At 48.4% G+C, this 60,948-nt stretch overlaps 1 protein-coding gene and 2 non-coding genes across 3 annotated transcripts; all 3 read right to left on the bottom strand.

Annotated features, from left to right (window-relative positions):
- Positions 1-4,541: 4,541 nt before the first annotated feature.
- Positions 4,542-4,613, bottom strand: TRNAH-GUG (transfer RNA histidin (anticodon GUG)). Its single transcript has one exon. It is a non-coding gene; the product is annotated as a tRNA-His (tRNA).
- Positions 4,614-4,822: 209 nt separating this feature from the next.
- On the bottom strand, positions 4,823-6,275 carry LOC123141180 (uncharacterized). Its single transcript, XM_044560395.1, has 3 exons — positions 6,137-6,275; positions 5,809-6,045; positions 4,823-5,739 (listed from the first exon to the last, which is right to left on the bottom strand). Exons 1-3 carry the CDS (start codon positions 6,188-6,190, stop codon positions 5,002-5,004), a joined length of 1,029 nt encoding a protein of 342 aa, XP_044416330.1. The 5' UTR covers positions 6,191-6,275; the 3' UTR covers positions 4,823-5,001.
- A 3,039-nt stretch (positions 6,276-9,314) lies between these two features.
- TRNAH-GUG (transfer RNA histidin (anticodon GUG)) lies at positions 9,315-9,386 on the bottom strand. The gene has a single exon. It is a non-coding gene; the product is annotated as a tRNA-His (tRNA).
- Positions 9,387-60,948: the final 51,562 nt, after the last annotated feature.

Raw genomic sequence — 60,948 nt, 5'->3', positions numbered from 1 at the left:
CAGAGGCCAAAAAATTAGGGACAGTTGTGTTACGCGAGTAATTGTCATGCCATTTTCTCGGGCTTTTGTAACACTCTGTAACTCTATTCTCCTCTAATTTATCGACAAGACAAATCTTTTGCCTCTGATTAAAAAAAATAAATTTCTCGACGGTGTACTTCAAAAAGATGCTTCCGTGTGACTACCACCCAATACTGTTGCAAAGCATTCTCATCACCGCCCCCACAAGCATCGCGAAAGGAAAATAAAACAATCCTGCCTCTAACAAAACACAATTTGGTGATTTGTATGGTGAGAACAATCGAAAAGATCCAATCGATTGCGCTGGCCTCCATACATAAAATACGCCCAGACATTTAAAAACATCATAAATCCCTAGTTCAAACACTACATGCTTTTATTCAAGAGACCTAGATGGCTAGATGTGGTCAGCCCCAATACCCAGTCCTCCCTAGTTGAAAAAGCAAATTCCACAAAAGACATAGCAATGCATATCCATCATCCCTTGCCTTCTTCCAGAGTAGCCCGTAACACATCGTCAGCCACGAAATTCTCATGCTCATCCCGCAGACGAAATACCTCAAAAACAGCTGTTTGACGGAAAGTGACCAAGTTTTTCTGCATAATTCATTGGTAGCGGCATGCAAATAACATCTATCTTGGGAACAAAAAAAAAACAGCATCCCGTTTAACAACAAGATTATGAAAAAACATAGCAGACTCTATCACCTTATTCAGTGGCCACATCATTTTGTCCCCATCGTGCTGCCCAATCGCGTGGAGCTTACACATTCCGGACTAGGCAAACAAACATGTCATCTCCACCAGGCGTCCACTTACCGAAAAAGGCTTTCGCCCCGCTTTATGTTATAAAGCCAACCGAACCACAAGCATCCAACAAGGTCCAACACAAAAACACGCACACACACACGAAAGTCCACAGGAACAAAAGGTACAAGAAAGGGTCAATGCTGAGGGCACAGCACAACAAGCCCTAAACCCAAAACACACACGCCATACAGCCGCCAGGCGGTCTAGTCAGGCTCAGGAGGAGGAGACGGTAGCGGGGGAGCCACGCGGAGCGCCATCGAGCGGAGATCGGAGAGGAGGGTGGTGATGACGTCCCGGTCCTGGGGGCGGCTAAGCGGCCGCCAAAGCTGCAGGTAGCCACACAATTTGAAGATTGCGTCAGTCGCACGTCGGAGAGGCACCTTCTGAATAACAAGCTTATTGCGAATGTTCCAAAGCGTCCAGGCGAGAACCCCAACGCACAACCATCTAATATGGCGGTAGCGAGTAGGGAAAGCGTTGAGCTCGGCAAGCAGGTCGGGGAAGTTGGTATTACACCACTGTCCGCCAACCGTTTCGCGGAAGCAGGCCCAAAGGAACTGGGCCGAGTGGCACGAGAAAAAGATGTGGTTAGCATCCTCAATCGTGCCACAGATGGGGCACATCCCATCACCCGGGCCATTACGCTTGAGGACTTCAAGCCCAGAGGGGAGGCGTCCACGGATCCATTTCCACAGGAAGATCCTGATTTTCAGCGGAAGTCGGATGTCCCAGATCAGGCTAAATGGTTCCGGGGCCGTCGAGGGAGCAATGGCGCCGTACAGGGACTTCGTGGAGAAACAACCAGAGGGCTCGAGGCGCCAGGAAAGAACATCCCGGTCCTCCTCGACGTTAATCGGCATAAGTGCGATGTCTTGGAGGAGGGAGTCCCAGGCGGCCACCTCGAGGGGGCCAAAGGGGCGCCGGAAGGCGAGACGCCCTAAGTCAATAAGGGCCGTCTCGACAGAGACCCGAGGGTCAGCCGCAATGGCAAATAGTTCTGGGAATCGCGCAGCCAGGGGGGAGTCCCCAAGCCAGCGGTCGAACCAGAACAAGGTCGAGGCCCCGGAGCCAACCGAGATGGATGTGCCGATGCGTAGTACGGGCAGAAGCTGGATCACGGACTGCCAGAACTGGGATCCACCCGTACGTTGGCAAAAGGCAAGAGGTTGGCCACGGAGGTACTTATTACGGATGATGGTGAGCCAGAGGCCTCCCTCCCCATTGGCAATACGCCACAACCATCGGGTCAGGAGGGCAATGTTCATGCGTCGGGATGACAGGATCCCAAGGCCACCCTGGTCTTTGGGTTTGCAAATGTCGGGCCAGCTCACCATATGGTACTTCTGCTTGTCGCCCTCACCAGCCCGGAAGAACCTCGACTGGTATTTGGCCACCTCCTGATGGAGGGTCTCCCAGGCGTCCACTTACAAAAACGTTGGGAAACTTACAAACATTCATTTACCTTGTGAAGACGTCACGGGTTATCTTCGGGAACTTGCGCTTCCATCTGTCAGCTGAACAAAGTCATTTCGCAAAGAACTCATTTAGACAGTTGAACAAAGCTGTGTGAATCTGTGACACGGCTCCTGGTGGGTCGTGTGCCGCAGTTTTGCTCCCGCAACTTGGGCACACAATCCGCTGTCTTCATCGCTTGGACGTCGATCGGCACTATCCGCTCCCACCGCGGGCGACCTCATGCGATGTCACGAAGCACGCGCACCTGCTCGAGCTGCTTTACCACCTGGTCGTGCCAGCGGTGCCCATGCTCACTGACACGGAGAATGCACACACCACCCTGCTGTTTTTCGGAGAAATCGAAGTGCATATCTCTGTCCCTGAGGAGCAGCAACCGGGCGGGGGCAGCCAAGGCCAGGAGGAGAAGCCTTGCACTGGCACCGGCAGCGAGCACGTGATGATGCAACTGTTCGAGTTCATCGCGTTGAAGCTCAAGGGTGGTCGCCTTGGCAAGGTGATAAAGCCGGTTGAGCTTGTGGTCAAGGCATCGTGGAAGCTGCTCGCCGGTATACCTAGTATGCATGTTGAGCCCTTCATGTCTGCCGGCGCCAACCAGTAGGAGATCACGATCCCACCGGTGTTCGAGCTGGTTAGCTCCGGCGTTAAGTTTGCGTCCACCAACGGCAACATGTCTAGTGCGTCAACTATCGCATTCAACCGCAAGACAGCGACACTCTACCTCCCCGCGGTGACCCTCGACGGCAACACAGAGGTGGTGCTCCAGAACCTGATCGCCTTCGAGTCATCCGCCGCGTCAGGCCCGCTGGTGCTCACCCGGTACACGGAGCTCATGAACGGCATCGTTGACACGGACGACGACGTTGCACTGCTCCGCAAGCGGGGCATCGTGCTCAACCACATGAAGAAAAGGGACAGCGAAGGGGCCAACCCGTGCAACGGCATGAGCCGGTCGGTGCAGCACTCCAAGGTGCCGACCATGGACAAGGTTATCGAGGACGTGAACCGCTACTACGATGGTCGGTGGCGCGTCAAGACGAAGCGGTTCATGCACAAGTACGTGCTCAGCTCATGGAAGATTCTCACCTTCCTCGCCGCCATCAGCATACTGCTGCTCACCACGTTGCAGGTCTTCAGCTCCATTTACACATGCTTCTGATGGTGGTTCGGTGACAGCGTCACCGTCATATCGGGGTCAGGGTGTCCCACTCCGTCTCTGTCCGTTATGTACACGCATTAAATACACCGCGTCCGCGTCCGGTAATACTACATACGTCCCAAATCCCGAAGTGAACGAACGCATGGCGATACCAGGAGCGAGCGAGCTCGTCCACGCCAGATAATTTTCGATGTATCTAGCACTAACTTGATGCTTGATACATCCATTTGAGGGACAAGCTTTTCCGGACGGAGGGAGTATGTGCTAGCTTTATTTGACTATTTTACACATAGATAATTAAAAAAAATTCTTATGTAATTGTTTAGTACTCCCTCCGTCCCAAAATAAGTGTGGTTGATTTAGTACAATTTATTACTGGACTGAAAGAGTATTTTACATATGTTCTTATATGTGGTAATATTTTTTTACATAGAGATGCACACGATGTTCTAATTGCACATACAATTCTCACCAAACTTAAATACATGATAATTTTATCTCCCGTTGCAATCACCCGGGCATATGTGCTAGTTGAAGACAATGCACATAATGATGAAACACGTTCGGACCACGTAATGGTGAAACACATCCAGAGCGCGCATGCGATCCGGCTTGAGTGTCTATTTCTAAGCAATAACAAATACTTCTTGAGTTCTATAATGTAATGTGTTGGATTTTCTGAAAAATCAAACCAACAAAAAATAGTTTACTAAAAGAATTATTCGTATATATAATTTCAAACATATACAACATAAAAATATACACGATGATGTATCATAATTATTCATATATATAATTCAAACATATGCAACGTAAAATTTACGTGATGATGTATCTTCAGTGATACGCATTTGCTGTTATTATCTTTTGCCAAAAAGATATGCATTTGCTATTTTAAGTGTACATATTTTGGTATATAAACATGATCAAAGTTTCTAGTGTCTGACTTCTGACAAAAAGTATACTCGGTGCATTACGACGGAGGGAGTATGAAATAGTTAAAATGCTAACCTAAAAATATCGATATTTCAAAGACAACATATGCAAATGCAAAAAAGGAAAGAAAGAAAAAGAAGATTGTGGCTGCTGGGATTCGAGCCCAGGTCTCCACGGCCACAACGTGGAATTCTCACCACTAAACTACAGTCACTGTTTATGTACCCCCAGTTGATTTGGTTATCTTGACCAGGTAACAGTAGTTGGCCAAGTGATCGATTGAGTGTTTGCAATGGCAAACCTAAAACTCCGTGAGCTCTATAAATCAATGCCAAACATCCAGGTGATCAGATACTCAAGTATGGATAAGATCACACTGCAACAAGCGATGGAAATGAAGTCGACTGGCGTCCATGCTTCGGATTGGCACACAAATAGTTGAACACTGCTGCGATACCCGATACATGGAAACAACGCGTTACAGTTGCAGACTGCAGAGCGAGCTTCCGCCAAGCTACACAACCTGGCCTCCTCTGTGACCTACCTAGCTAGCCTCGCTAAGTAGTCTACTGGACTGCTGCTAGTTGAGCTAGAACCTTAAACTAGTCCCAGCTCCCGCTGAGCAGCGGCTTCACGTCGGCCACCTCGCCGAACATCTTCACCAGGTCCGAGCACCCGGCCCAGGCGCGGCCGCCCTCGCCGCCATCACCAGCGCCTTCCCCCGTCTCCTCCTCCGTCTCCGTCTGCAGCTCCAGGCCCAGCTCCTCCTCCACGTCGTCGGACGCCGAGATCAGCAGCAGCTCGCACCCCTCGTAGTTGAGCAGGTCCGGCGGGTCGGCCGGCGCGTAGCGGTTGCTCCCGAACCGCCCCTGCAGGTGCTCCGGGAACGCGGCCTTCCGCTTGCCCTGCAGCCCGCCGAAGCCGCCGCCTCCGCCCCCGCCCCGGCCCCCGCCGCGCTGCTCGGGGTTCTTGATCTGCACCAGGAACGACGCCTCCGGCTCCACGTTCATGGCCTCCTGCGGCTCCCCGACGGCGCCCTCGCCGCGCGAGGGCAGCTCGAGCTTGTAGACGAGGTGGGTGTGCGGGCGGCCGCCGCGGCCCTCGTGCTTGACGATGCGGTACACGCCCTCGCCCATCGCCCTCGCCGCGGACTGGTGCCGCTTGCCGCGCGTCGCCGTGTCGTACTCCGCCCCCTTGAGCGCGTCCTTGACGTCCTCGATGTCGGTCGTGACGAGGTCGACGTAGCCCCAGAACGGCCGGCCGTGCTTCGCCGGGTCCGGCAGGCTCTTCTTCCCCATCACGATCAGCCGGAGCAGCGGCTTCTCCTCCACGTTCACCTCCTGCAAAGAACTAAACGGTGAGCAATGTGCAGATTTCTCAGACAGAGAATGAACGATCTCGTTTATCACCTCCTTCCCGTGGCCGCCTTCGTTGCCGCCGTCCGCCTGCCCCTTCTCATCGCCGCCGTGACGGGTCTTCCTCTTCTTGCCCTCCTTGCCGGAGTCCGGCGCCTGCTTCTCCTCGACGGCGCGGTCGGGGGCGGACTCCGGGCGCAGCACGACGTACATCCGCTGCACGTCGTCGGGGCTGTGCGCCTCCTCCTTGTCCACCTTGGGCCGGTAGAAGAAGAACACCTCGCCCTTCTCCTGCACGCGAAGCTTGCATCAATCAGTCGCCATTGCCAATGTTACTGCAGAGGACTAACTACTTCAGGTTAAAATCCATCGATTGCTTGACCTGGATCTCCACTTTGGGGTCCTCCCTGGTCTTCACCTCCGTGCCTTGACCCATGGTGCTTCAATGCTTGCTCGCTGCAGAGTGTGAATGAAGATTCAGTGAAGTGTTCGTGCTGAGGTTGGTGCGGCCGGCGGATGCTCTCTTAAACTACGGCGGTGAGCTCGCTGAGGCCGTTACACGTGCGCGGGTACGTGGCCGCCGGAAGCGTCTGGGTCCGACATGGTGTGGCGCGCAACGAGGTGGTCGGTCGACGTGTGTCGTGCAAGGTGTCTCGCGGCGGAGCCGGCACGTGGGGTCACGAGGAGAGCACAGGCCGCGGAAAACCTGAAACGATGATATATCCAGCGGATATATTAAGTCAAAGAAACAAGGGGAGTGATCTGAATTTTAATCTAAAAACCCCCGCTTACCCGTTCCATCGCGGTCGCCGAGGGCCACCACCGAGCGAAGCTAGGGTAGTGTCGTTGGCGGCAGGGCCTCTCTCGGGCATAGCCCCCTCTTCACCGACGACTAGGGCGGTGCTCCACCGTCGAAGTTCTTGGTGGCGTGATGTGGGTGAAGCTCCGACGGCGGCTCAGCTCCTTGGCGGCGGTGGTGGCGTGTGCTCCTTCCGGTGGTGGTGCCTTCATGTCAGCGGCGACCTAGGGTCTCGAGATCTGGATCTAGTTCTGGATCTGGCCGAAGGGGCTTCAACCGAGGCTGCCAACAGGCATGGTGACATCGGACCTCGATGGTTGTTTGGCACCATGCTGGTGCAGGTGGTTGCGGTGGTGGCTCGATGTGGTGGTGTTGGTGGAGTGTGACGATGAAGCTTCTTCCGTGAGGTGCTGCGGTGGCGGCAGAGTGAATAAACTCGAAAAGTGTGCCCCATTCCAGCGGGTAGAGTTGCAGGTGGGCTACCATTCGATTGAATGTAAGTTTGATTCTAGATCGGTGATGGCGGCATCCTCGATCGTATTCCTGTGTTGGGAGCATTGTTTCGGAGACACAGTTTGTAGGTCCTTGTTTGCGTACCTTTGGCGCTCACCGTTGTTCTGGATTTGGTCATTCGAGGTGCTATATACGCCACTGTAGATGATTCCAAGACGATGACTTTCTTGAGGTTGCCCGAGTCTCATCATCAATCTGCCAACTCTTTTCGGCAATTAGGAATGGTTAGTGCATCCTCAGGAGAGTGCTTTTGGTGTTGTTGCTCTTTTGAATGTGACTGGAGGTTGTTGAGATGCAGTGCAGTTGGTCAGTTCAAGAATACCCTTTGTGTTGGATTTGATTGTGTGTTTGAGTCGGTGTGTTATTTTCTTCTCACTGATGTGTGGCAAGAGATTGCCTTATCCTTGTACAATCCATGGGTAGTGTGTCCTTTTTTAGAATCGGCGCCGGAGATGCCTTAACATATTTGAAAGGGCCAAATGGAAGAAAAATGAACTTGTTGACACAGTTTACATTTTCTTTTTTGCTTTTGATGTAACGTTTTTCTTTGAGACAAACTTTTGATGTTACGTACAGTAGAAACAGCATCGTTTGCAGATTGCTCAAAAAGAAGAAACAATGGGCCAAATTGACCAAGCAAAGCCCTTCAAAATAGCCCAGCAATCACAAGTTCGTTTTCCTTTTCTTTTGATCATTTTCTATGAAATCACCAATTAAGGAGTACTCTTTGCAAAGAACACTCCACCTTTTCGGGTCGCGACAAGTGGCGCACATGCACCGCGCCACTTGTCGCAACCTGAAAGTTTTTTCTTTTTTCATAGATCTGTTTATTCAAAACGTTTTATCTCTTAAATCGTGCATCAAAATCTTGAACCGTTTTCACCGTTGGATTCCTCGCGTCGAGATCTTCGAAACTAGATACCATGTTGATAGATTTTGACGAACTTCTTTTTTCACGAAAAAAACCGGACAAAAAACCAGAACCGGGAGCACGGGTTTTTCCCTTCCCGAAAGAGGCACGCCCGTGCCTCTCGCAAAATCACAACCGTGCCTCTCGTGGAAGCAAAACCGTGACTCTCATGAAAGAAAAAAAAAATAGAAAACGCATTTCTTTTCCATTTCCGAAAGGCACAACCGTGCCTCTTGCGGAAGCAAAACCGTGACTCTCGCGAAAGAAAAAAACAAAAAACGCGTGTTTTTTTCCCTTTCCGAGAGGCACGGCCGTGACTCTCGCAAAAGCACAACCGTGACTCTCGTGAAAGAAAAAAACAGAAGACGTGTTTTTTCCCTTTCTGAGAGGCACGGCCGTGACTCTCGCGAAAGCACAACCGTGCCTCTCGCGGAAGCAAAACCGCGACTCTCGTGAATGAAAAAAAACAGAAAACGCTTTTTTTCCGTTTCCGAAAGACACGGCTGTGACTCTCGCTAAAGCACAACCGTGCCTCTCATGGAAGAAAAACTATGACTCTCGCGAAAGAAAAAAACACACGTTTTTCGCGCCAATTTTTTTTCTTGAATTTTTATTTTGATCGAAAAGCTAAGGAAGACCGGGGAAAAACCAAAATGTCAAAAAAAACCGAAAAAATGTTTAAAAGGTTGAAAACGCGTGCGAAAAAAAATGCGAAGAGAGCGTCCAGAGTGTGACACGTGACAAATGGCTTAGAGCGCGCCAAGTGGCGCTGATCGTTACGAGGCTCCAAAGGAGCGCTCGTTAACTAGTTGGTCTCCATTTTCTAGGCGTTTTATATGAATCAAAAGAGGCCAAACTGTTGTTTTCTACAGTAAGATTTGGCTATTTTTTTGAACTTGGGCGTAAAAACAAACTGTTATTTTCTGCCGTAAGATTTGGCCTCTTCTCTTTTGATTCATAAAACGCCTAGAAAATGATCAAAAGAAAAGGAAAACGAACTTGTGATTGCTGGGCTATTTTGAAGGGCTTTGCTCTTTGCTTAGTCATTTTGGCCAAACTGTTGTTTTCTACAGTAAGATTTGGCTATTTTTTTGAACTTGGGCGTAAAAACAAACTGTTATTTTCTGCCGTAAGATTTGGCCTCTTCTCTTTTGATTCATAAAACGCCTAGAAAATGATCAAAAGAAAAGGAAAACGAACTTGTGATTGCTGGGCTATTTTGAAGGGCTTTGCTCTTTGCTTAGTCATTTTGGCCCATCGTTTCTTCTTTTTGAGCAAATCTGCAAACGATGCTGTTTCTACTGTACGTAACATCAAAAGTAGAAAAAAAAAGTACACTGTGGCTGCTGGGATTCGAGCCCAGGTCTCCACGGCCACAACGTGGAATTCTCACCACTAAACTACAGCCACTTTGATGGTGAAGTTCTACACAAAGTTTTGTACTATCGCGCGTTGTCTCCCTTCTCAGTTTTGACTCTACGGAAGGGAGGCTAACAGTTCGTTGCCTGGTGACCAGTGACTTCCATCGCGAACAGCATGGCAGCAAGTAATCACCACACTTAATCGTACATGTCCCTGTACACACTGATCACGCACAATGGACTAATTGCTTTTGCATTGCGAACACGTAATTACCAGCCTACAAATTCATGTGCTCCGTGTTGCGTTCCAGATGTTCACATGCAAGTACTCAAGATCGATATGAAGCCGCATAGCCCGAAAACAGATATGCATAATGTATTTTTGCAAAGAGTGGAATGCACCGGTGATTGTTAACCTTTGCGGAGGGGAACGCTTTAGTGCATAAAAACGTAAGAAGTTACTCTAAATCAAACCACTATTATACTGCTCCATGCACGATACAAGTGCACGATCTATGCACGGCATATTAATCCAGCGGACGACGCCGTGTTCAATCATACGTATGTCCGGTCAAATTTAACCATCATGTGTGCATCGTTTAAAGTATGTCGTGTGCATAGCACTTCTTTTTTAAGAGTACGCCAATGACGTACCATATTTTTATAGAAGAGAAAAATAATGTTTACAAAAATCCATGTTAGACGAGAATGCCTACACGGGAGCTCCGGCTCCAAGAAAAAACAAAAAACTACTCTCTCACAAATCTATCTAGTCCCTCAACTCTTATACCCGCCTTCCTCCAAAGTTTGATCTCCTTATGGATTGGTTGAACTAGGCTTGTGTCCGAACGAACTTGATCATTCCGGTTGAACACTCCTGCGTTCCTTTGCTTCCATAGATGCCACACAGTCATGATGATGAATGAGTCGAAACCTCTCTTGACCTTGCCTTGAAAGGATTTACGTGTCTTGTCCCACCACTCCATGAATGTGTCCTCAGGGCTTGGGGTTTGAATATTGATTTGCAGGAACTGGAAGCAGCCACTCCAGACTTGCCTCGCATAAACGCACTGAGCTAGGATATGATCTGCTGTGTCCTCTTCTTGGCAGCAAGTATAGCATGCCGAAGTTGTCTCTTGTAATCCATGTCTCGTTCTTCGGTCTGATGTCCAAAGCCGGTACTGGGAGGCAAGCCAAGCGAAGATTTTGCACTTGAGTGGCGCCCAACTGCTCCAGATGCATTGAGCAGCGGCAAACTGAGTCATGCCCTGGCAAAGCATCTTGTAAGTGGATTTTGCGCTATAAGATCCCGCTGCACTCCAGGGCCAACTGAAGACATCGTCCTCCAATTCATTCCTTGCGACCGTAGCCACGGCCTGCTGCAGATGTATGAGTTGCAAATGTGCTGTAAAAGAGAGGTCTCCCGTGATGTCTTGAACCATGACCCCTCAAGCAGCGCCTGCCGGACCGTTCTCTTTCCCTTAACGTGTTTGTCGACCATTCCGGCAATCAGAGGGGCAATGTCCTTGGTGGCGAAACCGTGTATCCATCTGTCCGTCCAGAACATGACCTTGCTTCCCTCTCCAACTCTGATGAGAACCATGCTATCAAAAACTGCCTTTGCCTCCTTGTCCACCATGAGATGCAGCCCTTGCCAAGGGCGAGAGGGGTCTGTCCTTCTAAGCCACTCCCATCGGACACGCACGGCCAAACCTTGAATCTTTAAGTTCTAGACTCCCAGACCTCCAAAACATGTTGGTCTGCAGATGGTGTGCCAGGCCACCAAGCACTTCCCGCCATTTACTGCATCTTTCCCAGCCCAGAAGAAAGCTCTCATCCATTTGTCCACTTCTTCGAGCACCCATTGTGGCGCTTTCATGACAAGCAGATGGTGGATGGGTCGCGCCGCGATGACGCTGTTGACAAGCACTAATCTCCCTGGCCTCTGAATCAGGCCGCGTTGCCAAGCCGGAATAAAGTGCTTGACCTGATCAAGCATGGGCCGCCATTGCACTTTGGTGAGTTTGTGTATGCTGAGTTGCAGCCCTAGGTACTTGCAAGGGAACTCTCCCATTTGATAGTTGAAGAACTGTTGCACTCTCTCCGAATCTCCTTGCTACCCTTGAATCAGTGTTGCAGAGGTTTTGCGATAGTTCACTCAAAGACCGGAAGCATGACCGAAGACATGTAGCACCTCTCTAATGCAGTGGAGATCAGGCTCCGTGGGGCGCACAAAAAGTGCAACGTCGTCAGCAAATAAAGAGAGCCTTTGGTTTGCCAGCACGCCGTTGAAGGAGGACAAGACACCCGCTACGGATGCCCTGCAGATCAGGGCCGAGAGGGCATCCATCGCCATGACAAAGAGGAGTGGGGAGCTGGGATCTCCCTGACGCAGAGCGCGTGCGTGATCAAACCTCCTTCCTTGATTCCCATTCACAATGACTCGAGTAGACGCCGTCTGCAGCAGAATCGCAGCCCATCTTCTAAAGTTGTCGCCGAAGCCCTTGGCTCAAAACTTCAAACAGGAATGGCCACGAGATGGTGCCGAATGCGTGCGAGATGTCAAGCTTCAGGAACACAGCCGACGTCTTGCGAGCATGCATCTTCCTTTCCACTTGCCTAACCAAGAGGAAATTGTCGTGTAAGCTTCTCCCGCAGTTGAAAGCAGACTGGTTCGCGTTGACGAGCTCGGGCAGTCTCCTTCTCACTCTGTTGGCCATCATCTTGGAGAAAAGCTTGCTGATGCTATGGGGTAAGCTGATCGGGCGGTAATCACCCACCTCCTCCGCATCACTACGCTTGGGGATGAGGACCATCAAAGCCCTGTTGAGTTTCGCGAATCCACGGCCGTCTCCCACGTACAACTTCAAGATGCCCGCCATAATATCTCCCTTGATGATAGGCCATGCACGTTGATAAAAATATCCAATGAAGCCGTCTGGGCCTGGCGCCCGGTCCGGGGGCAGCTCCTTGATCACCTGCCATACTTCATCCTCGGTGAATATATCCTCAAGCTCGTGAAGATCAGTAGATTGCATTCCGAGGGCGTCCAGATCAAGAGTGAATTCACGTGCCTGATCTTTGCCCAGAAGTTCCTCAAAGGATGAGGAGAAAGCCGCCTCGATGTGGACTTGGTCTGTGTGCACTTCGTCACCAACCTTGATTCGCGGGATGAAGTTCTTAGCTCTCCTGCCATTGGCGAATGCTTGGAACAACTTCGTGTTTGCGTCTCCTTCCTTAACCCATGTCATTCTCGTTCGTTGGCTCTCGATGGTCCGCTCAAGCGAGGCCATGCCCAAAAGAGCAAGCTTAAGAGTACGTCGCAACCAGAGCTCATGATCCGTGAGGATGCGGTCCTCTTGCGCCTTGTCGAATCTGCATATCACGAAGGTGGCCACTGCCATAAGTAGCTTGATGTTTCCCATTGTTCTCTGTCCCCATGCTTGTAAGGATTCAACAACATTCCTTAAGAGTGCGTCAAGTCTCTTGAAAGGATCCACAATCGAGTCACTGCAAACCCAAGCATCTCTGATCGCCTCGTTGAACCCTTCAAGTTTTGCCCAATAAGTCTCGAACCTAAATCTCTTCTAGGGACAGCCGAACGTCCCCGTGCTTAGGTGAGCGGTGCATGAGCAGAAACTCCCGAAGATAGTGCTTGCAGAAGGCAATCCGGATACTCCAAATCCCAATCAACTGAAACTAGAACCCGGTCGATCTTTGTCAGGGTGGGAGCTTCTCTCTCATTCGACCAAGTGAACCTTCTTCCATGCATATAAACCTCTTTAAGTTCATTGTTATCGATGAAGCTACAGAACTTGTTCATCATGCTCCAGTTGAGGTTGGTGTTGCTCTTTCCGGTGGCGCGTAAGATTATGTTAAAGTCTCCTAAGATCATCCGTGGCCCCGGCCGTAGCATACGCGCGACATGAAGCTCTTCCAAGAACACCGTTTTCAGTGTATTGCCTTGCGGGCCATAAACCACCGAGATCTACCATGATGCCCCCTGTTTGGTGTGAACTTGTCCTGAGATGAAATCAGTATTCAAGTGAATATGATCGATGTCAATGCTGGTCGAATCCCAAGCAATGAGAATTCATCCTCTGGTCTCCGCGGCTTGCAAGAAAGCAAAACCGTTGAAGGACGGCCCAAGGCATTGCAACACGGTGTAACGATCAATGACATCCATTTTAGTCTCTTGGAGGCAAGCTACATTCACTCTCAACGTGGCAACAAAGGCCCTCACCGCATCTCTCTTTTCTGGGTTATTTAACCCTCTCACGTTCCAACACAGAATCGATGGGCTAAGATCCATGAATGATCTATCAGCACCACACTCGCGACACGAGGCGGCTCTAGTGAACTCCCATGATCCTCGAGCTCCCCGATCCAAGATCTCCACCGATTGGCATTGACTTCCCAAAGAGCGAGGCAATGACTCGGATGTGCTGCTCTCTGAGCGGCGAGTCGAACAGCCCCTTGAGATCCTCCACCATTTGCTCATCAACCTGAAGATCATGTGGCGCCATTCCTAGTGCATGTAGCAGGACACTTTCTGCAGGAGTGGCCTTCGCCGAGCTTGTTCCCCCTGCCCGTTTCGCGGCTCTGGTGGCGCGCCTTGGGGTGAAAGGCTCTGCATCGGGCTGGAGCGTGGATGCCTGCACCTCCTTTAGAAGGGGAGGTGCCAGCTTCTTGACAATGTTCACGCAAAACGCCTTGAGCTTAGTGTACGCAGTGGCTTCTAGGGGCGTCATCCCCTCCAGGGCTGTGGAATCCTCCTTGGCCGGCTCTGGAATCTCCGTGGTAACCAGCTCTCCTTGCATGGCGCTATCAGCTGCAATTATATCGGTGCATGGTTGGTACGTAGTCACATCCACGTGAACAGGAGTTGCATGGATTCTGTCAGTGATGATTGGCCCATTATCTTCCACCAGCACCTCGGGCTCCGCGCCGGTCTCGTAATGATGGCCCGGCACGGGATGGCTAGGTGGAACAGGCACCGGATCCGAGGCATGCAAGTCCCTGTCCGGAAGTGGTGGCCCCCTTCTATCCTGCATCCCCTCACTGGCTGGTTTGTCGCCAGCCAAGGCTTGTCGCATTGGCGTGGACTCAACCCTGGTGCATAGCACTTCTCATTATACAACTTCGAGTATGTACATGGATCGCTCTTTCCTCGACCTAGGCGGCGGCTGTTGGTGTCAAAACCGGCGGATCTCGGGTAGGGGGTCCCGAACTGGGCGTCTAAGGTCGATGGTAATAGGAGACGGGGGACACGATGTTTACCCAGGTTCGGGCCCTCTCGATGGAGGTAATACCCTACTTCCTGCTTGATTGATCTTGATGAATATGAGGATTACAAGAGTTGATCTACCACGAGATCGTAATGGCTAAACCCTAGAAGTCTAGTCTGTATGACTATGATTCTCTCTACGGACTAAACCCTCCGGTTTATATAGACACCGGAGGGGCCTAGGGTTGTACAGAGTTGGTTTACAAAGGAATGAATCTTCATATCCGAACGCCAAGCTTTCCATCCACGCAAAGGAGAGTCCCATCCGGAAACGGGACGAAGTCTTCTATCTTGTATCTCCATGGCCCATCAGTCCGGCCAACGTCTCATAGGCCGGACGCCCGAGGAAACGGGAGGAAGTCTTCTATCTTGTATCTCCATGGCCCATCAGTCCGGCCCACGTCTCATAGGCCGGACGCCCAAGGACCCCTTAATCCAGGGCTCCCTCAGTAGCCCCTGAACCAGGCTTCAATGACAATGTGTCCGGCGCGCAGATTGTCTTCGGCATTGCAAGGCGGGTTCCTCCTCCGAATACTTCAAAGTAGTCCTCGATCACAGAAAACTTGTCCGGCTCTGCAAAACAAGCTCCACATACAGCCGCAAAGAGTATAATATCAACAAGTCCCATCTACTGACATTTTTTGTAGTGAGACGCCACGTCCCTGCACGGCCATTATTTTGAACCGTTTTTAGCCTCCCGCTCCACGTTTCGACATGCGGTTTCCATTGGCACGTCTTGTCGAAGCAGAGATCGTGTCCCCTTATCACGGGATTCTCATCAATTCCCACCATGCCTTCCGCCCGACCCTTGGGGAATAGGCGAGTTTTAAGGCGAGTGGGGAGGCGCTTGATATTCCCTGCCTTTATAAAGAGATAAGGATTCACCCTTTCACCCACGCGCTCTTTCTCTCTGCCCATCCATTCTCGAGCTCCAGCGCCCAAGCTTCCATCCTTTCCGCCCCAAAAAGCACTCCAACCATGTCCGGATCTCGAGCACAGGGCAAGTGGATGGCCTCCTCCGTCACGGAGAAGGACATCATGAAGCTCCGAGAGGCAGGGTACCTGGCCTAGGAAATCGCCCACCGGCTTCCAGCCAAGGAGCAGATCGTCCCCACCCCGAAGCCCCAGGAGAGGGTGGTGTTCATTCCCCACTTCGTCCGCGGTTTGGGATTTCCCCTCCACCCATTCGTCCATGGACTCATGTTCTACTATGGGCTAGATTTCCATGATCTGGCCCCAAACTCCTTCCTCAACATCTAGGCATTCATTGTCGTGTGCGAGGCCTTCCTCCGCATCCCACCCCACTTACGATTGTGGCTAAAGACCTTCAGTGTGAAGCCGAAGATGGTGGGTGGTCAACACGCAGAGTGCGGAGGTGCTATGGTGAGCAAGATGTCCAACGTCACGTGGCCCAAAGGCACCTTCGTGGAGACTGTCAAAGGGTGGCAGCAGCAGTGGTTCTATGTCACAGAGCCCCGCGACACCACCTGGGCCGCGGCTCCCGAATTCAAGTCCAGGGCCCCAATGCGGCTCACCTCATGTCTAGAGAAGGGCCTGGACTGGGCCTCGTTGGACGAGCTGACGGCGCTGCAGACGCGCATCAAGAGCATGGTGGACAAGAACATCAAGCTTGTCAATGTGATCCAGGTGATGCTTTTTCGCTGGATCCTTCCTTGCCAAAGCCGGACTTGCAATTTGTGGGAGTTCGATCAGGCCAAGCACCAAACCTTGCAACAGTTCTTCGGTGCCACGCACGAAGGCATCTGGAAGGTGCTTTTTAAGGCCAAGGAGACGTGGCCGAAGACGACCGAGGACCGTGGGTACAACCTGACCCATCCCGCCAGTCCGGTAAGTTTTTCGTATTTCAAGGTGTATCCTTCACCTGTACATTCAAGGAAGATGTCTAAGCTTCCCTATCTGTCTTTTCAGGGCTAGACGACGAAGGCGGAGCGGATCCAGTGTCCAGCTCCGCTGCCCGAAAACCCAGCAATCCCACTTCTGACGAAGATGCTGGTTCCGGCGCCCTATCAGGCGCCAGAGAAGAAGGCCAAGGAGACCAGAAGTGGCCTCCGCCGTAAAGTCACTTTGGACGTGACGTTCGAAGACGCCGAAACCCACTCATCCCCTGCCACCGAGGACGACAAGGAGGAGAAGGAGGAAAGCAACTCTCCCCCCGAGGGGGAAGGAAGAAAAGGACAGCCTCCACGAATTTGGAGGCAGAGGCGCCCAAGAAGGGGAAGGTCTCCCTCGCGGACAACTCTGCATTGGACACTGATAGCAGCTTCGAGTGGCACCCCAGAGAGAAGCCCCTGGCCGATTGTATGTACTCAAAGGCACTTATACACACATATATCCAACTTCTTTACTTCGTGGTTGTAATATGTCGAATCATGCGCTGCAGTCCGGCCCATGCCCGCCCCCAGCGATCCTCATCTTCGGGGAATTCGCTGGATCCAAATGTGATGGATAGCGGGTCGCTTCCTGCGGCTTCCTCTCACAAGGACATGGACGACGCTGAGGTGTTGTCCCGAAGGACCTCCCCAGGCTAGGGAGAGGTTCAGGAGGCCGTCAGGGTGGCGCCAGAGGGTGATACCTCGGCCGCCGGATACATGGGGGAGTAAATCCCCCAGGAGACTGGCGATGGGGGCCATATCCAATTCGGCCCCCAGCCGAATACTGTTCCGGAGGCCCATACGGCTCCGGAATCAGGCAAGCAGCTTCCTTCGAAAGAGGGAGGTGCACCTGTTCCGCCGGTGACCTCTGTCCATCCAGAGGCACCGGATACTTTACTGGAAGCACTGCAAAGTGCTTCCATTGTTGAGGAACACTGTACCCTCATGGGTATGGTGGTTGAGAGGGTTCAGTCTGCTAAGAGCGGACTGACCGAAGCCTGCACCAGCCTTCTAGCAGGCTCTGAGGTATGCGACATAATTTATGTAAAAAGAATGTCATAGTATAGACAGTAGCCCCTGAGACTCTATCCGGTGTTCGAAAAGAAAAGCCGGACAGAGGATCAAATAATTTTCACAGGAGACAAACCTTATATGTCTATGTGAATAAGCAGGCGTCGATGCTAGCTGCGACCTCCCATTCTACCGAAGTCTCCAAACTGAAGCAGAGTCTAGAGCAGGCCGAGGAAGAGCTCGGCCGTGTGAAAAAACAACTAGAGGACAAGCAAGGTATGCAATGACCTATTCAGATCTGGAAAGATATGAATTGCTTGTGTTGATCATGTTATCATGATATTTTGTAGGAGCTGCTACCGAGGTGGAGTCCCTTAAGAACGCGCTGGCCGAGGCCCGGAAGAGAGCGGCGAAGGAACAAGCCGCCCGCGAAAAACACGAGGCAAGGGCTGGGGAGGTCCAGCAGGAGCTCCAGGATGCCTTAAAGAAATGCGAGTCCTTGGAGCGCAAGTTTGCGGACTAAGAGTCTGAACTTGCTAAGGCCCGCCAAAGCGCACAAGAGGCCTGGGTTGAAGCCCAGGGCGCCCTCCAGGAAATCCAGGAGGCCAGGAAAATCACGGCGGGTAAGGCCTTTATTATGCAGAGCAAATTTGTGAAGAAAAGGTACCTCTTACTGACCCGGATATGGAGTTCTCTGGATCTGCCGCGCAGTGTTGCTGATGCTGCGGAGTTCTTCCAAGCCGAAGAGGGGAGCTCAACGGAGAAGCTGTTCTGGTCGCAATACCTTGCACCAGAGCATTCGATGCCCTTTAGCGATCAGCTGAAACAGCTGACCGAACTGCATAGGGTGGCCAAATTGGCCATTAAGGATTTGATAATCCGTTTGTGGCCTGCCGAAGCCATACTCAGCAGCTACTTCGAGCTCGTGAAGCGGCTTGTCGATGCTTGCCCTCGGCTTGATGCCATCAAGCGGTCGGTCTGCATCGAAGGTGCGTGGATGGCCTTCGCCCGTGTCAAGGTGCAGTGAGTGAAGATGAACGCCGTCAAGCTCGCGACCGAGGGACCGCCCGCGGGCAAGGAGCAGCGCACGCCCGAGCGGTATTTTGATGATGTCCTGGAGGGATCCACTACTGCAGGATGGTCCAAACGCGACACTACGATCAGAGACCCTTCGACCAAACTGTGTGCGATGCCATAATCGCAAACGGTGGTGTAAAAAACCCGTCAAAAAGGTGCAAAATGTTTGTGATGACAGATGCATCAAACACGGTTTAGAATTTAGTTGCGTGTGCGATGCAGGGCATACGGTTCAGCTCAATGAACTGTTTGTGATGAGGAGGCACAAAAGAAATGGGCAGCTAGATGAAGGCGTGTATGATATACAGCATACGGTTCACTGGGATGAACTGTGTGTGATTAGGCAACACAATGGAAACGGTTCAACTGAACAAGATGTGTGTGATACGCGGCAAACAGGTCCGTAATCTGAAATGTGTGCGAAGACCAATAATAACACAGACGATGCTGCTAATAAGCCGTGTGAATTGCCGCAGGAATAAAAGGGGGCCGGGCGGCGTGGATTCTCGGCGCGTCCGCATGGCAGTTTTTGCAGCGGGTAACTGCATCATCGCGCCATGCCCGACGCAACCGCTTGCACATGAACGTGCGTGATCATGCGCCGGCCCATAACACTGGCAGCGTGCGTGGAGGGACGAGGGCAGAGCACCCGGAGGGATGCGAGAGCAGAGCGTGCGCGGCGGGACGCGAGCAGAGCGCGCCGCGGTCGCCTGAACCGCAAGCAACCACACGCATGGAGCAGTTGAACAAGCAGCAAATGGTCGCCTACAAGCCGGCCGACAGTTGCGTCGCTGCGTAGAGAGCGGCCGTGTGGTACGACCTCCGTCTAGTCTATAGTCTCCTTTATATTCCGTGCCATACTTTGCCCTCAAATTTAACCAATAAAATGTTAATGCATGTTTTAAAAATTATGTAATTGGAAACTATGTTCAAATACAAATCCAACTATATAATCTTTGGCGACATGCATTAGTATTTATTAGTTAAATCATACTTATAAACCAGGACGGTGGTATAGTAGGTAATTAAATCGCAACCGTTTTTTTATTAACCGTATGTGTACGTGGCCTTTCGTCCTCCTCTCGCACGTCTTGTCACCCTGCTGCCGCAGACGGCTTTTTTCCAAACGGTGGCGCCAATGAATCACCGGTGAGCCCGTTCCCGCGCAACCTTGCAGGTTCCCGCGCAAGCTTCCCGCCCGACTCGGTGAAATCCCCCAAGATCCCAATGCTTACCGGCCTGCTATAAAAACCCTCACGGCCGGCGAGTCCTGCGTCGCATTTTCCCCTGCATCCCTGTAGCTTATCTCATCTGCTTCTCCCACATTCGCCAATGGCACCGGTCCGTCGTCGTTGCTCAGCCACTCCGCTGTCATCAGAGGACAGCTCCAGCTGGGAGGCTACACCGCGGCGACGGCGCAGTCCCCGACGTAGTGTAGTGCGCATGGCGTCCCTGTTGGGTGTGCGTGGAACACCCACCACACGCTCCGCCGCCGGTGCCCGTCGGCAGCTGTTGCCGGCCGCCGTTGCCGCCACACCATCGTCGAAAGCCAGGGCCACTGCCCGCTCCGCCGCCGCGGCCCGAAGGTGGGAGATGGGCGTCGTGGCCGCCACCCCACCGCCGGCCACTGTGGCCATCACCCACTCCGCCACCGCGGCCCGAAGGCGGGAGGTGGTGGTCGTGGCCGCCACCCCGTCCTCGGCCGCTGTGGCCGCCAACCCACCATCGACCGCTGGGGTCATCACCCGCTCCGCCACAGCCGCCCGAAGGTGGGAGGTGGAGGTGGATGCCCGCACGTGCGACAGCGACCTTGCGCGCTACACCGAGTTCCTGCGGCACGAGGAGGAGCACCTTGTCGAGCATGCAAAGAGCCTTACCGCCGCAGTGGTAGCGGCACACGCCGCCTCAGAGGCGAGGAATCAGGAGATCTATGAGGAGAACCACTGCTTCGAGAGGGGTCGTCTGGAGCGCCAGAGGGCGTTCGAGGCGAGCGTCACTAAAGCTGCATTAGCGGCAGGCACCGCATTGCGGTTGCCTAGCTCGTCGGTAGGCTCCTCCTCCTCTGCCTCTTACTGAGCGGGCTCGACAGAGGGGAGGCAGCCGGAAGTAGTACAAAGCCCCTCCGCAGTAGTAGTAGTATTTACGTGCTATTTTGTTCAGTTCATCTGAGTATAGATGTGGTGGAACTGTACAATGTACTTAAACTTAACTAGTATATATAGTTGAACTAGCTATTTCAGTACGTGGTTGGCAACAATTGGGGAAAAGTTTGGTCGGTTCAGCTGTCGAGTTGAACTGTTTGTATAAATTAAGAACGACTGCTTAATCTATGAATGAAATCTATGCTTAATTACTGAATTTTAGTTGCAAAAATTAGATACTGCTAGTGATTTTTAGCTTCATATTTTGACAAATCGCAGTGTTACAAGGATTGACAAATCTTACCAAATTGTTTGTATGTGGTTGCACACGGGTCATCCAAAACAACCGTTTGTGTTGAAGGGATGCACAAATCCTGCGCTACTCTCACTTTGCATACGGGTGTTCTATCTAAAACGTTTGTGATCAAGAGCTGCAGAAATCCTGCTCGGCACATTTTCTCTTGGCTTCCTGGGGAAGCTGTCGGTTTGCATACGGGTGTTCTAACTAAAACGTTTGCGATGAGTGTTTTTATATTTAAAAAGCGAATTAAACTGCGGCTTGGGCGCCATTAATGGAGAGAATGCGAGCAAGGCGGGTGGCCATGGAAGTCAAAGGGCTCGCTTCCCAGTGAGCCTGTGCAGCGTACAGCTCGCAAGCTTCCCGGTGAGTCTGCGCACTCAAGGACAGCTTGCACGCCTCTCGGCCAGCCTGCGCACGGGACAACGCTCGCATGCCTCCCGTTCAGTCAAGGTCAAGCAGCTATCCACACGACACCTCCTATAGCCATTAAAATCAAGACACGTGGCGTCACGTGAATGGTTAACAGAATTTTGGATTTACTGGAATTTAAAAACCAGTCATCTCAATATTTTGCCGGCAATCAACGGTGCCCTGGTGTTTGAAATTCATTCCCATTTCTTGCATGGGACCAAAGCATGCACCCAAGGACACATATTTGATTTTTCAACCAATTTATATGCACTGGAGCATGTGCATGTAGTTCAATTTTGAATTATGCACATAAAATGCATTGAAAACTCAGTTAATGCATAAAATGTCCAAACGAACCCTGAAAAATCACAAAAAAGCACACAACACTCCTGTTGTTCTATGTTGACACGAGAATTTTTTTTTGAAAGCAATAAGAGGCAATGGATATCATTTCGTCCACAAAGGTGGGACATTCCCTACCGAAAACCATCATGCTTGTTGTGAGAAGCTCCGGTTTGTGAGAAGCATATACCCAAACCTGCCCCAAATGGGACAAATTTTGTACCATGGCATGTTGATGCCGTTCCATGATAGCATGCCAGGTTTCATGAATTTCAGACGAGTTTTGGATTTACTAGAATTTAAAAACCAGGCATCTCAATGTTTTGCCGGCAATTAACAGTGCCCCGGTGTTTGAAATTCATTCCCATTTCTTGCATGGGACCTAAGCATGCACCCAAGGACACAAATTTGATTTTTCAACCAATTTATATGCACTGGAGCATGTGCATGTAGTTCAAATTTGAATTATGCACATAAAATGCATTGAAAACTCAGTTAATGCATAAAAATGTCCAAAAGAACCCCGAAAAATCACAAAAAATCACACAACACTCCTGTTGTTCTATGTTGACACGAGAAAATTTTTTGAAAGCCATAAGAGGCAATGGATATCGTTTCGTCCCCAAAGGTGGGACGTTCCCTACCGAAAACCATCATGTTTGTTGTGAGAAGCTCCGGTTTGTGAGAAGCATATACCCAAACCTGCGCCAAATGGGACAAAATTTGTACCAAAACATTTTGATGCCGCTCCATGATAGCATGCCAAGTTTCATGAATTTCAGACGAGTTTTGGATTTACTAGAATTTAAAAACCAGGCATCTCAATGTTTTGCCGGCAATCAACGGTGCCCCGGTGTTTGAAATTCATTCCCATTTATTGCATGGGACCTAAGCATGCACCCAAGGACGCAGATTTGATTTTTTAACCAATTTATTTGCACCAGAGCATGTGCATGTAGTTCAAATTTGAATTATGCACATAAAATGCATTGAAAACTCAGTTAATGCATAAAAATGTCCAAACGAACCCCAAAAAATCACAAAACACTCCTGTTGTTCTATGTTGACATGAGAAATTTTTTTGAAAGCAATAAGAGGCAATGGATATTGCTTCGTCCCCAAAGGTGGGACGTTCTCTACCGAAACCATCATGCTTGTTGTGAGAAGCTCCGGTTTGTGAGAAGCATATACCCAAACCTGCCCCAAATGGGACAAAATTTGTACCACGACATGTTGATGCCGCTTCATGATAGCATGCCAAGTTTCATGAATTTCAGATGAGTTTTGGATTTACTAGAATTTAAAAACTAGGCATCTCAATGTTTTGCCGGCAATCAACGGTGCCCCGGTGTTTGAAATTCATTCCCATTTCTTGCATGGGACCTAAACATGCACCCAAGGACACAGATTTGATTTTTCAACCAATTTATATGCATTGGAGCATGTGCATGTAGTTCAAATTTGAATTATGCACATAAAATGCATTGAAAACTCAGTTAATGCATAAAAATGTCCAAACGAACCCAGAAAAATCACAAAAAATCACACAACACTCTTGTTGTTCTATGTTGACACGAGAAAAAAAATTTGAAAGCAATAAGAGGCAATGGATATCGCTTCGTCCACAAAGGTGGGACATTCCCTACCAAAAACCATCATGTTTGTTGTGAGAAGCATATACCCAAACCTGCCCCAAATGGGACAAAATTTGTACCATGACATGTTGATGCCGCTCCATGATAGCATGCCAAGTTTCATGAATTTCAGACGAGTTTTGGATTTACTAGAATTTAAAAACCAGGCATCTCAATGTTTTGCCGGCAATCAACGGTGCCCCGGTGTTTGAAATTCATTCCCATTTCTTGCATGGGACCTAAGCATGCACCCAAGGACACATATTTGTTTCTTCAACCAATTTATATGCACTGGAGCATGTGCATGTAATTCAAATTTGAATTATGCACATAAAATGCATTGAAAACTCAGTTAATGCATAAAAATGTCCAAATGAACCCCGAAAAATCACAAAAAATCACACAACACTCTTGTTCTTCTATGTTGACACGAGAAAAAAATTTGAAAGCAATAAGAGGCAATGGATATCGTTTCGTCCACAAAGGTGGGACGTTCCCTACTGAAAACCATCATGCTTGTTGTGAGAAGCTCCGGTTTGTGAGAAGCATATACCCAAACCTGCCCAAAATGGGACAAAATTTGTACCGTGGCATGTTGATGCCGCTCCATGATATCATGCCAAGTTTCATGAATTTCAGACGAGTTTTGGAATTACTAGAATTTGAAAACTAGGCGTCTCAATATTTTGCCGGCAATCAACAGTGCCCCGGTGTTTGAAATTCATTCCCATTTCTTGCATGAGACCTAAGCATGCACCCAAGGACATAGATTTGATTTTTCAACCAATTTATATGCACTGGAGCATGTGCATGTAGTTCAAATTTGAATTATGCACATAAAATGCATTGAAAACTCAGTTAATGCATAAAAATGTCCAAACGAACCCCGGAAAATCACAAAAAATCACACAACACTCCTGTTGTTCTATGTTGACACGAGAAAAAAAATTTGAAATCAATAAGAGGCAATGGATATCGTTTCGTCCCCAAAGGCGGGACGTTCCCTATCGAAAACCATCATGCTTGTTGTGAGAAGCTCCGATTTGTGAGAAGCATATACCCAAACCTGCCCCAAATGGGACAAAATTTGTACCACGGCTTGTTGATGCCGATCCATGATAGCATGCCAAGTTTCATGAATTTTAGACGAGTTTTGGATTTACTAGAATTTAAAAACCAGGCATCTCAATGTTTTGCCGGCAATCAACGGTGCCCTGGTGTTTGAAATTCATTCCCATTTCTTACATGGGACCTAAGCATGCACCCAAGGACACAGATTTGATTTTCAACCAATTTATATGCACTGGAGCATGTGCATGTAGTTCAAATTTGAATTGTTCACCTGAATTGGCTAGAAAACCAATTTAATGTATAAAATGTTCAAACGAACCCTGAATAATTCCAATTCTTTTACGACACACATATAGTTGAATGTTTACTCCAGATAAAAGGTCTAGCAATTCAAACACCGTCCATTGCCACTGTGACCCCATTATGTAATTCAAATCAAGATGAAAAATCAAGTAGATCGCACACAGTTTATTATCAGCAACCGTGTGAGATGTAGTACAAAATATCTTGGAGCACCGTCGGTGTATAGTACTCCTATGGCTTACGCAAGAAGGTGCGTCGGCTACAGTCTACAGCCGGCGTCTCAAGCACATTAGCTCGCTCCCCAAATATCATTTCACTGTTCAATTGTCGCCGGTGAAAGATGGGCACGTGGACCCGCATCGTGAGGGCAACTTCGGTGGCTCACTCCGGCGAGAGCGCGGCCACAACCGCCATGCGCGTGCTAACAAGGTGCATGAGTGCGGCCGCAATTTGCGACCGGGCGGCAAAGGCAGCCCGAACGGCCGCTGTTGCTTCTCAGGTGGCGGCAGCAACATCTGCCTCGGGGATAGCAACTGGCGAGAGCGGTACAGTAGCTGTTCATTCCGCAGCGGCGACCTTAGCCCTGATGGAGGCCGCCCACGGCCATGTCGAGGCCGCCCACGCCCAGCTCCTGGCGGTCACCGCACAAATCGAACGAAGCTTCTCCGACAACGGTCGGCAACCCGCGGTTGAAGAGCTGGCAATCGCCGAGAGCGTTTGAGCAGCCGTCCGTTCCTCCGCCGCATACCTTGCGACAACAGAGCCCGTCCAAGCCCAGATCGTGTCCGCCCACGCCCAGCTCATGGCGGCCTTTTCCAAAGAGATGGCGGACGCGGATGGCGAGATGCTTGCCGAGTATGGTGCGATGGATGCCATGGAGCCCCTTCCCCAGGAGACCGTCGGGCGCGAGCTGGACATGGAGGCGGCGGCGGAGATCGACGAGAACCAGCCGTAGTAGTACACTATGTTTTGTTTAATTAAGAGCGCCGGTCTTTAATTTTTTAGAGTAATGTTTAGGTCAGCTAGCTCTGTTTAATTGCTGAACTTGCTCGATTAAGAAGTGTGAGTGTGTTGTAGTCTCCTTTGTGTACCCAAATTATGCAATGACGTGGATGACCACTGTAACCATGGAAATTCGAACCAAAACTTTTAACGTTCAAACTCATCACACACGGGTTAAGCTATCTGAATCGTTTGTGATGTCCACATATCGTACACAGTTCTGAATAAGGGACCGTGTCTGATGGCACATTGCGCGCCAGTTTTTTGGCTGAAGCGATTCCAAATTTTCGGCTTCCGCAGAAATATCTACCTCCCCGGCCCCTCCCCCTTACGAAGAGCCACATTTCCCCTCTTTCTGCCTTCCTTTCCAAGTTGAAACCTTCACTCCTTGCTTGCAGCGCCACCGCCTCCTCGCCGGCGACCCTCCTTCACGCTGCTCGGCCTCCTCTATCCAGGTAGGTAATCCACACCCAACCCCCATCCTCCTCCTCCTTCCACATCCCACATGCCCCGACCGTCGGCGCGAGCGCGACACCTTCCACCCAAATCACCGACCCCACCACCAAATAAGCGCCGGCCTAAGCCATGGTGCACGCAGTATAGCCAGGACCTCAAGGAGCATTTGGCAGCGGAGAAGCAAATCACGGCCGCACGCGCGGAAGAGGTCGCGATGGCTGCCATTCGTGCCGACCCCCCAGATCTTGGAGGAGCACCTTGCCAATTGCTAGCTACGCCGGTTAAGCATGCTCGGTTTACCCGTTGCGTGTGCTGATCCTGCCTTTCCTTCACAAAATCTAGTGAATTGTGCTATCTAATTTCACCATGCAATCTGTTGCTCTAGTGTATATGTTCTATATGTCGTGCAGTGTAGTGCTCACTTATTAACTGTTTTGTTAATTAGTTGTCGTCTTCAGTTAACTGTTTGGTTCAATTCTGCAAATGTGATGTTCAATTCTTCAGGCTGCAATTTTGTATTGTCTTCCATGTGAGAAATAAATCGAATTTATCTTTACAAAATTGTGGGTGCATTCTGTTATTGTATACCATGTGAGGAATAAATTGAATTTGGCTGTAGTAAATACATGAGAAACAAATACAATTGCTACAATTGGCTGTAGTTAACTGTTTGGTTAACTCTTTGATCTTCTATTAGGAGTATGTTATATTGTGCAATGTGGTGCTCAGTTAATGTTTGGTTCATTTGTTGTGGTGTTTAGTTAACTGCTTGGTTCAATGTTATATTGTGCAATGTGGTGCTCAGTTAATGTTTGGTTCATTTGTTGTGGTGTTTAGTTAACTGCTTGGTTCAATTCTGCAATGCGATGTCCAATTATCGTGGGTAGAATTTTGTATTGTTGTGCATGTGAGGAATAAATCGAATTTGGCTGCACTTAATACATGAGAAACATATACAAGTGCTATATTTCCTAGTTCTTAATCATGCTTGGTTTGGGTAAATGGGTTTTCCGTGTGGCTTCAATTAATCTGATGAATCTGCAATGTGCTTATTTTTCATCAACATATTTTACTGATAGCATGCGAACCCTTACTTAACCTGATGACTAACTACCTTATATGTGTTGCAGGGAAACAATGGGAAGCACTGAGGTTTACAATCGAGGTTAGCACGTGCATGGTCCGTTGTCTAATAGCACATTATTGTGCAATTGCAGGAACCATTCTAATATTTTGGTTTTTAACAATTTGGTCTTGCACATGTAGGTCCTGCTGTCAGAGGTTTTGATCCACTGTTTGACCCTTTTTGCATATGGGGAAATGAGTTGTCCATGAATATCAATCAAATCAAGAAACTCAGAAAGATTGTTAGGATAAAGAAATTAGCGACAAAAAACAACAAGATCTTTGTCTGCACAATGAAGAAGACATCAGTTCACTACAAGATGGTACTAACTATTATACCTTGCCTTTTTTTATTCCTTTGCCCATTTCCAATATAGAGAAGATATTTATGCACATCCTTGTTTTCAGGCCTTTCCAAAGCAGTTCACTGATGATTACCTCTCAAACCACCTCTATGGTTAGGAGGCGAGGAAGGTTTTCATACAACACCCCCGGTTCAATATTGAAGTGTTCCTCAAGAGGTCGAAGGACGGACGGTCAATCATCCACAGGCACTGGCCTAAAGTTGCAAAGACCTTCAACATGAATGAAGGCTCAATATTCGCCTTCCACTTCAGCAGTTTTCCAGATGAGATGCATCTGTCTATATACCATCTATGATGCTAATTTCGAAAGGTTCTACATGTTGCATGTAGAACTTGGTGCTGGTGCAATTGTGTAATGAGGTAGCTGAGTGCTGAAGCTATATCATGTTGTACTCTGATGTATTTCAATTATGAAATCCTGCTTCCTTAATATGGAAATGAAATATATTATGTGCTCAATATGAATGTCAATTAGATTAATAAATGGATTATTAATAATAGGGCAATTAGCATGCTAATGGCGAATTAGCCTGCTAATTGGGTTTTGCTATTGCAAACGGTTATTGAGAAAATACCGTGGGCGATGACCTCAGGCAACGCACACAGTTTCTAGGAATAAACCATGTTGGATCAATGAACAATCACACACGACCTTCTCTTGAAAACTGTTTGCATAAGGCCACCTTGCGCAAACGTTTACCACATAAAAAATGTGTGTGATGGACATCCTTTGCCACAAAGTTTCTTCTACGGACCGTGTGTGATGCATTCAATAACACAAACGATTTAATGGAAAAAATTATGTGTGATGTACCTGTGAACAGAAACGTTTTCCTTGGAGCGACTGTGTGGGATGCGCATACGAACGGAAACGTTTAGTGGGGACTGACTGTGTGGGATGTACTTGCGACCGGAAACAATTTCGCCGTATAATTGTATTTTTTAGCTCTATCGTATGTATTTCCGTATTTGAGTGCTCGCCGGTCGCACACGACCTCATTTTGCCAAACGTGTGTGCCAGGAGGGCATATCCCCGATGGTTTCTGGGTCGTGTGGGAAGGACCCCCTGTCGCCCACACTCACTTGGCGACGGTTCCAAATGCCGTCACGGAAAGGGGTAAAAAACCGTTTGTTTAGGACCGACGCGCACCAGTGATCCCGCATTGTAGAGGGCCAGTGCGCAAAAGACATTATCTTTGAATGAATACATTCATGTTATCCTGTCCTGTATGATAAAAAAGCCGATATGTAATATAATGCTTGTTGTTTATTTAAAATTTTACCTCCTGTGCGGCCGTTTTTATTAAATCTGAGAGTTGGCCAGTCGTCGGCTTCAGCCCCCACGTAGGTAGTACGGCGGTGTTCGGGTTGAAACCTAAACACTCTTGATCCAAGAGTTTGGTCCTTGAAGGAGGTGTTTAGCGCAGCGAACCAGGCAATCGGACTATGTGGCTTTACCACCCTCACTTAGCCATAGGAGTTTGACAATAGAAATGTAGGCGCAGCCCCTAGTGAGGATATGTTAATCCGGACTAGGGTGCTGTAGACACCTGATCGGGTGGAGGCCGATCCATCGCATAATGCGGAAAAAATCGCAAAAGATTTGAACCTCCGAACAGCTGACTAGCTCTCGCCACATCATGACAGTCAATTTTCGGTTTTCCCTACTGAGGTGTTTACCCAGATAAACCAGAAACACAATCATAGTAGTTCTCCCTTTACTACCCTAGCCGATAGGACGGAACGTAAGGTAGTAAGCACAGGAGCCAGGCAACCCAACTATTGACCAAAGACATGATTCGGAGCCGATGCATATAATGCTAAATTCGGGGTGCCGAACTGTTGGGAATCGTAGCATAATTTAAAAAGTTTCCTACACTCACCAAGATGCATCTATGGAGTCTACTAGCAACGAGGGGAAAGGAGTGCATCTACATACCCTTGTAGATCGCGAGCGGAAGCGTTCCAATGAACGTGGATGACGGAGTCGTACTCGCCGTGATCCAAATCACCGATGACCGAGTGCCGAACGGACGGCACCTCCGCGTTCAACACACGTACGGTGCAGCGACGTCTCCTCCTTCTTGATCCAGCAAGGGGGAAGGAGAGGTTGATGGAGATCCAGCAGCACGACGGCGTGGTGGTGGATGTAGCGGGTCTCTGGCAGGGCTTCGCCAAGCTTCTGCGAGAGAGAGAGAGGTGTTGCAGGGGAGGAGGGAGGCGCCCAAGGCTATAGATTGCTGCCCTCCCTCCCCCCCTTTATATAGGCCCCCTTGGGAGGGGGGGCCGGCCAAAACCCATCTAGGGTTGGGGGGGCGGCGGCCAAGGGGTGGAAAGGGGTGCCTTGCCCCCCAAGGCAAGGGGGAAGTCCCCCCATCCTAGGGTTCCCAACCCTAGGCGTATGGGGGGAGGCCCAAGGGGGGCGCCCATCCCACTAGGGGCTGGTTCCCTTCCACTTTCAGCCCATGGGGCCCTCCGGGATAGGTGGCCCCACCAGGGTGGACCCCCGGGACCCTTCCGGTGGTCCCGGTACAATACCGGTAACCCCCGAAACTTTCCCGGTGGCCGAAACTTGACTTCCTATATATAATTCTTCACCTCCGGACCATTCCGGAACCTCTCGTGACGTCCGGGATCTCATCCGGGACTCCGAACAACTTTCGGGTTTCCGCATACATATATCTCTACAACCCTAGCGTCACCGAACCTTAAGTGTGTAGACCCTACGGGTTCGGGAGACATGCAGACATGACCGAGACGCCTCTCCGGTCAATAACCAACAGCGGGATCTGGATACCCATGTTGGCTCCCACATGTTCCACGATGATCTCATCAGATGAACCACGATGTCGAGGATTCAGTCAATCCCGTATGCAATTCCCTTTGTCAAACGGTATGTTACTTGCCCGAGATTCGATCGTCGATATCCCAATACCTTGTTCAATCTCGTTACCGGCAAGTCTCTTTACTCGTACCGCAATGCATGATCCCGTGAATAATGCCTTAGTCACATTGAGCTCATTATGATGATGCATTACCAAGTGGGCCCAGAGATACCTCTCCGTCACACGGAGTGACAAATCCCAGTCTCGATCCGTGCCAACCCAATAGACACTTTCGGAGATACCCGTAGTGCACCTTTATAGTCACCCAGTTACGTTGTGACGTTTGGCACACCCAAAGCACTCCTACGGTATCCGGGAGTTGCACGATCTCATGGTCTAAGGAAAAGATACTTGACATTGGAAAAGCTCTAGCAAACGAAACTACACGATCTTTTATGCTATGCTTAGGATTGGGTCTTGTCCATCACATCATTCTGCTAATGATGTGATCCCGTTATCAATGACATCCAATGTCCATAGTCAGGAAACCATGACTATCCGTTGATCAACGAGCTAGTCAACTAGAGGCTTACTAGGGACATGGTGTTGTCTATGTATCCACACATGTATCTGAGTTTCCTATCAATACAATTCTAGCATGGATAATAAACGATTATCATGAATAAGGAAATATAATAATAACCAATTTATTATTGCCTCTAGGGCATATTTCCAACAGTCTCCCACTTGCACTAGAGTCAATAATCTAGTTCACATCACCATGTGATTAACACTCACTGGTCACATCACCATGTGACCAACATCTAAATAGTTTACTAGAGTCAACAATCTAGTTCACATCACTATGTGATTATCACTCAATGTGTTCTGGTTTGGTCATGTTATGCTTGTGAGAGAGGTTATTAGTCAACGGGTCTAAACCTTTCAGAACCGTGTGCTTTACGAATATCTATGTCATCTTGTGGATGCTACCACGCGCTATTTGGAGCCATTTCAAATAATTGCTCTACTATACGAATCCGGTTTACTACTCAGAGTCATCCGGATTAGTGTCAAAGTTCGCATCGACGTAACCCTTTACGACGAACTCCTTTCCACCTCCATAATCGAGAAAATTCCTTAATCCACTAGGTACTAAGGATAAGTTCGACTGCTGTCATGAGATCCTTTCCCGGATCACCATTGTACCCTCTTGACCAACTCATGGCAAGGCACACTACATGTGCGGTACACAACATAGCATACTATAGAGCCTACGTCTAAAGCATAGGGGTCGACCTTCGTCCTTTCTCTATCTTCTGCCGTGGTCAGGTCTTGAGTCTTACTCAATACTCACACCTTGTAACACAGCCAAGAACTCCTTCTTTGCTGATCTATTTTGAACTCTTTCAAAATCATGTCAAGGTGTGTGTTCTTTGAAAGTATCATCAGGCGTCTTGATCTATCTCTATGGATCTTGATGCCCAATATGTAAGCGGCTTTATCCAGGTCTTCCTTTGAAAAACTCCTTTCAAACAACCCTTTATGCTTTCCAGAAATTTTACATCATTTCGGATCAACAATATGTCATTCACATATACTTATCAGAAATGTTGTAGCGCTCCCACTCACTTTATTGTAAATACAAGTTTCCAACAAACTTTGTATAAACCCAAAAAACTTTGATCACTCCATCAAAGCGTATATTCTGACTCCGAGATGCTTGCTCTAATCCATGGAAGGATCGCTGGAGCTAGCATACCTTTTAGCATCCTTAGGATCGACAAAACCTTTCTGATTGTATCACATACAACCTTTCCTTACGAAAACTGGTAAGGAAACTTGTTTTGACATCCATCTGCCAGATTTCATAAATGTAGCTAATGCTAACATGATTCCGACGGACCTAAGCATCGCTACGGATGAGAAAAACTCATCGTAGTCAACTCCTTGAACTTGTGAAAATACTCTTTGCCACAAGTCGAGCTTCATAGATGGTAACATTACCGTCCATGTCCGTCTGCTTCTTAAAGATCCATTTATCTCAATGGCTTGCCGATCATCGGGCAAGTTCACCAAAGTCCATGCTTTGTTCTGATACATGGATTCTATCTCGGATTTCATGGCCTTGAGCCATTCGTCGGAATATGGGCCCACCATCGCTTCTCCATAGCTCGTAGGTTCATTGTTGTCTAGCAACATGACTTCCAAGACATGATCACGCATTACTCTGAAGTAGTGCGCATCCTCGTCGTCCTACGAGGTTTGGTAGTGACTTGATCCGAAGTTTCATGATCACTATCATAAGCTTCCACTTCAATTGGTGTAGGTGCCACAGGAACAACTTCCTGTGCCTTGCTACACACTAGTTGAAGCGACGGTTCAATAACCTTATCAAGTCTCCACCATCCTCCCACTCAATTCTTTCGAGAGAAACTTTTCCTCGAGAAAGGACCCGTTCTTAGAAGCAATTACTTTTGCTTCCAGATCTGAAATAGGAGGTATACCCAACTGTTTTGGGTATTCTATGAAGATGCATTTGTCCGCTTTGGGTTCAAGCTTATCAGCCTGAAACCTTTTCACATAAGCTTCGCAGCCCCAAACTTTTAAGAAACGACAACTTAGGTTTCTCTAAACAATGTCGTCTCAACGGAATTGCGTGGTGCCCCCTTTTAAAGTGAATGCGGTTGTCTCTAATGCCTAACCCATAAACGATAGTGGTAATTCGATAAGAGACATCATGGTATGCACCATATCCAATAGGGTGCAGTTATGATGTTCGGACACACCATCACACTATGGTGTTCCAGGCGGTGTTAATTGTGAAACACTTTCCACAATGTCTTAATTGTGTGCCAAACTCGTAACTCAGATATCTCTATGATCATATCATAGACATTTTATCCTCTTGTCACGACGATCTTCAACTTCACTCTGAAATTACTTGAACCTTTCAATAATTCAGACTGGTGTTTCATCAAGTAAATACACTCAGCATCTACTCAAATCATCTGTGAAGTAAGAACATAACGATATCCACTGCATGCCTCAGCACTCATTGGACTGCGTACATCAAAATGTATTACTTCCAATAAGTTGCTCTCTTGTTCCATCTCACTGAAAACGAGGACTTTCAGTCATTTTGCCCATGTGGTATGATTTGCATGTCTCAAGTGATTCATAATCAAGTGAGTCCAAACGATCCATCTGTATGGAGTTTCTTCATGCATATATACCAATGGACATGGTTCGCATGTCTCAATCTTTTCAAAAACGAGTGAGTCCAAAGATCCACCTACATGGAGCTTCTTCATGCGTTCTGCACCAATATGACTCAAGTGTCAGTGCCACAAGTATGTGGTACTATCATTACTATCTTATATCTTTTGGCATGAACATGTGTATCACTACGATCGAGATTCATTTTAGGTGCAAGACCATTGAAGGTATTATTCAAATAAACAGAGTAACCATTATTCTCCTTAAATGAATAACCGTTTTGCGGTAAACATAATCCAATCATGTTCAACGCAAACACCAAATCTCGATGGTAGAGGGAGCATGCGATGCTTGATCACATCAACCTTGGAAACACTTCCAACACATATCGTCATCTCACCTTTAGCTAGTCTCCATTTATTCCGCAGCTTTTATTTCGAGTTACTAACACTTAGCAACCGAACCGGTATCTAATACCCTGGTGCTGCTAGGAGTACTAGTAAAGTACACATTCATATAACGTATATCCAATATACTTCTGTCGACCTTGCCTGCCTTCTCATCTACCAAGTATCTAGGGTAGTACTGCTTCAGTGACCGTTCCCCTTATTACAGAAGCACTTAGTCTCGGGTTTGGGTTCAACCTTGGGATTCTTCACTAGAGCAGCAAACGACTTGCTGTTTCATGAAGTATCCCTTTTGCCCTTGCCCTTCTTAAACTAGTGGTTTTACTAACCATCAACAATTGATGCTCCTTCTTGATTTCTACTCTCGCGGTGTCAAACATCGCGAATAGCTCAAGGATCATCATAACTATCCTTGATATGTTATAGTTCATCACGAAGCTCTACTAGCTTGGTGGCAGTGACTATGGATAACTATCACTATCTCATCTGGGAGATCAACTCCCACTCGATTCAAGTGATTGTAGTACTCAGACAATCTGAGCACATGCTCAACGATTGAGCTTTTCTCCCTTAGTTTGCAGGTTTAAGAAACTTGTCAGAGGTCTCATACCTCTTGACGTGGGCACTAGTCTGAAATCCCAATTTCAGTCTTCGGAACATCTCATATGTTCTGCGACGTTTCAAAAACGTCTCTCGTGCCACAATTCTAAACCGTTAGCATTACTCACTGAACTATCACGTAGTCATCAAAACGTGTATGTCAGATGTTTCGCAACATCTACAGACGACGCTGAGGTTCAACACACCGAGCGGTGCATTAAGGACATAAGCCTTCTGTGCAGCAATGAGGACAATCCTCAGTTTACGGACCCAGTCCGCATAATTGCTACTACCAACTTTCAACTAAATTTTCTCTAGGACCGTATTTTAAACAGTAGAACTAAAGCGTATGACATAATTCGCAAATACCTTTTTGACTATGTTCATGATAATGAAGTTCATCTGATTATGAACTCCCACTCAGATAGACATCCCTCTAGTCATCTAAGTGAAACATGATCCGAGTTTAACTAGGCCGTGTCCGATCATCACGTGAGACGGACTAGTCAAGATCGGTGAACATCTCCATGTTGATCGTATCTTCTATACGACTCATGCTCGACCTTTCGGTCCTCCGTGTTCCGAGGCCATGTCTGTACATGCTAGGCTCGTCAAGTCAACCTAAGTGTATTGCGTGTGTTCCGAGGCCATGTCTGTACATGCTAGGCTCGTCAACACCCGTTGTATTCGAACGTTAGAATCTATCACACCCGATCATCACGTGGTGCTTCGAAACAACGAACCTTCGCAACGGTGCACAGTTAGGGTGAACACTTTCTTGAAATTATTATAAGGGACCATCTTACTTACTATCGTCGTTCTAAGCAAATAAGATGCAAAAACATGATAAACATCACATGCAATCAAATAGTGACATGATATGGCCAATATCATCATGCTCCTTTGATCTCCATCTTCGGGGCACCATGATCATCTTCGTCACCGGCATGACACCATGATCTCCATCATCATGATCTCCATCATTGTGTCTTCATGAAGTCGTCATGCCAACGATTACTTCTACTTCTATGGCTAACGCGTTTAGCAACAAAGTAAAGTAATTTACATGGCGTCATTCAATGACACGCAGGTCATGCAAAATAATAAAGACAACTCCTATGGCTCCTGCCGGTTGTCATACTCATCGACATGCAAGTCGTGATTCCTATTACAAGAATGTGATCAATCTCATACATCACATATATCATTCATCACATCTTCTGGCCATATCACATCACATAGCACTTGCTGCAAAAACAAGTTAGACGTCCTCTAATTGTTGTTGCAAGTTTTTACGTGGTTTGTAGGTTTCTAGCAAGAATGTTTTCTTACCTACGTATGACCACAACGTGATTTGCCAATTTCTATTTACCCTTCATAAGGACCCTTTTCATCGAATCCGTTCCGACTAAAGTAGGTGAGACAGACACCCGCTAGCCACCTTATGCATCTAGTGCATGTCAGTCGGTGGAACCTGTCTCACGTAAGCGTACGTGTAAGGTCGGTCCGGGCCGCTTCATCCTACAATGCCGCCGAAACAAGAAACGACTAGTAGCGGCAGGAAGAATTGGCAAACTCAACGCCCACAACTGCTTTGTGTTCTAATCGTGCATAGTAACTACGCATAGACCTGGCTCATGATGCCACTGTTGGGAATCGTAGCATAATTTAAAAAATTTCCTACGCTCACCAAGATGCATCTATGGAGTCTACTAGCAACGAGGGGAAAGGAGTGCATCTACATACCCTTGTAGATCGCGAGCGGAAGCGTTCCAATGAACGTGGATGACGGAGTCGTACTCGCCGTGATCCAAATCACCGATGACCGAGTGCCGAACGGACAGCACCTCCGCGTTCAACACACGTACGGTGCAGCGACGTCTCCTCCTTCTTGATCCAGCAAGGTGGAAGGAGAGGTTGATGGAGATCCAGCAGCACGACGGCGTGGTGGTGGATGTAGCGGGTCTCTGGCAGGGCTTCGCCAAGCTTCTGCGAGAGAGAGAGAGGTGTTGCAGGGGAGGAGGGAGGCGCCCAAGGCTGTAGATTGCTGCCCTCCCTCCCCCCTTTATATAGGCCCCCTTGGGAGGGGGGGGGGGGGCGGCCAAAACCCATCTAGGGTTGGGGGCGGCGGCCAAGGGGTGGAAAGGGGTGCCTTGCCCCCCAAGGCAAGGGGGAAGTCCCCCCATCCTAGGGTTCCCAACCCTAGGCGCATGGGGGGAGGCCCAAGGGGGGGCGCCCAGCCCACTAGGGGCTGGTTCCCTTCCACTTTCAGCCCATGGGGCCCTCCGGGATAGGTGGCCCCACCCGGTGGACCCCCGGGACCCTTCCGGTGGTCCCGGTACAATACCGGTAACCCCCGAAACTTTCCCGATGGCCGAAACTTGACTTCCTATATATAATTCTTCACCTCCGGACCATTCCGGAATCTCTCGTGACGTCCGGGATCTCATCCGGGACTCCGAACAACTTTCGGGTTTCCGCATACATATATCTCTACAACCCTAGCGTCACCGAACCTTAAGTGTGTAGACCCTACGGGTTCGGGAGACATGCAGACATGACCGAGACGCCTCTCCGGTCAATAACCAACAGCGGGATCTGGATACCCATGTTGGCTCCCACATGTTCCATGATGATCTCATCGGATGAACCACGATGTCGAGGATTCAGTCAATCCCGTATGCAATTCCCTTTGTCAAACGGTATGTTACTTGCCCGAGATTCGATCATCGATATCCCAATACCTTGTTCAATCTCGTTACCAGCAAGTCTCTTTACTCGTACCGCAATGCATGATCCCGTGACTAACGCCTTAGTCACATTGAGCTCATTATGATGATGCATTACCGAGTGGGCCCAGAGATACCTCTCCGTCACACGGAGTGACAAATCCCAGTCTCGATCCGTGCCAACCCAACAGACACTTTCGGAGATACCCGTAGTGCACCTTTATAGTCACCCAGTTAGGTTGTGACGTTTGGCACACCCAAAGCACTCCTACGGTATCTGGGAGTTGCACGATCTCATGGTCTAAGGAAAAGATACTTGACATTGGAAAAGCTCTAGCAAACGAAACTACACGATCTTTTATGCTATGCTTAGGATCGGGTCTTGTCCATCACATCATTCTCCTAATGATGTGATCCCGTTATCAATGACATCCAATGTCCATAGTCAGGAAACCATGACTATCCATTGATCAACGAGCTAGTCAACTAGAGGCTTACTAGGGACATGGTGTTGTCTATGTATCCACACATGTATCTGAGTTTCCTATCAATACAATTCTAGCATGGATAATAAACGATTATCATGAATAAGGAAATATAATAATAACCAATTTATTATTGCCTCTAGGGCATATTTCCAACACGAACTCTACTGTAAAAAGTGTTCGGACTTTGTTGCCATAGTACGGAGCGCAATGAAGCCCCTGGCGAATTAAAGCGTACCAAAGTGTACGGGTGCAATCGATAAGAATATCGAAATAAAATGAAGTAGTAAGCCAGTGCCACATAAGTTGGGCCGCAAACTGATTCCACTATAATTTCATTAATACGTCAAAGCGTATTTGTACAAATAGTACGATAGGCAACAGGGCTATTTAACATGCCGAGACCAAGGGGGAGCTGCGTGTGGGTCCTGAAAACAGGTAGAGTGATCGTCAAGAAGACCAACTAGAGATTCCGCCACACGTCTATGCTGCTTGCCGCCTTGGTGTATCCATCCTTCGAAAGGGTCGATGATCAGGCCGTCGTGAGGGGCCTGTGGAAAAGAAACAATAAAAGGATAAAAAGAAAACAGAAAGTAAGTGTGCCCGAGGAAGATCGAGCCGTATTATGGACCACAATCAAGTTGTGCCTCCGTCTTTGCCCATGGTATTTTGAGTGCGTAGTTATGTACACGCGGTACGTACGCCGCCATTTGGTCGGGACTAAGACGGAGGCCGAATTGCTAGTCGAACTCCCGACGAGCTGGACTGTTAAGATGCGGAGTAGTCCGGACTCGTTTTACCGTGTCCGGGAGCTTGGCCGCTGAATTAAAATTCTGCTTGATAAGGCCGCTCTATACTTCCGCTGCCAGGGCCGCGGTGTGCTCCTCAGTACGGAGGGAGCGTTCAGTATTTCCATTGACTGTTATGACACCGCATGGTCCGGGCATCTTGAGTTTGAGATAAGCATAGTGTGGCACCGCATTGAATCAAGCAAATGCAGTTCGTCCGAGCAGTGCGTGATAGCCACTGCGGAAGGGGACTATATCGAAGATCAAGTCCTTGCTTCGGAAGTTGTCCAGAGATCCGAAGACGACTTCCAATGTGATTGAACCCATGCAACGGGCCTCTACACCTGGTATTACTCCTTTAAAGGTAGTTTTTGTGGGCTTGATCCTTGATGGATCGACGCCCATCTTTCGGACGGTATCCTGATAGAGCAGGTTGAGGCTGCTGCCACCGTCCATGAGGACTCGCGTGAGGTGGAATCCATCAATGATTGGGTCGAGGACCAGTGCGGCTAAACCACCATGACAGATGCTGGTCGGATGGTCCCTGCGATCGAAAGTGATCGGTCAGGATGACCATGGGTTGAATTTTGGGGCGACTAGCTCTATAGCATAGACGTCCCTGAGCGCGCGCTTGCGCTCCCTCTTGGGGATATGGGTAACATATATCATGCTCACCGTTTTAACTTGGGGGGAAACTTCTTCTGTCCTCCTGTGTTCGGCGGACGAGGCTCCTCGTCGTCGTCCTCACTTTGCGACCCCTTCTCCTTGTTCTCGGTATTTAACTTGCGACATGTTTAAAAACCCAACAACTTCTGTGCGTATGATTGGCTGGTTTATCAGGGGTGCCGTGGATCTGACATGGACGATCGAGTATGCGGTCCAAGCTGGATGAGCCCGGATTGTTTCTTTTAAATGGCTTCTTCCGCTGGCCGGACTTGGAGCCACTGAATCCAGCGTTGACCGCCGTGTCATCGGTATTGTCACCGTTGCTTCGACACTTGTGCCTGTTGCGTCGGGGCTTGCCGTTGCTATTTCTGGCTTCAGAGGTGCCAGGTTCGCTTGCAGTGTTGTTGCTATGGGCTAGCCAACTATCTTCGCCCGCGCAAAAGCGGGTCATAAGTGCCGTGAGGGCTGCCATGGACTTCGGCTTTTCTTGGCCGAGGTGTCGGGCGAGCCATTCGTCGCTGATGCTATGCTTAAAGGCCGCTAAGGCTTCGGCATCCGGACAGTCGACAATCTGGTTCTTTTTGGTTAGGAACCTGTTCCATAATTTCCTGGCTGACTCTCCGGGTTGTTGAACTATGTGACTTAAGTCATCGGCATCCGAAGGTCGGACGTATGTACCTTGGAAGTTGTCGCGGAAGGCATCTTCCAAGTCCTCCCAGCTGCCAATAGAGTTTTCTGGCAAGCTGTTTAACCAATGCCGAGCTGGTCCCTTGAGTTTTAGCGGGAGGTATTTGATGGAATGGAGATCATCACCGCGGGCCATATGAATATGGAGAATAATGTCCTCGATCCATACCGCAGGATCTGTTATTCCATCATATGATTCGATATTCACGGGTTTAAACCCTTCTGGGAATTCGTGCTCTATTACTTCATCAGTGAAGCAGAGGGGGTGTGCGGCGCCTCTATATCGGGCCAAGTCGCGACGTAGCTCGGATGGAGTCTGTCTGCGGGTTTCAGCCCGGACGTGGTTATACTTATCACGTCCGGCTAGATATTTGTTGTCGCGCGTCGGGGCACGCCCTCGCGATCCGTAGATCGATCTGGTCTGACCTGCTCTATTTTCCAGGTCCTGACGCAGGTCATATGTATACCCCTGAGCTGTTATGTCTCTATCTTTACGGCGAGGTGGCATGGGCTGGTGTTCGGCTTGAGCTGTCGTTCTGTCCCGGCCACGTGGTGGTCGGTCAGCTGCGTTACGCGCTGATGGTACGGGCTCCAGTGCCTCGTCATCGAATTGAGGTAGCAGTTTACGCTTTGGGTAACTTTTGGTTGGGCGCTCGAGGTCGTTTTCCTCGGCTGCCAGGACATTAGTCGACCTGTCGTTGAGTAGGTCTTGATCAGCTTGAAGGTGCTGCTGCTTCTTTTTCAGGCTCCTTGCAGTGGCTATTAGCTGGCGCTTAAAGCGCTCCTGCTCGAGAGGTTCCTCAGGCACGATAAAGTCTTCGTTGCCAAGGCTCACCTCATCCTCGGAGGGTGGAAGATAATTGCTGTCCTCCGAGTCTTCATTTACAGCCTGTTCATCAGGGCTAACTTGCCCATCTTCCCGATCGTCCTGTTCGGAGGTTGGCTTGACGGGGTTTTCTTGGTCTTCGGCACCGTCCGGAGTATTGTTGTCTCTCGTGCCGGTATTGCTGTCTTTTCCACGACATGATTTAGAGCGGCGCCGCTTACGTCGGTGCTTTGGTTGTAACTCAAGAGATTTATCCTCGACTGCATTCTTCTCGTTATCGTCGTTACCCTCTTTGGGTGTATCCACCATGTACACGTCATACGAAGAGTTGTCGTCCAGCGCTGGGTAAACGGCGGGTTTTGGGCCTGCTCTTCTCCGGCATCGTCGTCCATACCGTCGATGTCTTCGGAGCTGTAATCGAGCATGTCAGTTAAGTCCTCGATAGTGGCTATGAAGTGGGTGGTGGGTGGGACGTAAAATTCCTTGCTCTCAGCCCCTAGTCCGGGCTGGGCGTAGTTCGGACGTTGCTCCTTTGTAATGACGAGGGATCACATCAAGTCCAGAGCCTCGCTTAAAGGCGAGGTTTGGCCGGGGAGAAGAGAGTCCGTGGAGCACGGCGGGAAGGAGACTTCCTGGCCGAGCTCACACAATGCTGACTCCGAGGGCTCGGAGCCAGTGTCCGGAGAAGAGTTCGGCATCCTGATGGTTGCCAGCGACACTACTTCCCCCGGTTCTCCCGTACTGGGCTTAGTGGCCGCAGATAGTCCGGCGGCTCAGGAATCCCATCTTCGGACCTGGCAATGCACTCCGGATCTAAGGCCAGAGCGGAGGTTGGGGTCGTGAACCCTTGGAAGATCAAGTCTCCTCGGATATCAGCGATATAGTCCAGATTCCCAAAGCTAATTTGGTGTCCTGGGGCGTAGCTGTCGATCAGCTCTAGATGGTGATACGTCTCCAACGTATCTATAGTTTTTGATTGCTCCATGCTATATTATATTCTGTTTTGGACATTATTGGGCTTTATTATACACTTTTATATTATTTTTGGGACTAACCTATTAATCGGAGGCCCAGCCCAGAATTGCTGTTTTTTGCCTATTTCAGAGTTCCGCAGAAAAAGAATATCAAACGGAGTCCAAACGGAATGAAACCTTCTGGAACATGATTTTTGGAATGAACGTGATCCAGAGGACTTGGACCCTACGTCAAGAAAGCAACCAGGAGGGCACGAGGTGGGGGGTGCCTACCCCCCTGGGCGTGCCCTCCACCCTCGTGGCGCCCATGTTGCTCCACCGACGTACTTCTTCCTCCTATATATACCTACGTAGCCCCAAACTACCAGATATGGAGCCAAAAACCTAATTCCACCGCCGCAACCTTCTGTACCCGTGAGATCCCATCTTGGGGCCTTTTTCGGAGCTCCGCCGGAGGGGGCATCGATCATGGAGGGCTTCTACATCAACACCATAGCCTCTCCGATGATGTCTGAGTAGTCTACCTCAGACCTTCGGGTCCATAGTTATTAGCTAGATGGCTTCTTCTCTCTTTTTGGATCTCAATACAATGTTCTCCCCCTCTCTCGTGGAGATCTATTCGATGTAATCTTCTTTTGCGGTGTGTTTGTTGAGACCGATGAATTGTGGGTTTATGATCAAGTTTATCTATGAACAATATTTGAATCTTCTCTGAATTATTTTATGTATGATTGGTTATCTTTGCAGGTCTCTTCGAATTATCAGTTTGGTTTGGCCTACTAGATTGATCTTTCTTGCAATGGGAGAAGTGCTTAGCTTTGGGTTCAATCTTGCGGTGTCCTTTCCCAGTGACAGTAGGGGCAGCAAGGCACGTATTGTATTGTTGCCATCGAGGATAACAAGATGGGGTTTATATCATATTGCATGAGTTTATCCCTCTACATCATGTCATCTTGCTTAAAGCGTTACTCTGTTCTTATGAACTTAATACTCTAGATGCATGCTGGATAGCGGTCGATGTGTGGAGTAATAGTAGTAGATGCAGGCAGGAGTCGGTCTACTTGTCTCGGACGTGATGCCTATATACATGATCATACCTAGATATTCTCATAACTATGCTCAATTCTGTCAATTGCTCAACAGTAATTTGTTCACCCACCGTAATACTTATGCTCTTGAGAGAAGCCACTAGTGAAACCTATGGCCCCCGGGTCTATTTTCCATCATATTAATCTCCCGACAACAAGTTATTTCTAGCGTCGTCTTTATTTTACATTCTTTACTTTGCATCTTTATCATAAAAATACCAAAAATATTATCTTATCATATCTATCAGATCTCACTCTCGTATGTGACCGTGAAGGGACTGACAACCCCTTTATCGCGTTGGTTGCGAGGATTTATTTGTTTGTGTAGGTACGAGGGACTCGTGCGTGGCCTCCTACTGGATTGATACCTTGGTTCTCAAAAACTGAGGGAAATACTTACGCTACTTTGGTGCATCACCCTTTCCTCTTCAAGGGAAAGCCAACGCAGTGCTCAAGAGGTAGGAAGAAGGATTTCTGGCGTCGTTCCTGGGGAGTCTACGCAAAAGTCAACATACCAAGTACCCATCACAAACCCTTATCTCCCGCATTACATTATTTGCCATTTCCTATCGTTTTCCTCTCCCCCACTTCACCCTTGCCGTTTTATTCGGCCTCTCTCTTTTCAGTTCGCCTCTTTTTCGCTTGCTTCTTGTTTGCTCGTGTGTTGGATTGCTTGCTTGTCATGATGGCTCAAGATAATACCAAATTGTGTGACTTTACCAATACCAACAACAATGATTTCCTTAGCACTCCGATTGCTCCTCTTACCGATACTGAATCTTGTGAAATCAATACTGCTTTATTGAATCTTGTCATGAAAGACCAATTCGCCGGCCTTCCTAGTGAAGATGCCGCTACCCATCTAAATAGCTTCGTTGATTCGTGTGATATGCAAAACAAGAAAGATGTGGACAGTGATATTGTTAAATTGAAGCTATTTCCTTTTTCGCTTAGAGATCGTGCTAAAGCTTGGTTTTCATCTTTGCCTAAAAATAGTATTGATTCTTGGAATAAGTGCAAAGATGCTTTTATCTCTGAATACTTTCCTCCCGCTAAGATCATCTCTCTTAGAAACGATATTATGAATTTTAAGCAACTTGATCATGAACATGTTGCACAAGCTTGGGAGAGGATGAAATTAATGATACGTAATTGCCCTATGCATGGTTTGAATTTGTGGATGATTATACAAAATTTTTATGTCGGATTGAATTTTGCTTCTAGAAATCTTTTAGATTCGGCCGCGGGAGGCACTTTAATGGAAATCACTTTAGGAGAAGCTACTAAACTCCTAGATAATATTATGGTTAATTATTCTCAATGGCACACTGAAAGATCTACTAATAAAAAGTGCATGCGATAGAAGAAATTAATGTTTTGAGTGGAAAGATGGACGAACTTATGAAATTATTTGCTACTAAGAGTGTTTCTTCTGATCCTAATGATATGCCTTTGTCTACTTTGATTGAGAATAATAATGAATCTATGGATGTGAGTTGTTGGTAGGAATAATTTTGGTAACAACGCGTATAGAGGAAACTTTAATCCTAGGCCATACCCTAGTAATTCCTCTAATAATTAAGGTAATTCCTACAACAATTCGTATGGAATTTTTAATAAGATGCCCTCTAAATTTGAGACTAGTGTTAAGGAATTTATGAATTCGCAAAAGAATTTCAATGCTTTGCTTGAAGAAAAATTGCTTAAAGTTGATGAATTGGCTAGGAATGTTGATAGAATTTCTCTTGATGTTGATTCTTTAAAACTTAGATCTATTCCTCCTAAGCATGATATCAATGAGTCTCTCAAAGCCATGAGAATTTCCATTGATGAGTGCAAAGAAAGAACCACTAGGATGCGTGCTAAGAAAGATTGCTTTGCGAAAGCATGTTCTTCAAATTTCTATGAAAATAAAGATGAAGATCTAAAAGTTATTGATGTGTCCCCTATTAAGTCTTTGTTTTGCAATATGAATCTTGATAATGATGGGACTGAATATGATCCACCTTTACCTAGAAGGCGTTCCAGAAATTCGGAGTTTTTAGATCTTGATGCTAAAATTGATAAAAGTGGGATTGAAGAGATCAAAACATTAGATATTAATGAACCCACTATTTTGGATTTCAAGGAATTTAATTATGATAATTGCTCTTTGATAGATTGTATTTCCTTGTTGCAATCCGTGCTAAATTCTCCTCATGCTTATAGTTAAAATAAAGCCTTTACTAAACATATCGTTGATGCTTTGATGCAATCTTATGAAGAAAAACTTGAGTTGGAAGTTTCTATCCCTAGAAAATTTTATGACGAATGGGAACCTACTATTAAAATTAAAATTAAAGATCATGAATGCTATGCTTTGTGTGATTTGGGTGCTAGTGTTTCCATGATTCCAAAGACTTTGTGCGATTTGTTAGGTTTCCGTAATTTTGATGATTGCTCTTTAAACTTGCACCTTGCGGATTCCTGTTGGGGAACGTAGTAATTTCAAAAAAATTCCTACGCACACGCAAGATCATGGTGATGCATAGCAACAAGAGGGGAGAGTGTTGTCCACGTACCCTCGTAGACCGAAAGCCAAAGCGTTAGCACAACGCGGTTGATGTAGTCGTACGTCTTCACGATCCGACCGATCAAGTACCGAACGCACGGAACCTCCGAGTTCAGCACACGTTCAGCCCGATGACGTCCCTCGAACTCCGATCCAGCCGAGTGTTGAGGGAGAGTTTCCTCAGCACGACGGCGTGGTGACGATGATGATGTTCTACCGACCCAGGGCTTCGCCTAAGCACCGCTACAATATTATCGAGGTGGACTATGGTGGAGGGGGGCACCGCACACGGCTAAAAGATCAAGCGATCAATTATTGTGTCTCTAGGGTGGCCCCCTGCCCCCATATATAAAGGAGCAAGGGGGGAGGTATGGCTGGCCAGGAGGAGGCGCGCCAGGAGGAGTCCTACTCCCATCGGGAGTAGGACTCCCTCCCTTCCTTGTTGGACTAGGAGAGGATTGGGAAGGAGAGAGGGGGAAAGGAAAGGGGGGGGGGCGCCGCCCCCCTCCTTGTCCAATTCGGACTTGGGGGGGAGGGACGCGCGGCTGCCCCTTGGCCTCCTCTCCTCTTCCACCAATTGGGCCCATGAGGCCCAATAGCCTCCGGGGGGGGGGGGGGTTCCGGTAACCCCCCGGTACTCCGGTATATATCCGATAACCCTCGGAACCATTCCGGTGTCCGAATATAGTCATCCAATATATCAATCATCATGTCTCGACCATTTCGAGACTCCTCGTCATGTCCGTGATCACATCCGGGACTCCGAACAACCTTCGGTACATCAAAACATATAAACTCATAACATAACTGTCAGCGAAACGTTAAGCGTGCGGACCCTACGAGGTCGAGAACTATGTAGACATGACCGAGACACGTCTCCGGTCAATAACCAATAGCGGAACCTGGATGCTCATATTGGCTCCCACATATTCTACGAAGATCTTTATCGGTCAGACCGCATAACAACATACGTTGTTCCCTTTGTCATCGGTATGTTACTTGCCCGAGATTCGATCGTCGGTATCTCAATACCTAGTTCAATCTCGTTACCGGCAAGTCTCTTTACTCGTTCCGTAATACATCATCCCACAACTAACTCATTAGTTGCAATTCTTGCAAGGCTTAAGTGATGTGCATTACCGAGAGGGCCCAGAGATACCTCTCCGACAATCGGAGTGACAAATCCTAATCTCGAAATACGCCAACCCAACAAGTACCTTAGGAGACGCCTGTAGAGCACCTTTATAATCACCCAGTTACATTGTGACGTTTGGTTCCACACAAAGTGTTCCTCCGGTAAACGGGAGTTGCATAATCTCATAGTCATAGGAACATGTATAAGTCATGAAGAAAGCAATAGCAACATACTAAATGATCGAGTGCTAAGCTAACGGAATGGGTCAAGTCAATCACATCATTCTCCTAATGATGTGATCCCATTAATCAAATGACAACTCATGTTTATGTCCAGGAAACATAACCATCTTTGATCAACGAGCTAGTCAAGTAGAGGCATACTAGTGACACTCTGTTTGTCTATGTATTCACACACGTATTATGTTTCCGGTTAATACCATTCTAGCATGAATAATAAACATTTATCATGATACAAGGAAATAAATAATAACTTTATTATTACCTCTAGGGCATATTTCCTTCAGTCTCCCACTTGCACTAGAGTCAATAATCTGGATTACACAGTAATGATTCTAACACCCATCACTACAAAAAAAAGACACATCCGTGACATTTTGGGCCGAACGAATTATTTTCTGTCATACAAATGACACTTCTATGACGATAATTGTGACAAAACCCGGTATCATCATAGATGTGGTGGGCTCCTACTTCTATGACAAAAAATCATGACAGAAAATGGGCTTTTCGTCCTGGGCGGTCCGGAGACGCAGCTGCATGACATTCTTTGGGCCATCCATGACGGAAAAAACCATGGTAGAAGCGAGGGGGAGGAAAATTTCGGGGAGTTCCCGGTTACGGTGGGTGGTCGGGGGCCGAGCGATGCGCGTTTCTCTTGTACACGTACGCGCGTGTGTGAGAGGCGTTGGCTCTAACTGAACCCGAGCGAGGCGTTGGGCTCTAACTGAACCCGAGCGATTACACTGCAGGCTATGCGTTACTGAACCGGAGCGATCGATCGATGGCTGTTAACTGAACCCGATCGAGCGATTCCTTCGCTACTGCTGCTAACTGAAGCCGATCGATTGGATGAACAGTGAGCGTTGCGGGGGGGGGGGGGGGGGTTGGATGAACAGTGAGCGGTGGCGTTGCCTCTGGATGAACAGGACCCCGTGGTGTGGAGGGCTGGATGAACGGTAGACGGTGGAGGGGTGCCCGTGGAGGGGTGGTTGAACAGGATCCCGTGGTGTGGAGGGCTGGATGAACAGTAGACGGTGGAGGGGTGCCCGTGGGGGGGGGGTGGTTGAACAGTAGCCGGTGGAGTAGCGCGCGGTGGAGGCTGGATGAACAGGAGCCCGTGGAGGCTAGAGGAGGTCGACGGTAGCCCGTGGAGGCTGGAGGAGGTCGACGGTGGAGATGAACAGTATCCCGTGGAGTCCCGTTTTGCGGTAACCCACACCCCTCCCGATGAACAGGACCCCCGTTTCGACCGTAGGAGGTCCGTTTCGTCCGTTTTGCGGTACGCCACACCCCTCCCGATCAACAGGACCCCCGTTTCGACCGTAGGAGGTCTGTTTCATCCGTTTCGCGGTACGCCACACCCCTCCCGATCAACAGGACCCGCGTTTCGACCGTAGGAGGTCCGTTTCGTCCGTTTTGCGGTACGCCAGACCCCTCCCGTTGAACAGGATCCCGTTTTGAACGTGGCCGGTCGAACACAAGGCCGTTTCCTCCGTTCTGCGGTATGCCAGGCCTCGTTTCCATCGCCTGTTCCGTCCAAGCCCTCCCGATGAACACGACCACGCATTCCGTTCCGACCCAGCCGGTTGGCTCCCACGCGTTCTGTTGCCTCCCGATGAACACGACGCATTCCGTTGCCTCCCCATGAACATGACGCATTCCGTTGCCTCCCCATGAACACGACGACGACGCTGTTTCTCCGTTCCGACCCAGCCATGTCAACGAGCCCTCGCCGTACGTATGCGCGAGTAGGCGTTCGAGACCCCGCCCGTATGTACACATACGTGGCCGTATTTTCTTTCTTGCACCCTGGCCGCTGTACGTACGTGTACATGCTACGTGCGCGCCTCTACTACGACACGTGCGCGCCTCTACATCCACCAGTATATATGTACGTACACGTTCGTGACCAGAATGACAATGCTACGTACGCTTCGACCAGGTGGGTCCCGACTGTCAGGCACTTCCTTGCGTGCGAAGATGTAGCTGGTGGGTCCCAGCAGTCAGGGGGGCGAATCGTTTTGTTTTTTTGCCCGGACGCACTTCCTTGCGTGCGAAGGTGTAGCTGGTGGGTCCCAGCAGTCAGGGGGAAATGTTTTTTTTCACGAAATACGGTGGCCTGTCCGGTGGATCCCTGCTATCAGGTGGAGGAATAATTATTTTGCGCGTAATAAGGAGGCACTTCCTTGCTGCGGCCGTGGACCCAGCTGTCAGCGTCTCCACACACAGTACTCTTCCAATGGAAGTCGGTCGTTGACCACATTGACCACGCTGCGCCGAGAGCACCACGGCGGTGGACGACGGCGAGGCCTAGGAAGGGGACGACACGGAGGCAGGGAAGACTCGGCAGTTGTTTCCCACGCGGAGGGGAGTACGACTGTATGAGGGTTTACTGGTTCGTCTGCCGTCGCCAGAGAATAGCAGCAGGTGTGGGTGAATAGAGGTATGGCTAGGCCAGCGATGGGAGTACGGTGGGGCGGTGAGGCCTGCGCGGCAGCACAGCCGGCCGCGGGGAGGAGGGAGCAGGCAGTCCCGCCGGCGCTTGTTTGAGCGACTGGAGCAGGAAGAGCAGAGATTGAAGAAGCACGACGGCCGTTGGATGGACATCCAACAGTCAGTGCTTGTGCGTCAACCTTTTTTTTAGGAAAGCCTCAAATCTGTGGAAAACAGCATACAACCCATCTGCCATTATTTCTAATAATTTACAGCCCATTTGCTAATTCTTAAGATTTTTTTTGGAGCCCATATTCTTTTTGTTAGCATTACAGCCCATATTGTGGCCACGGTTAAAAAATTATATGAAATTTTGCATATTTCGGTGCGGTCCGAACTGTTTTTAATCCCGAAATTTCGACTCACATTCAAACTGATTTTAAAAATAAATGTATATCAATATAAAATCCAACAAATTCTCCACGCATGAAAATTAATTTAATTTAAAATCTTGAAATAAAAAAAAAGATATTTGAAACTAATTGCCGGTTTGATGTGTTTTAAAAATGTACAGCCCATTTCTCATTACTGATGGGCCATTTTCTTGGCCAGCCGAATGAAAGCTCTCCTCGTCTTGAAAGATTTGCAGCCCAACAGGCCTGACAAAGTGACATACTTGGCAAATCACAAAAAAATTGGGCTACGGCCGTGGACCCAGCTGTCAGCCTCTCCACGTACAGTACTCTTCCGATGGAAGTCGTTCCTTGACCATGTTGACCACGCCGCGCGGAGAGCACCACGGCGGTGGACGACGGCGAGGCCTAGGAAGGGGACTACGTGGAGCCGGGGAAGACGCGACAGTGGAAGCCCGCGCGGAGAGGAGTACGAGGGTTCATTGGTTCGGCTGCGATGTGAGGCTGCCGTCGCCGCAGGGCCTGGCCAACGGTGGGAATAGTAGGGGGCGGTGAGGCCTCTGCGGCAGCACAGCCGGCCACGGGAGGCAGGAGCATGCGGCACGACCGGCGCTGCTTTGGGCGGCTGGAGCAAGAAGACCAGAGGTTGAAGAAGCACTACGGCCGTTGGATGGACATCATACGGTCACTGGAGCTAAAATCGTTCATATTGACTAAGTTGACAAAGCCCTTTGTCCCCGTCAACTTAGTAGGCCCACAAGTTAGCCTCCCACCAAGGTGGGTTCCAGCTAGCCAGGGGAGTATTCATTTTTTGTGCGTAATAAGGAGGCACTTCCATTGGGTCCGAGCTGATAGCGGGGGGAACATTTTTTTTCGCGAAATACGGTGGCCCATCTGGTGGGTCCCAGCAGTCTGGGGGAAACGATTTTTTTCGCAAAATACTGGTGGCCTGTCCGGTGGGTCCCCGCTGTCGGGTGGAGGAATAATTATTTTCCGCGTAATAAGGAGGCACTTCCCTACGGCTGCCGTGGACCCAGCTGTCAGCCTCTCCACGTACAGTACTCTTCCGATGGAAGTCAGTCGTTGACCACATTGACCACGTCGTGCCGAGAGCACCACGGCGGTGGACGATGGCGAGGCCTAGAAAGGGGACGACGCGGAGCCGGGAAAGACGCGGCAGTGGATGCCCACGTGGAGAGGAGTACGAGCGTTCACTGGTTCGGCTGCGGTGTGAGGCTGCCGTCGCCGCAGAATAACAGGGGGTGTGGGTGAGTGGAGGGATGGCCTGGCCAGTGGTGGGAGTAGTATGGGGGCGGTGAGGCCTCCGCGGTAGCACAGCCGGCCACGAGAGGCAGGAGCAGGCGGCACGACCGGCGCTGCTTTGGGCGGCTGGAGCAAGAAGACCAAAGGTTGAAGAAGCACTATGGCCATTGGATGGACATCATACGGTCACTGGAGTATTAACTAAGTAACAAAGCCCTCCGTCCCCGTCAACTTAGTAGGCCCACAAGTCAGCCCAACAATATGGTGGGTCCCAGCTAGCAGGGGGTATTCATTTTTTTGGCGTAATAAGGAGGCACTTCCTTGCGTGCGAAGATATAGCTGGTGGGTCCGACCTGTCAGCGGGGGGAACGTTTTCTTCACGAAATACAGAGGCCCTTCCTGTGGTCCTAGCTGTCAGGTGGAGGAATCATTATTTTGCGCGTAATAAGGAGGCATTTCCTTGCGTGCGGCCATGGACCCAGCTGTCAGCCTCTCCACGTACAGTCCACTTCCGATGGATGTCGTTCATTGACCACGTTGACCAGGCCGTGCCGAGAGCACCAGGGCAGTGGACGACGGCGAGGCCTAGGAAGGGAACGACACGGAGCCAGGGAATACTCGGTAGTTGTTTCCCACGCGGAGGAGTATGAGGGTTTACTGGTTCGTCTGGCGTCGCCAGAGAATAACAGCATGTGTGGGTGAGTAGAGGGATGGCTAGGCCAGCGATGGGAGTACGGTGGGGCCATGAGGCCTGCGCGGTAGCATAGCCGGCCGCGGGAGGAGGGAGCAGGCAGTCCCGCCGGCGCTTGTTTGAGCGGCTGGAGCATGAAGAGCAGAGATTGAAGAAGCACGACAGCCGTTGGATGGACATCCAACAGTCACTGCTCTCGTGTGTTGACTAAGTTGACAGGGCATTCCGTGTGCGTCAACCTTTTTTTATGAAAGCATACGCGTCAACCTGTAGTAGGCGCACAAGTCAGCATCAAATATGTGGAAAACAACATACAACCCATCTGCCATTATTTCTAATAATGTACAGCCCATTTGCTAATTCTTAAGAGTTTTTTTTGGAGCCCATCTTCTTTTTGCTAGCATTACACCCCATATTGTGGCCACGGTTAAAAAGTATACGAAATTTTGCATATTTCGGTGCGGTCAACTGTTTTTAATCCAGAAATATTGATTCACATTCAAACTATTTTGAAAAATAATTTATATAAATATAAAATCCAAATAATTGTCCACGCATAAAAATCAATGGAATTTAAGATATTGTAATGAAAAAAAATTGAAACTAATTCCCGGTTTGATGTGTTTTAAAAATGTACAGCCCATTTCTGGGCAAACCGAATGAAACTCTCCTCGTCTTGAAAGATTTGCAGCCCAGCAGGGCCGATAAAGCAAGTAGGCCTTGTTTGGGTATTTCTTAAAAAAAATAGAACTGGGCTAGCCATTTTCAGCAAGAAAAAACACAACTGGGCTCATGATGTGGTAAACATAAATAAAACCCTGGCTAGACAGGCCACAGCCCCCGCACAACCCCGTTGTTACCCTGATCCGTCGCTAAAACTAGTATAAATAACAACTGCTTGTTCCTAAAAAAAAACTGCGCGACTTGTTGGGTCCCTGGTGTCAGCCGCTCGTAGTGTAATTCTCTTGTTTATTGACTACGTTGACAATGGCGTGAGCCCCAGATGTCCAACCATTAGGAGGAACCATATTTTTGGGCTTGTACTATAGAGGCACTTGTTTGCGTACTGCCATGACGCTGGTGGGTCCCTACTGTCATCCTCTCCACGTATAGTCATCTCCTTGTTCCTCTCAGTTGTTGACGACGTTGACAACGCAAGAGGGCGGCGCACCGCGCATGGCGAGCGAACCAAGGCCACAAGGCGGAGGACGACGACGAGGCCTCGGACGAAATGAACAGGAGCCGTTGAAGATGCGCCGGTCCAGTCGCAGGCGGAGGGGAGTACGAGGGTTGACTGGTTCGGGCGCGGGTGCGTGTTGGGGCTGACGTCGCCGGAGAATAATAGGACGTGTGGGGGAATAGAGGGAGGGACTGGCCAAATTGGAGGGTACGTACGGTAGGGCGGCGGAGGCGTAGCCAGCCATGGGAGGCGGGAGCAGGCGGAGCCGACGGGGTGGTTTGGTTTGGGCGGCTGGAGGAAGAAGAAGACGAGAGATAGAAGATACACGACAGATGTTGGATGTCAATGCAACGACTGGTAGGCAGAATCGTTTGTTGACTGCCTAGTAAGTCGACACCACCTTGGATAGGCTATTTCCTCAAGGGTCCCAAATGTCAGAATCCAAATCTGTCATGGTCATGCAGCCTTTCCTATGAAAATTTACAGCCCATTTGATGTGCTAGTTCGAAATAAGTTTGTGGGTGCTGGTGGGGGCTAATCACTTGGCTTCTGTAATGCACAGTGAGCTCAAGCAGCCGGCGAGAGTGATGTTATTTCCCTTGGTTGGGATTTGTTACAATATTTCACTCTAAATTAAACGAATGGCAAGCCATTTGCCTTGTTTCAAAGAAAATATGACAGTCACAGCCGAGTTGAAAAGGGCAGGAACATCTAACTCCAGCTTACAAACTGTACAAAAGCACGAGGGTTAATTGTTCATCAGGTTTACAAAAAAAACCAGATTGAAAAGGGCAACAACATCTTACTCCAGCACTGTTTTCGGCAGTCACAGTCAAATGGATCGGTCAGGTCCATAGAATGAACATCCTGGGTCGTAAAATTTACTGGATTATGACCACAATATGTTGTAAATAGAAGCCCGACATGTTCAGAAGCTCTTTTGCCCCACCTGAAACTCCTTTTTTTGCTCTTTGACATACCCATCCGTCAAAACCATGCTGTTGATAAACTTAAGCCTGATGGACAATAGTAACCTCGCATTCAGCAGGAAGAATGTGACAAATCTTGTGTTTGCACAGTTGGCTACATATCGTTCTAGCTTTATTGTCTTCAATCGAATCTCATGAGAAGTGAGAAAATCCCGATGCTTACGAATCCACCGATTGGTTATAACTTTCTTACCCCGTCCTGTTGCCTAAATAGACATGAAGATTGAAAACAGTTAAGGTCTAAAAGAAGAGTGTCGAAAGAGCAACAGCTGAACGGTTAATTCTAGTACACTATATGCGGGCTTCCAATGTGCGTGAAATTATCACCTTTATATACAACTTCTCCAGACATGGAAAGCATTGCAGCAAGCCAATAATCTTGTTCAGATCAAAACTATTGGATATATAAGATCTTGATAGAATCCAGCACCATTGATAGGCCATCCATGGAGAAACTTTTCATTGAGCATAGAACATAATATTAGTACAAAATGTGTACTCCAAGATGATATATAAATTATGCGCAGAAATTTAAAATGCAGCTTATGGTTACAAGTGTAGATGATAATATAAAGTACCTGAAGAACTGTGGAGCCAAACACCATATTGAAATGAGCACAGAGATCATGTATTACACCCAAGGTCTCCAGTTTAGGCGCAGAGAGGACGGTTATTTGCAACAGTGAATAACTAGAATCAAGGATCAACCTTTGAAGTGAAGGGGCATCTTGGATGACGAGCTTCCTTCCATCAAAAGAAATTCCAATTCTTACAAGGTTAGGCGACTTTATTTGGAGACAACTGATTCTAACTGTGAAAACAAGCACCAAGCACTCCAGCGCAGGGCAACTGGAGTGGATGATGCTGTGCAATGAGGCCTCCGATATACGAACCCGCACAAGTGAAAGTTTCTTGAGAAATGGAAGTCGAAGGTTTAGTACCAGATTGTCTGGTAGGTAGCACAGCACAAAGGTGGCGGTGTGGAGAGAGGACGAAAACCGCGAGATGCACATCGGTGCTGAGGGCACAAGTTCATGGCGTTCGGTATGTGGTATGTGATTTCTAGGGGAATAGTAGAACTCAAGCAGCTGTAGTTCTGTGAATTCAGGGGATTTCAGCCAGGCGTCCACCGTGCAGGGCATGGTATGCTTGCTCAGGTAGCTTGACGGGATGCAGAGGCTTTGAACGGAGCCCTGGTGGGAGGAGATGATGGCTCTGGGGATTTCAAAATCATTGAAGAGAGATAGCTGACGACAGTCGAGATTAAGGGGCACGGCACACCATAGAGGGCGCCACCAAATTGAGAGGACTTGGGTGCGGCAGCAATCCTTGGTGGGGAGAAGCGAGATGATCTCCCCAAGGACGGCGTCGGGGGAGATCGCTGATGCGGTCCACCCGAGATTCTATGGGTTCCTGGGATCCGGTGGGGGCGGGGTCGCCGCTTCTCCCCGCGTTGCCGGGTGCGGGATCTACAACAGGCGTCGCCGCTGGCGGGAGCCTCATCTTCTTGGCGCTGGGGTCAGCCGACTCCATTTTCCTCGAGGGCGTCGCGTCGCGCTCACAGATTTGAGCAGAGTAACGAATGACGAGCCTAGTTCTAGTGCGAGCGAAGAAGAAGGGGAGCTGGGGGTTTTCTGTATGAGTGAGGAAGAAGGGGAGCTGGGGTTTTCTGTAGGAGTGAGGTGAGGAATTTGGGGGTACGAGTGGAGCGAGCTGACGTGAGGTGGGTGGGAGCGAGGAGGAAGAAGAACACCCAGTGTGGATGGGATTTTGAATTGATTTTACTATTTACTAGTGTGGATGGGCTGTTTTGTCTTGGGCCCAGAGAAACAATTACTACTAGTACAGTGGAGACACTCTACAGCTACCCAGAAAAACAATTACTACTAGTACACTGGAGACACTCTACCGCTTCTGGCTCCTCCTAGGTCATTGAACGTCTCCCTCTACTGAATGCCGTTATACTTTTGTTCACCGACATGCGGGCCATGCAGCGCGTGGGCCCAAATGCCATCCACCAAATTAGAAGGCAGTATGCAGGCGGAGAGTCACCCCGGTCGTAGCGCGGCAGTAACGAGCCGTCGTATCACAAAACCCCACCTCCCCGCAGTCTAAGTTTGACGGACGAAGCAACCATCATTTCACTCTTCGCTGAATCCCCTTCTCCCTCGGACTATCCTTCTCCCTCACCGTCTTCAAGAAAGGCAACACTCGCATCTGCCACTGTTCTTCTCTCCGAACGAAGGGAAGGTAAGCGGATCCGTGATGTTGGTATATTTTCGTTCAGAGAAAAAAAGAACTTTTGCAAAGCAGTAACCGATCCTCACTCTCTTTTTTGTTTCATTGTCATTGCGATTGTGTTTTCCTTTCAGTGGTCTCCTAGTATTCGTCAGTTTCATGATGGACCAAGGAGAACCAGGCAAAGATCTGCCGATATTGGAGCAGACACGGGAGGCTGATCCCCACGAGACAGAGAGCTCCAAGAAGATGGAAGCAACCACCGAGCTGACCCCAGATACGCTCACGGCCACTACTGAGATGGTCAACGCCCCGTTTGAGGTTACAGCCCCCGTGGCACTGCAGGAGCAGTTTTCCCCCTTCGAGGATGTGTCCCCCCCGCTGAGCTGCCCAAGGTGATTTCCTTCTTTGCCGATCTCGATTGTGGTTTTTCATCCAAGTATGTGGTGATTTTTTTAGAAAAGGAAGTATGTGGTGATTAATAATGCAAAATTTTATTAGCTTCGATGCCATGCTATACATAGTGGTTTAAATAACTTGTGTTTCTTATACTGAAAAGTAATTCAGAATTTGTTTCTGTTTCAATTAGAGCCCTGATGTAGACAAGGATTGTGTGGTTGTACATGTCACTCGCTATGAGGCGGACGACCTGCATATACGCACTGGGAAAACAGAGTTCTTAGGCTGTTGGATCCTGGAAGCCATTTGCGGTTATACCAATGAAGAGTTGTATTCTAGCCTCACTGTTGTCAGGCGTGTTGTCCAGGGTGTACTGAAGCACAAGAAGTTCAAAGCTACTCCTTCGTTTGTAAGGCATACTGTTCTTGTCAAGCTTACACAGGAAGATGACATGGCATGCCCCCACAAACAAGTTTATCAGTGGCAAGGCCACAAGGTTGTCTTCATGAAGGTTCACAGGATTGAGCTGTTGCAGGGCGTCCTCGATGATGTTCATGGCAAGGCCCGTCTTGTGTCCAGCCCAAATTAGATCGAGGCATGAAATAGTTGCCCTAGCTAGTGTTCAATAGTAGTTTGGATTGTGTCTAATTATCCGAACCTTGCCTGTTATCGACCCCTCTGGGCTAGTACTCTGTTTGAATCCGTCTATGGGAACTGCTGCTACTTTTGTGTGCCCGTGAATCATGTGAGAACCATCGTAATTGTTGCCGAAACAGATGCGTCCTCACTAGTTTTTTCATGAATATGGCATGGTAAGACATAAGTTGTCACGGTTTATCATACGAGCAGTGTGTGTTTTGATGAAATAGAGCACTCATTCGAGAACCGTGCGCCGATGTATACATAAGTACTTGTAAACACTGTTGGTGCTACCCCACTTGTAAGCAGTTGTGCAAAACACGGCACATTGGCTCAGCTCGCTTCAACACTAGGCTATCGACCAGCTAACAATCAACAATCTGCTGTCTGACATATAATCAACTATGTATCTTGTTACAGTGGTTCATGCAGTTAATTGAGGCCACAATGTAATAAATTCCAAACGTTCACACGCTAGTCCAGCGCTCATGTGGAACACTCACATTAAACTCGTCTTCATAAAAAACTTGAAAAGCATAAGTTAAGCAATTTTATACATCTCAATGATTCATAGAACATAACAAACATATACTAGTTCACAGCAAAAGACAAAGTTGTGAGAAGGTTTACAAATCAGGAAAAAACAAGCAAGGCTTCTCTGAGCAAAGGGCCTCCCGGCAGGCTTAAATTTCCTGGAGTTCACTCTGGTTTTTTCTTGTTGCCACCATTCAGGGTTAGGTTCTCTCATTCCAGAATAACCAATTATAATTGTGGTCTCAGCTGGAATGCTGAACTGAACCATGCAGTGTACTGACCAGCTGAAATGCTTGTGCATTCCACTAAATTTAAGCACAACTATTTGCAGAAATAAGCAGACCACAATGCCTCTTGTCCGCGCACCTGTCCAAAAAACCGCCGTGCAGCCGTGCCAGCTAGTACTCGGTCCAAGGATGAACTGGTAGAAAGTGCATTCAGGACTAGGATGCAGTTGTTTTCGCTCGTCCCTGCACTGCAATCAGGAAGTAAAACGTACGAATCAGCTTCTTTTAGATTGCGTTGGTCATTCTACCTTAGTTACTAGTACCAATGTAGGGATACCTTGAAGACGGGAGGTTAGACGACGGCAATGAGGGATAGCCATCTCATTTTGCGCAGTTGTACTAAAACTGAGGTGTGTGCTTTTGATTGCGCGGATAGAAACGATACGGAGACAGACATCCCTGTTTGCGCAAATACGAAATACGGTTATTTAAACAGTGACATATATTACTACTTTCCCCCGTTTCCTCTTAGAACCAAGTCCTAGATTCATGCTACAGCTTTCCCACTTTCTTCCCTGTTTGAACCAACGCTTTGAGTCGACTGTATGAACTAGCTTTACTTCTAATAATAGTAGAAGTCTAGGTGGCTTTGGAACAGCGGACGGAAGTAGAAAAGGATCCACACGAAGGGAGCTGGGGCAGTAGAGCAAGGCAGGTTTCGAAGGAATATATACCTGAGGGTCGTCGGCATGTGGCAAAGACAGCGTCGGGAGGCCGCATCTTGGCCACAATACCGCAAGGAGGAAGAAGGGGTCGGAGGCCCTCCCGAGCCGGCGCTCTCTCAGAGAGAACGGCACGGCCGCTGATCGGGACGCGCGGGCAACCGTTCGTCTCCTCCCTCGCCGCTGACGACAGCGTGAACGATGCACCTACACCCCTGCCCCGGTCGAGGTTGTCCGGCCGGATTTGTGACCAGCCGTGAGCTGAGAGAGAGTGTGGCCGCCTATGTGTTGCTTAGATCTGGAGAGCATGAGAGAGTGAACGAGAGGAACCCTAGTAAAGCAAGCGCTAAGGCTCCTGCTTTTATATATAGTGGAGTGATTTTGTTGTACCAGCTTAAAAAAATGCGCTCCTACGTGTACCCGCGAGTGGGTGTGAGAGAACTAGTGCGTGCGTGCACCGCTTCTCTTCGTGAGAGTACAATATACTATGCCCAAAGAACGTTCGCCGCAAGAGTAATAGTATAAGTGTGTGACGTGTGAGCTAAAATAAATGTGCGCACCGTCTTTTGTTTTTTAGAAGTTCTGAGGGTAGGGTGTGAAGAGCACATATGCGCGTGACGTCTACCTGCAGATAGACGGTGGGTGCGACGTGCGAGTCTGCGAGAGGACTCGGGAGAGTTGTGACTCGTGAGGGTGCGTGTGCGTGAGAGAGAGGGGGGCACGTATCAATGCAATGCATGTGTCCGTAAATCATTATCCGACAAACGTTCGCCACAAGCCTTTTCCTGACGAACGCCGTAAGAACCGTTAGATCGGCATTCGATAGTGTCAGTTTTGCCATGTCATTTAACAGAACAACCACTCCTCCTACACACAAATCTTCCACGTCAGTGTTAGCAACTGCCGTATGCTCCCTCCGTTCCGAAATGCAGTGCATATAGCTTTATTGAAAATTCGAACCTCACAAACTTTTACCGAGTTTTCGTGTACCAAATTGCACATGTAGAATACCATGTATATATCATTTCATTCATCTTCGAGAGGTAACTATAAAGATGGGTGAGGAGTCTACAAAGAAAGACCATCGTATCACCCGCATCAATTTCAAGCATCCTTTAATGTCGAGGAATATCATAGGAACTCTATATGATATGATTTTTATAAGATTTTTTCCTTTAGAGCCAATTGGTTCATAGGAATAGATTCATATACTCCACATTTCAAAGGAAATAAACATGATATCATTTCTATAGCTTTAGAGCCACTTGGTTCATATGAATGGATTCCTATACTCCCTTAATTTCAAAGGAAAATAAACATTAGCGTATATTCAATAGAAAAGTTCCTATGATATGAACCAAATTACATCTCTTTTCTAATCCCTCCTCATAGGAATTGAGATACATGTCATCTCTAGATTCAATAGAAAAGTTCCTATGATGTGAACCAAATGACATCTCTTTTCCAATCCCTACTCATAGGAATTGAGATGCTCCATGTCATCTCTTTCCCTACAACTTCCATGTATACATCTTCTATTCCTAAATAGATAGTACAACCCACTAGTAGCTTTTTTCCAAAACATGCAACTATGGCACACGAACTATATAGTGTGCCAATAACTTTGAAAGATGGTCGCTGGATGAAGCTAACCCGATAGTGCAGAGATAGGCAAATCCGAGCACTACTGGCCGTTGGATATCATCAACATTCCACCAGATCTGCCACATGTACAATTTAGAAGACTCCATGGTTGAACTTAAGCATAATGCACAAACCTCAAAACACAAGCACTTCTCCTTTGTTCTAGAATCTTCTGTATCATAATTGATTATTTTTTCTAAATGAATTGCCATTATTTGTTTTTTACTTTATGATTTACAATGCACAACCCCATGAATCTTAACATTTTTATAAAACTAATTGATTTTGAATGAGATGAACTATAAGAACTAAACGAACATCTACATCATGCATATATGACTCAAAGCTTTACATGCTATAGTGTGTATTTATTCGTAATTTGGTTTCAAAATCTCATGCGTTCAATACATGTGTACCTTACTAGTTTTGAGTAGAGTAGCAAATTTCACGCAGCCCCGGGTATATCAAAATGCAGGGCCCATGCATCATTGCCTTTCGGTCGAAGCTACGTCCACAATTTTTTGTACGTACTATATCTCCACTGGTCCCCGAACCCAAAATGATGCCTCGTTCCCGTAAAACCAAGCGGCCCACACATA

This window comes from Triticum aestivum, chromosome 6D (assembly GCF_018294505.1).
Source record: "Triticum aestivum cultivar Chinese Spring chromosome 6D, IWGSC CS RefSeq v2.1, whole genome shotgun sequence".
NCBI lineage: Eukaryota > Viridiplantae > Streptophyta > Magnoliopsida > Poales > Poaceae > Triticum > Triticum aestivum.
Note: the sequence above shows the minus strand (reverse complement) of the source record. Positions and strands in the feature narration are given on the sequence as shown.

What these genes read in the sequence shown, in the direction of transcription:
- LOC123141180 (XM_044560395.1), bottom strand. Translation starts at nt 6,190, where the DNA reads ATGGGTCAAGGCACGGAGGTGAAGACCAGGGAGGACCCCAAAGTGGAG. An exon ending in ACCCCAAAGTGGAGATCCAG is followed by an intron (nt 6,046 to 6,136) that starts GTCAAGCAATCG and finishes CTTCGCGTGCAG; the next exon opens with GAGAAGGGCGAGGTGTTCTT. An exon ending in AAGGCGGCCACGGGAAGGAG is followed by an intron (nt 5,740 to 5,808) that starts GTGATAAACGAG and finishes AGTTCTTTGCAG; the next exon opens with GAGGTGAACGTGGAGGAGAA.